The sequence below is a fragment of the Ahaetulla prasina genome, chromosome 2, assembly GCF_028640845.1.
Source record: "Ahaetulla prasina isolate Xishuangbanna chromosome 2, ASM2864084v1, whole genome shotgun sequence".
Taxonomy (NCBI): domain Eukaryota; kingdom Metazoa; phylum Chordata; class Lepidosauria; order Squamata; family Colubridae; genus Ahaetulla; species Ahaetulla prasina.
Window position 1 is genome coordinate 257,106,697 of NC_080540.1, and position 72,089 is coordinate 257,178,785.

General features: G+C 39.2%; 1 long non-coding RNA gene across 1 annotated transcript; it reads left to right on the plus strand.

Annotated features, from left to right (window-relative positions):
* The first annotated feature begins 13,499 nt into the window (after positions 1–13,499).
* On the plus strand, positions 13,500–56,223 carry LOC131191847 (uncharacterized). The gene is made up of 3 exons (XR_009153585.1): positions 13,500–13,531; positions 13,740–13,795; positions 56,149–56,223. It is a non-coding gene; the product is annotated as an uncharacterized LOC131191847 (long non-coding RNA).
* The last annotated feature ends 15,866 nt before the right edge of the window (positions 56,224–72,089 follow it).

Genomic DNA, 72,089 nt, shown 5'->3' on the forward strand with positions numbered 1-72,089 from the left:
GAAATCCCAGTGTCCACATTCAGACTAGCTCTCAGACACTCAGGCAGCTCCAGTGTTGAGCAATAAAGTAAAATCACAGAACACAAAATTAAATAGGCAGCACACAGCAGAATCTGTTGATACTGTTTGAAGAGCAATTACTGACATATTTACTTCATCATTTGGCTTATATCCATTACTACTAATTCCCAAGTCTGCAAGTAAGCAGAGAAGTATATTTGAGGAAACAGATGAGGCAGAGATACATAAAAATTGCATGGAGAGATTGAAAACACACTCACAAATCCTGTGAGTTTATAGCTTGTTAAAGAACCATCTGAGAAATTATTATGCATCGTCGAGCTTTAGAACGTAGATTAACGTGCACATTCCGAAAAGATTAGCAAAGTGCATTTAACCTACATCCTATAAATGTATCAGTTTAATTTCACAATGGCATAATATGTAGCTCACCATCATTCCTAGCAAGCAAAATGGACTCATGATCAAATCGTGATTTAAAATACTATCTTTTAATGTGTTTTTCCTCATTATCTTTTGATAATTGGCTGCTTGATCTCCGTAAGATAGATTTTCTCTCTTTAAATCTAGAGAAACTAAAGCAAATGTGTATGCTATGCGAATGCTCACTCTTTAGAAGAATTATTGAACTATCCTTTTTTAAAAAAAAAATAGCTTGCATGTAAATATGGTTAATGTTTCACCAGTATATAATTTTAATATAAAAAGCTATCTTTGTGAAGAATTCAGCCTGCCACTGGATGTTTAAATTTTCAGTGTCTGTTGCTATGGCAACCAGAACGGAATCTGGTACCTACTGCGTTAAACATAAATTAATTTAAAGACATAGCATCCGAAAGATTTTATTTATTCTCTCACCAAAACTCTAATACTGTATAATTCATGCACAGTTCAAATAGCTTTACTTGATCTATCATTAAAAGTCATTTATCCTAGGATAATTATTTTTACTAGCAGAATTCCATATTTTGAAGTTAGCGACTAATATATGGACAGGTAGTGCTCTTAGGTTTCTTGTGGAATTAAAGCAGAAAATTATGTAAGTAGAATAGCTAAATAAATTTTCAGTTCAGAACTTATTCTTACATAATTGAGGATCCTCACTTTAAGTTTCCTATTACTATATGACATTTACCACATGAACTGTTAGTTTGTATCTTGATCTTGCAGTATTATAATGATTTTATTAAAAAGCAGAAGAATGATTAAATTTACTCTTTAAATGCTATGTTTATTCCACTAGGCATTATGAAAAGGAGAAACAAATTAATTTTAAATTTAAGAATTTAATCAAAGATACTTAATTTTTTAAATAGGTATAGCTTTATTAGTTTCCAGACTTGTAAAGATAATTTCAAGTATAGATAATATACTTGTAATAACTGTAGGTGAGGTGGAGAAAGGCATAACATAACTTGGAATCCTGAACAATAGTCATAAATGACATGTATAGTTAATTTCCTAAACTAATTGTTTTGCATAAAGCTTACACCAATCTGCACTTAAAACAACCAGAGCTTACAAGAGACTATTAGCCTCTAAATGGATTGATACTAGAAAGAGGTTAATGATGCCACTGTTTTGCATAATACGACACATCTTTTAAATGTTGCTATTTAGCCACTCCAGCTGTTGCAAAATCTGACACTTTTTAGAAACACTTTTATTGCCATACTGCATATTACTGTTAAAGTCTGCTTTTGGTTATATCCTTTTAAAAATTGTATACTTTCTGTTTCTCTTTCTAAAAGCCCTAGAAATTATAGAAAAAGAAAATTACAGGATTTGATCAAAGCATGCAAAATGGGATTTCTTTCCTTCAGTTCCATTTCTTTAGAAACTCTCCTGTTGTGTCTATAAATCTCCAAATATGGTGCTTACTTAAAATGGGAAGAACCACTATGTTGAGGTGAATTCCACAAAATTCCTTGTTCAGTCATAGCAAAGGAGAGCGTTGAAGAATGTTTCGTACAAAGGGTTAAAAAAGCAATTGTCATATTAAATATTTAGACTGCTTGCACACTGCTGTTGTGATCACGGTTTCTGTCAGTGTCATTGTCTCCGTGTGCCTGGTGGTTATAACCTTGCCATATTGACACATGCTGTAATGAGACATCTAAGAATACAGGAATGTGCCGCAGCTCAGCATGTCCCATTTGCACCAATCACACATCCTCATAAACCACACAGCCAATTCATAGTTCTCCTCTGTGGATTTGCTAGGCTGAATTTTCTTTGGCAACACTGAATGGCGGGAATATTTTTTCCCCTTTCCCATAAAGACCCCTGATCGTCCTTTCCCCTTTCCTATTTTAATGAGGATACAGCCATCCTATTATGTTAAATCTCCTTTAATAAGCTTCAGAAATAAGCTCTTCACCAACAGAGATGAAACAACTGAGGAAAACTCTTCTTTGATGAACTGCTGAGATGAATTGAAAAGGAACCAGCCTTCTAAGTAACTACTGACAATAGTGATGGTCATGGTGTGGGAATAGTGGGAACATATTTTCCCCATAGTTCATTCAAAATTTACTAGAATTCAGTTGCGTTGTAGAAAAGTGAATGCTGATGTAAGTGCATTGGAAAGGATTCACATCAATGCACACAGCTACGCTTGGGTTAACTGCATCAATAATCCACTTTATTTGTTTTAAAGCTCTTTTCAAATGGCAGGTAGTTGAGTGAAATAAATGAATTGATTGAAGTCTCCCTATCCATTATTAAGTCTCAATGGGCAGGAGACCATGCTGAAATTTATCAGCTATCCAAAAGATGAATTTTCCTGGGGTTCTGTCCAAGAATCAAAAGAATATAACCCATCTTAGATAGACTTCAGATAGACTATGAAAGGTTTCACTTTAATTGACTGCATACCTCGGTCGTCACATGAAGTCTCAGATGAATGCCATAGTTTGATTAAAATCTTCAAGTGACCTTTTGCCCTACCGTGTCTGGGATTCTTTAACTGAAAAAAGGCAATATGCACATTTTCCTAGTCATTGCACTAACCTTTTCAAATTCTCCCCTAAATGAAAATCAAGTTTGCTAAGCAAATATTTGATATATTTAGGAAACTGGTGAAATTATTTCCTTTTTAAATTAGATTTGGGTCTTCTGCCATTTCTGTTACATCAAATGCTCTGATGTTGTTACACTGCTTTTATTGGATTCTATTTTATTTATATTGATATGTCTTGGGCAATATCATCAGGAAGGCACAAGATAAATTCTAAAAGTATATATTGATAAATATACATTAGCAGCATATGTGAGATCTAACAAATCACAGTATTTTCAAGGAAAGAGATTCTCAGCTGATTAGGAACATATTTCCAATAAGCAATTTATTTTAGCCATCTATGCTACTTCTTTCACATTACAGACCAAAGTGAATAATAGAAATAAGAAAAAAAACTCAAAACCAAAAGGTATTCATAGCCCCCACCACCTCCTTTTAGTACAAGAGTGGCATTCTCTTTTTAAAACATTCTTACCCAAGCATTCCTTCTGTAAATAAAATTGGAGAAAATGTTTCTAAAATTACCAGACCTTGCTGATTCATTTCCTACCACACACAAAACTCCCTGTGTTTCATCATTGACAATTTTATCCTTTCACTACTTGAAGATGAACATTGCTTCATTAATGACTTTCAAAGCTTTCCCCAGAATCTATTCCTAAAGTGTTTTTGCTTTTAATACACAATAACATTTGTTACCTTACCGTGATCATAGTATTGAAAAGATTTATAAGATCCAGAGGATAATTCCCAATAGCCTTATCACTATATATTGCTCCTAGAAATAGCTAAGAACAGTGTTAATTAAATTCTGTTGGGAAAACATTGTTGGGCTATATATGAATGTTCAATCAATTACAGTTTTTTTAAAGCTTAGGAACTCTAAGATGTGTGGACTTCAACTCCCAGAATTCCCCAGCCAGCATGTTGATTGGGGAATTCTGGAAATGGAAGCCCACACTTCTTAAAGTCTTGAGCTTGAGAAACATTGTGAGTTCTAATGTTTAAGATATAAAATTTATTATGTCTAATCAGTTTATCTAATTATAGAAGATTTCGAAAAGGGCAACCCTTCATAAATTTTGCTGCTTGAAATTTCGTGTTCATATCTTTTGAAAGTCAGGGTTGATAAAGAAATTAATTTGCAGCTGGATGTAAGGCAAGCAGGTGTTCACATCATTCACATGATTTGCATGATCCTTTTTTCACTTCCCCAAACCTGATGCTCCTGCTACTCTTTCATATTGCTGTTGCTAAAACTCTTCATTTGGTCTTTTCAAATATGTGCACAATGACAGAAACCTTGCATTTTCTGGGAAGATTGTGGATAGGGATAGTAGCTGAAGAAATGGAGAGTAAAAAAAAAAAAGTTGCAGAAGGGAAGAACTGATTTACTAAAAGTGAGCAATTGCTGAAGGATATCTTGCCGAGATGCCCACAAATGCTGGAACCAAGTCTCGTGAGATGTCTAATATTTGGTTTCAAACAGTAGGTGTGCATTTGTATTTGCTAGCAATTACGTATTCAAGTAAGCGCCCTAGCCTGGAATCCTACAAGCATTCCCTCTATTAGTCTTCACATATGTAGATTGCAAAGGGACAAGAACAATCCAGAAATATAAAGAAACAAGAAAGGACTAGCATAAAAGTAAAGTGACAAACACCGTCAGCATAGGCACTGTCTAAATTAACAATCATTTTTAAACTCCGGGAGATTATCTCTAACAGCATGAGTGGCTTTACATGCCTCCTTGCATAATCATGAATTCTCCTACCTGTTATCAGACAATAGACCTTTTAGCAACGAACGAGAGGGGAAAAAACTATATAAACTAAGCGGGAAATTAGTTGTTTTTATAATGGAAAGCTATGTCCCTCTGAAGAACCAGATCCCCACCGGGTTATTCCTTCTCAAAGGCAAAAAGTCATCTTGCAAGTCATGTCCAAATTGAAGAACTTGCCTTGGTGTATGTAGTAATTCCCTTATGTGGAGCGACTAATGATTCCCACTAAACAAATTAGTCTCAATAATTTCCTTGTGTTATTACGAGCAAAGCATGGGAGAACTTAAACTAAACACATTGTTCTTGTGTGTGGTTTTTTTTTTAAGGCAGATTTTCTTCTGTTATAAGAATGTGGGAAATAATATTAGCACTACTTGAATTATTTGTCCATCTATTTCAGGTTTATAACAGAATGACAGAATAACTCAATAACAGAATAATAGAATGACAGAATAACAGAACGACAGAATGACAGAATAACAGAACAATAAAATAACGGGATAACAGAATAGGTTTATCTCTTCTGATTGGTAGTAGCTCTCCAGAGACCCCCATTGTCTCCACTGGAGTATGTCTGGCAGCAGATCAGATACCGACGGCTTGCTTCTTCCATTCCCCACACCTTGCCAAATTTGCTTTAGAAAATAAGAGGGCTCCATGGAACAGGCATCGGTTATGTGGAGAAATTGTAGGAGAGGAAAAGAGGGGGAAGAACTTCTGTTGTGAGAGTGGAAGTCTCTTTGTGCAATCCTGGATGTAGAAAAATCCACCGTCACAATTCACTGGCTTTTTCAGATTTGTTCAGCCAGAAAAGCAGACACTGAACTTGCCCGTGTATCATACCATGTATACTCCTTCTTTAAGCTCTTGCTTCTCCCAAAGGAGCCCTCCCCCAATTCTGAGAACACCGTTAAAAAAAATCAATCATCATAAATCTGAGGTTTTACCGAATGGTTAATTTGTAAGCCTTTGTGCAAGGCTATGCACATAATGCAGTCTCCACTGAGACTTTTGCATCCCATTTTCCTGCCCCTGTAAGAGAGAAAAAAAAAATCAAGCAGCCTTTCCCCCATCTCTATTAAATCTTGACATTATAGCTGTAGGTTACTCTTTTTGAAAATTCTTCATTGCCTTTGCAATCAATGAGAATGTTTTACACTTAATTGCTATTTAATACCACTTGCTGCTGCCATTTGAAATATGATGTTTTCAGTGAGCCAAACAGTCCAAAGCTGGAAGAGAGTCAGCCATTTATTTCCAGGGAAGTGTAGCAACACATCAGCTAACATCTCAAATCTTGTTGTTTCTGAAAACATTAAAAATTGTTGCAAGATCTATGTTGCTTTCCTATTTTAAACAGACTGTGCTGAATAGGAATACACGAGCACACAATAGATACAAACTTAAAGTGAACCGCTCCAAACTCAATTGCAGAAAATATGACTTCAGTAACAGAGTTGTTAATGCCTGTGGTCTCATCCCAACCCCCCGAAAACTTTAACCTAAGACTGTCTACTGTTGACCTCACCCCATTCCTAAGAGATCTGTAAGGGGCGTGCATAAGACCACCAGCGTGCCTACCATCCCTGTCCTAATGTTCCCTTTAATTTTATTCACTTTATGTATTCAATTCATGCTTATACTTATATATATTATCTAATACGTACTTGACAAAATAATAAATAAATAAATGGTTTATGTAGTCTACCTTGAAGTACACACAAGAAAGAAGAACCTCTCTCATATCAGAATTACACAATACTTCTGTTAATTTTGTGCAGAATTCATTGTTTCCAACATAGGAGGAAAAAGAGGCCTCACAGACAGTAACCACTTGGCATCAATATGCATGCTCCATAGTTGCTTGGACATGATCTACACACATTTCTGCACAACTTGCAGCTCATATTTTGTGTTCCTGTTCTTTTCTTTGCATCTAACTGAAGTTAAAAGAAGGCGGATGTGTTGTTTAAGTCGGACACACACACTTTGCCATGCACTCATGTAGCTCTGGACACACTGAATACAGGACCATCTTCAGAAGGGGCCCAAAAAGTCAAGATGGTGACTACAAAATCATATCCCTGTCCTCATTGGATGAGATCCACAAGTTCACATTATCCATATCTAAAATACCTAAGTGCCTTTCCTTTCTTTTTTCCCCTTTCTTTTCCTTTCCTTTCTTTCCCTTCCCTTCCCTTTTTATTCAGTTTGTATAGATCCTCCCTTTATCTCCGTCCAGAAAAGGCAAATAGAGCCAGGCCAACCTAGGGAAAGTTTGTAAAAACAGTCTCTGGAATTCATTTGTAAAGATTCTCCTCATCTCAGAGATATCTATACATGCTAATGCAAGGGTGGGATAGCTGCTCCTGAAGACCATACATTTTTTTTTTTTGGTAAATGTTACAATGGGCAGGGTGGAATCTTCCATTCTGTCTCTAGGTTTGAAGGGTATTAGATATTTTTATTTTCTTTTTAAAACTTTGTTAACCCATTTAAATATGTACTTTCCAGTTTGTAGGAATGGGAAACTATACTAGATTTATTGGCACATTCAGAGGATGATCTGTAGGCTCACAATTACTTCACTGCAAAAATATATGGACTACCAACCTTGATCAAGGAAAAGCAATAGATGCAATCTACATAGACTTCTGCAAAGTTTTTGATTCAGTAGTACATGATAAACTACTCCTCAAACTAAAATCCTACGGCATTTCGGGACCTCTTCACAATTGGATAAATGCCTTTCTGTCAAACAGACAACAAGTGATCAAAATTGGCAACGCTATATCAAATCCTGTTCCTGTCAAAAGTGGCGTTTCCCAAGGTAGTGTTCTTGGACCAACACTCTTCATACTATACATAAATGATCTCTGTGACTTAATCTCAAGTTATTGTGTTCTCTTTGCTGACGATGTCAAACTATTTAATACCACTAATCATACTTCTACCCTTCAAGAAGACCTCGACTTAATTTCTGATTGGTCTAAAACTTGGCAACTCCAAATCTCAACCAGCAAATGCTCAGTCTTACATATTGGAAAAAAGAACCCCAACATCAAATACAAACTTGATGGACATTACCTAACTGACGACCCCCACCTGTCAAATATCTTGGAGTTCTCATATCAAATGACCTTAATGCCAAAGCCCACTGCAACTACATAGCAAAAAAGGCCCTAAGAGTTGTAAACCTAATTTTACGCAGCTTCTTTTCAAAAAACTCTACACTACTAACCAGAGCATACAAAACATTTGCCAGACCTATTCTTGAATACAGTTCATCTGTCTGGAACCCATACCACATCTCTGACATAAACACAATAGAACGAGTCCAGAAATATTTTACTAGAAGAGTTCTCCACTCCTCCGAAAATAACAAAATACCTTATACCGACAGACTTGAAATCCTGGGATTAGAAAACTTACAACTCCGTCGACTTCGACATGACCTGTGTTTAACACACAAAATCATCTATTGCAATATCCTTCCTATAAAAGTCTACTTCAGCTTCAATCGCAATATTACAAGAGCAAAAAATAGATTCAAGCTAAATGTCAACTGCTTCAAACTTGATTGCAGAAAATATGACTTCTGTAACAGAGTTGTTAATGCGTGGAACTCATTACCTGACTCCATAGTCTCTACTCAAAATCGCAAAATCTTCAACCAAAAGCTGTCTACTATTGACCTCACCCCATTCCTGAGAGGACTATAAGGGGCGTGCATAAGAGCACAAATGTGCCTACCGTTCCTGTCCTATTGTTCCCTTCATTATATCCAATTAATATAGTTGATGCCTAATTTTAATTATATATATATATATATATATATTCTTCAAGATATGCTGTTTTATCTATGACATTTGTTTGTGTATACTGTTGTGACAAAAAAAAAATTGTGGTTTGAGCACACAAATGATGCAGGGATCATGAGTTGACTATCCTTGCTTCCAGTGTATAAAAGGACCAGAACAGTCTTATCTTTGTTATCTAAAGCATGGGACCATTAGCCCAAGGAGACCTTCCTTTATGCCCATCAAACTCTCCAAACATTTTAAATAAACAGTTAGAGAACTGGCATGACGCAAGCAAAGCACCAGCTGGTACCATGATTTCCAAGTCTGCCCCTGAGACAGATATAAGTTTAATTGAATTTTAAGGAAAAAAATGGTGGTGGATGCTGTTTGGTCTTTTGTTAGAGAGTCTACTATTAGAAACAAACTGAAGGAAAGAACTGAGGGTGGCCTTGCACAGGGCTACCAAATCAGATCTGCAACACAATGAATAACCACTACATGGTAGTAACAAGTTGTTGTTGTTGTTGTTGTTGTTGTTGTTGTTGTTGTAGTAGTAGTATCTCTTTATTGCTCTATCTAGCAGTCATCTGGATCATCTGGATTATTTTTGCTACCATATGTGGTAACAATAGCACTTAGACTTATATATTGCTTCACAGTGCTTTCAGCCCTCTCTAAGGGGTTTACAGAGTCAGCATATTGCCCCCAACAATCTGGGTCCTCATTTTACCCCTTGCTTTGCTCATGGAACTGAATTGTACCATACTCATTGAGCGTGCTTGCTATAAATTTTGGGAATTTGATATTTGAAAGTGCCAATCTGAGGAATGTTAATCTATCTGTAAGGAAATGCCTAACAAATGTTTGAATTCCAGGACTGTTCATTCGCATGTGAGCACTGTCTCTTTGATCTATGAAGTATGTACAGTATTGTATATAAACCTAAGCATTTTCTTTCTAAATAACATTTCATAGTACTTGTTTTTAGTTAATTATCAATAATTATTTCACAGAATGAAATTCATTTATGGTGGAAATTGATATGAAGTCACATAAACTTGACCAACTGCAAGAGCTTACAAAAATAAACCTTTGAATTTGGCCTGCCAACTCATATTTGTAGATTTTTATTGTAGAAACTTGATTAAATTTAAATCACCAGAGTCATACCGTAGACATCATTTGCCCTGTGAGATTATTCTACCTCATAGATCTTCTTGGAGGCATTTTTTAATAAACCAGACTATGTTTGGCCTTTTCTGATCATTTAGTTTTATGTTCTATATCATAAGCTTTTCATCCTATTCAGCTGTGTTCTTTTCAATTTTTTTAAAGGAAAGATGGAAATGACAATAAATGTTCACTGGTTTTGAATACCATCAACAACAAAGATAAATGGTAGTAATATTTGTTTTCAACTAAGATTGTTTACCTTGACTTTTTAATTTTTTGTGCATGCCTGATATTTTTTTATAATTATAAAATGGAAAATAGGTCCTTAGCTGCCTTGATGCATTGTTTTATGTGAAGGGAAAATACACATAGGAACAGGCAGAAAAAAATACAGAAAAGCTACTGTACGATATCTATAACATTTATGTGTAGTATTTAATATTTAAAATGCATTAATTATATTGTATTTATCTTTTATTAATGTATTTAATTATTAATTAATTATTAATGGTTATTGTCTGTTTTTAGCTTACTATTTTTGGAAGGATCAGTGTAACAGTTTATTCCCCTTAATTCTTACCACTGAAATATTATTGCAAATAGGAATTACATCCTTTTATCTCCTTTAAAGCTATTTGTCCCATCCACGCAGCTCTGGGTGCATGATATTTGAACTTGTATGTCTGCTAATAGTCTACTTTGCAAGGCTGCCAATGGATTGGAGGAGCTTTATTTTAGTCTTCAAGTGCTGTGTGGAGGTTGCTGCATCCATTTATCCATTTAATAAAAATTGCTTTCTGGGTTTGTATTTGTTAAGATCAGACTCTTCAAAATCATTGTTGATAATTCCCTCCTCATGATAATGGGTAGGTTTTTGCTTGGATCCCTTTTTGTTGAAGATATTTCATGATATATTTGTCGTTTGTTGGGTTGCACTAAGCACATGCATTTATGATCCCTCAGTGTCTCATAATAACTATATATTTTAATGTATTAGGACAATGGCATGACAAATATTCTGGTCTTGGTGAGACAGTTACAGTAATCTTGATATGTCTGGATCTCCATGTGGTCCAGTTACCATGTTTCATGAGTAAAATAACTCTTCTTTCTGTGTCAGGATGATTATAACAGCTCTCTGGTATAATAGATTAGGAGGAACAGACTATGGACTATGAAGCAGTCAGGAAAGTAGATATGAAGTATAAGCATGATTCAGAACCAAAGACTAAGATTACATATTATGCTACCCGATAGTTTTCTAAAGGTAAAGGTTCCCCTCATACATATGTGCTAGTCATTCCTGACTCGGGGGGGGGGCAGTGCTCATCTCCGTTTCAAAGCCAAAGAGCCATTGCTATCCAAAGACATATCCGTAGTCATGTGGCCAGCATGACTAAACGCCAAAGGCACATGAAACACTGTTACCTTCCCACCAAAGGTGGTCCCTATTTTTCTACTTGCATTTTTTACATGCTTTCGAACTGCTAGGTTGGCAGAAGCTGGGACAAGTAACGGGAACTCACCCTGTTACATGGCACTAGGGATTCAAACCGCTGAACCTTTCGATCGACAAGCTCAATGTCTCAGCCATTGAGCCACCATGTCCTAATAGTTTGCTTAGTCAGGATTTATTGAATAAATCACAATTTGCTGACGTCTACAACACACTAAGCCACAATTGTGAATTGTAAGATATAAGCATTCATTCCATATGGTGTCAATTTGTAATGTTAGGGTTAAGGTTAATGAATGTTAAATAAATCATTTAATAAATTAATTAAATGAACAATTGCATAAGTTCACAAGAACAATAAGTCATAATAATTATGAATTACAAGCCATAATGGTTGACTTTATATGTGCTAAACCAAAGCCAGATCAGCCACACTATGATTTAGTGTGGTGTGTGAACCAGTTAAGAACATAAACCAGATGCTGAAGTGGTGGGACCAACAGAAACCCACCCTCTGAAACAGTTGAGAGATTTATGGCTTCCATTTGATCAAGGCAGAGAGCCCTCGGTTGCCAATACTACCTCAGTACTTGGAATGATGTGGACCATTGAAAGATTTCAGCTAGCTGTAATCCTAACAAATATCAAATGGAAAGCTCTTGGATTAAATTGATTTTATCTTAGATGAATAGAATAGAATAGAATAGAATAGAATTTTATTGGCCAAGTGTGATTGGACACACAAGGAATTTGTCTTGGTGCATATGCTCTCAGTGTACATAAAAGAAAAGATACGTTCATCAAGGTACAACATTTACAACACAATTGATGATCAATATATCAATATAAATCATAAGGATTGCCAGCAACAAGTTATAGTCATACAGTCATAAGTGGAAAGAGATTGGTGATGGGAACTATGAAACGATTAATAGTAGTGCAGATTCAGTAAATAGTCTGACAGTGTTGATGGAATTATTTGTTTAGCAGAGTGATGGCCTTCGGGAAAAAACTGTTCTTATGTCTAGTTGTTCTGGTGTGCAGTGCTCTATAGCGTCGTTTTGAGGGTAGGAGTTGAAACAGTTTATGTCCAGGATGCGAGGGATCTGCAAATATTTTCACGGCCCTCTTCTTGATTCGTGCAGTATACAGGTCCTCAATGGAAGGCAAGTTGGTAGCCAAGATAACCAAGTGGCATAGATCTGATTTTGTCTTAGGGCAGTTGAAAGGTAATCTGGCAATAGAGTAAATTAGCATCAGCCTATTATCATAGACAGAACACTTTCTGGTTGCCTTTTAACCCAATGGTGTAACCCTTTCTTTGATGGACTGAATTGAGTCCCAGAGAGAAGTTGGGGTGTTTCCTGAGAATATGGTGGGCAATTATAGCTGAGATCCTAGTTGCTGCCTGGAATGGATGGGTGGTCATATTGATCCTATGTTGTCTCTCACTGTGTGTCAACCCTTGGGGTGCACCTTATTTTTCTAAGGAGCTCTGTCCTTAGTGTCAGAAGAGATTCTTAGGACACTATTGGAAGAAGACTTGAAGAAATCTGATGAAACATGAGTCCATGTTATGGATTAACTTGTGGTGAAAAGGGTGGCAAAGTGCCAGTGTTTCCCCATAGTTATTGTGTCTGCTAACTCAGCAGCCTTGTTTAGGGTAATCTCATCTGTATTGATAGGAAGAGCATCTCAGAATATTTGCTGGGTTGTTATTAGGATTATTCAGGCTATCTTTTGATTATATTGCTCAGTTCCAATGTGCCTTGAATTCTGACTGAGTAGGGCAGGCCATGATGCCTGGGGCATAGTTTTGTGGTGTGATCTGTTGCTTGACATAGTGTAAGCCACCCTGAGTCTTCGGAGAAGGGTGGGATATAAATGCAAATAATAATAATAATAATAATAATAATAATAATAATAATAATAATAATAATAATAATAATAATAATAATCTGGGATGAGTTTGAATTAATGATTTCTGAGGATGTGGACGGGGCTCTTAACGCTGTCAATTCAGTCACTGCTTACTGGAAAACAGCCAGGAAGGTGACCTATGATTGGGTCCGTGCTATGGTTGATGGAGGGGATGGGGAAATCACTCCTCTTTTAGGAGAGGTGGTGTCACACCTGCTCAATAGGCCATCTTGAACTGAACAGATTCTGATAACAATTGACTTTCTATTGTTCAGTAGGTGGCTGGTCTGCAACTGATGAGAACCCTGGAAGAAATGGATTATCTATACCTATTTCAGATAAGTTTCAGGCTGGTATTTAATACTGAGACAAGCTTGATCATGTTTGTAGATAACGGGTGGTAGAGTCAAGATGGTGGTGCAGCATCTATCTTTGTGCACTTTGATCTTTGGCAGCTTTTGATACCATTGATCAGAATAGCTGTCTGAGCTACTTCTGTGGCTTGGAAATAGTGTGTGTGTGTGTGTACCATTTTACAATGATTTTCTTTCTTTATTTCAGGGCTGGTCCCAGTTATTGCTGAGGGAAGAGATTGCTCCTTAGGCCTTCTTTGTGAGGTGCTACCAAGTTTATTCTTTGTTCCTACCTTTTCAACATCTACATGAAATCATTGGGCCTGGTCATCAATGTGTTGGGATTTGGTATCATCAGCACATTGATAATACCCAATACAGTATATCTTTCAACTTAATATATCCTAATATATCCTAATATAACCTAAAGATATAAGATAATGTATCTTTCAACTCTGGACTGACAAAGTGAGATTACTGAGTTTTTGTCCCAGTGCCTGGAGACTAAGGATTTGAATGGGGAAAAACCATCTCCAATTCAATCCTACCAAGAACAAATGTTTGGGCCACTTCAACTTGGAGATATCTTACCTGTGACTCAATGAGCAGATAGCAGCTATGGCCAGGAAGATCTTTGCACAGCTTTACCTGGTGCATCAAGCATGTCCTTTCCCAGATCAGGAGGCCCTACAGACAGTCACTGCTGCCCTAGTTACCTCATTGCTTAACAACTGCAATCTGCCGTACATGCGGTTATTCTTGAAGACCACCCAAAAAATTCAAATTATCCAGAATACAGTGGCATAGTCAGTGATGTCATAGTCATACTTCGGTATGCCCATGTAATATCTCTGTTTAGTAAACTGTAGTAGTTGCCAGTTTTTGTCCGGGTACAATTTTAGATTCTGGTAAAATTCAAAATGCCATAGTGTCTGATTACTTGAGGACTCCCTGTTTTCCCTACTATCTGCGTAATTTGTTCAGTCTGGCAGGTTTGGCGAGTTCTGCATTCTTTCTATCAAGCAATACATCTGTGGAAATCTGGTAGTCAACCTTTTTATACCTACCGCCCACTTTTGTATCTCTGTTAGTAGTAAAATTTTCTAACCATCCACCGGTGCGGGGGAAGATGCGTGAGCTATTCTGGGATGAGGCTCTTTTGTTTGCGGTCGCACTATAGCGCCATTTAGTTTCACTTATGTAACGTGAACTAAATTTATGTGCGGGCAATACAAATAGTATATTTTCAGAAATTTAAATTGTCACAGGGAATTTTATGAAAACCTAATGAAAATTTAAATTTTTTAAATAATGCTATGAAATTTTTTTAAAAAGTCAATTAAATTAAAAAAAAGGAAAGTGTTCAGTATTGGACAAAACCCTTACCGCCCACCATGAAAGCTGGAATGCCCACTAGTGGGCAGTAGGGACCAGGTTGACTACCACTGATCTATGGGAACCCTGGAAGCTCACCTTCTCTGTAGCAGCACCTGGAAGAAGGTTGCTCTTGAAATTTGAACAGCTCCCACTCTGCTGGTGTTTTGAAGGGCCTTGAAGTCCTGGCTCTTTGCCCAGGCCTTTGGTGAGGATGACTGAACCTCTGTTGAACCTGGAATGTTTTCCTTTGTTCCCATCTTGTTTTGTCATCTTCCCATCTCTATCCTTCTTTTGTTTCTTGTTCTTTTTTTCCTTCTTGTTCTTTTTTCTTCTATTTTAAACAATTTGGAAACTACCCAGAGGTACTAGGAGTCAGACTGGAAATGATGGATGATGATAATGATGATGATGATGATCTCAACCCCATTAACCCAAGGATTATGAACTGGTAACTGGAGAATTGGGATGCTCTGTGCCAAACTTGTCAGATCAAAGAGTTCAGAACCAGAAGTCAGTTAATCAAGTGTTTTGCATTATAATGTAGAAATCATAAATGCCCTTGTCCTCTATTAACACAAGCCAATATTATCACATCCATTAAATGTGACAAATACTCTGAAGGGGCATTTATATGACATATTCAAACCAATGATGAGTACAATAGATCACTGTAACCCTTTTGGTAAATAACTATTTATATCCCATGACAATGCCTTTTCATCAAATTATGATCACAGGATTCGGATATGAAAATCCTATGTGAAAATGACTGTAGAGGCTATTCTGGGCATTTTATTATGAATAATATTATTTTGAGATGGCAATACAAAAGATACACTCATGCCCATCAATCCATTCTCTAAGCACTTGCTTTCTGACAGCTTCATCTGTCAAACAAGCCAACTGAATAATAATTTTAAAAAATCATGCTAATGCAAAATTTAAAAGAAATGAGAGTACAATTTATTTAAACACACAAGTATAAGGAAGCAGTGAATGTGAATATTATTACAGATAGTCCTCAACTTATGACCACAATGAAGCCCAAAATTTATGTTGCTAAGTGAAACATTTGCTAGGTCAGTTTTACCCCATTGTATAACTTTTCTTGCTACTGGTTTTTTTTTAATCTATAGTTTTTATTAGTTTATAATAAGACATACAAAGAGAATACAAAAGTAAACATTAGGGAAATTAGAGAAAGGAAAAGGGAACCGACCCGTACGCTCTCACAGGGAGGGACTCCTCAGGGTGCCGTCAGCCAGGCAGTGCGCCCAGGGGAAGGGCCTTTTCTGTGGGGGCTCCCACCCTCTGGAACAAACTTCCGAACTTCCCCCAGGACTTCGCCAACTTCCTGACCTTCGAACCTTTCGCCGCGAGCTTAAGACACATCTTTTTATCTGCGCAGGACTGGACTAGAATTTTAAATTTTAAATTTGGTTTTAATGGGGTTTTACTATTTTATTGGAGTTTTAATATTCGGCCGTATTTAATAAGTTTTTTAAATTGGGTTTTAACTTGTATTTATGTGTATATTTTACTTGGCTGTAAACCGCCCTGAGTCCCTCGGGAGATAGGGCGGTATAAAAATATGATTAAATAAATAAATAAACAAACAAATAAATAAATAAATAAATAAATTGGGTAGTGGAAGAAAGCAAGGGGAAAAGAAAAAAAAGGCATTGACTTCCGACTCCTTTGGTGTAGTAAAATAAGGCATTAACATCAGTAGTGGTATTCACTTACCTTTACTAGTGGTTCGCAAATGTGAGTGTGCACGCCACCACTGCACATGTACAGAGTCTTCTGCACATGCGCAGAGCGTCCATGATGACATCCGGACAGATGGATGGAGCCTCTCACTGCCGCCACTATCAGTTTTCCCAAAACCGGGTAGAACCAGCTCAATACCACCACTGATTAACATCCACCCTCAACTTTTTACTTTTACATAATAATATAAATCAGCCATTTCTATAACAACAAATCTATTTAATTGATAAAACCCAAAATCAAAGTTTTATTTCTTTCCACCTCAAGCACCAAGTCCAGCAGTGATTTCCAAGTAGAAATAAAGGTATTTGTGTTTTTTTCTTTAATCAAAACAGTCAATTTAGCCATTTCTGTTAACTCGATCAGTTTTTGCAGCTACTGCTGTTAAGTGAATCATTGCAGTTGTTAAATTAGTAACACAGTTGTTGAGTGAACCCCCATTGACTTTGCTTGTCAGAAGGTTGCAAAAAGCTGGGACCCCAGGACACTGCAACCGTCATAAATACGAACCAGTTGCCAAGCATCTGAATTTTGATCAGGTGACCATGGGACTGCTGCAATGGTCATACGTCTGAAAAAATGGCCGTAAGTCACATTTTTCAGTGCCATTGTAACTTTGAACAATCACTAAATGAATTGTTTTAAATCAAGGATTTTATGCATGCACTTTTATCCACCTTCTGAGTTGTGTGAAACTTTCGGAGTACCATCAGTTCAGTTTATTTGGAAGGAGGTCTTTAGAGATCCGTGGTATTCCTATTGTATATTTATATGCCTGTTGTATATTAACAGTCCACCAGATTCCTCTTTTTCAGCTCTTTCTATAAGGCTGCATAGCATCACAAGCTTTTTTATAGACAACATAGTCAGCTGTTTGCTTTCTTAGCTCAGTTTCAGTGAAGGGTGAATAAGCAACCCCCACCGGAAACCTCATCCTGTCCTTTTGGCCTGATAGGATAAGAAGAAGAAGAATCTTTCATTCTGGTAATTTTACAGGATATGTTTGGGCAAAGGTTAGCTGTGCTTGATTTCTTGTGGTGGCGTCAGAGAAAAGCAAACTAATGACATCCTGACTGAAATCCTTTGCAATCTGAATTCTAGGTTTGAGAAACTTCTTTTAAAGGGTTGCAATGTTTGAGCTGGATTTTTTTTTGGGGATGGCAATAAAAAGCCCTTTCTCTCTCTCTCTTTTTGCTGCCATATAAAAATGATGCAGCAATTTTTGCAAAGGTTTTTGCAACTGAAATATGGTGGACCTTATAAAAATGCATTTTCTAGGGAAAAAACCCCACCAATTTTTAAAATAAATCTTGACAGGGTAGGGAAGACACCTCACTGTAGGATAAAGAAATCTATTAGAGAAAATGCAGTGTTCATTATCTGGGAAAAAGAAACCAGAAGCCCAGATACTGAAGAAGGAAGGCTTCACCTGAAAACAAAATATGGAAAAAGGATCTTGGAATTTAGCTGAATGTGAGGTGGCCACTGAAAAAAGTCTAATCGAAGGATGTAGTTATAGTGCCATGGTCACCTCCTACTTTCAATAATCTGTCCAGTTCTGGATACCATATATTAAAAAAATAATAAACCAGGTTGATATGGAATGAAATCTTCATATTAGGAGAGACTAAGGGAAGTGATTGTTTAGCCTTGAGAAAAGGAAACAGAAGTTATGATAAGACTGATCAAGGTTTTGTGTCACCTGGAAAAACAGCATATTCTATTCTCTTTCATCCAAAAGACAAAATGCAGCATAAAGATCTAAAGTTAGAAGAAAAAAAAAAAAGGGGGGGGGGAGAAGGCAGTTTTTGGTTAACGATAGGAAAAGCTACCTAACAGGGCAATTTGACAGTGATTGCCTGTCACTAGGCTATTCTTTGATATTAGGAAGGTGGTGGCTGAACCCAATCACTCGATGTATTCAGGTAAAAGCTGGACAGCCACCTGACAGACCTGTTTTACATTTGATTTCTGTTTTGAGCATGGAGTGGCCTTGAAGGCTTAAACGCTTCCTCCAGGTACGATTCGGTAAAATTTCAGGACTTCATATTGTACATTCTTGCTTTAACCCTATACATGGAGTAGAGATATAGAGCTATGGTTTAATGGTAGCCTGTAGTTAATATCCTTCTAAGTACAGCTAGGAGTTGATTATGGTAGGGTTATGTTCAATTACACAAGTCTTATTTGGGAGGGTTTTAAAACTTTCTTTTATCATGAATTAAAGTCCACATTATCTAGTCAGCTAATATAGAGAGATTTCAGAGTTCCAATTAGAGTAAATGGCAGGCTACAACAGGATTATGCTCAACCCAATATAAGAAAACCACAATTCATTTAAGGGTATTTAATGGGATAGTTTGCATTTAATTTTAATACTCAATTTGAATAATATATCATAGTATGAGAGAAGAATAACCATCCATCTATTGATCTCCTTTATCAGGAGGGAACAAAAACATTTTCTTCTGGCAGCTCTTTGATTATGAGAATTGCAATTAGGAGTGGGTTTTTATGCATGATCCTGCTGAGATTTCAAATAGTATGAATTATATTGCTTTTATGTTAAGCAAATCAAGTGACACAATATTTATGGTATTGCCAATGAAAAGGAAGGAATTATTTAAAATGTTAGTGACTTTACTGCTCTGTCTGTTATAGCTGAAGAGTTTTGATAAAAATATTATCTGTTATTTCTCATCATAGAGGTAGCTTTTTTTATTGCATTAACACATATTTTAAAGCAATGGATATCACTACATGTAAGTATTTATCAAATCCTATTTATGTCACTGATCTCTGGCTTCTTCGGTGGAGTTAAGATTGGAGGCAGAATTAATTTTCACCTTGAAAGCACTCAGATACCTGAAGGTAGTGAAGAGATCAGGATTCTTCTGCAAGAAATATAACACCATTTTGTAAGCAATCCTTGATTAAATTATGTTTTTTATCTTATAAATGCAAGCACAAGTTGGTCATTTGCCCAGATTAATATACAACAACAACATCTGGGCACAAGTCCAAACAAATAGCAATATATATTCATATAATGCTGATGAATGTGCAAAATGTTCCACTAAATAATAAGAGAAACAAATCTCTGCTTGCAGCCTCCCAGGATACTGATGACAAAGATAGGAAATTAGAAACCAGTCAAAATGAATACCAGAGTAGCAAACATACGCAGAAAAACAAATTAAGATAAAAGGAAGGCTAAAAGGAAAACAAATCCTGATTAAGACTCAACGTTTCTTCTATACCAGTCAGGAGATGTAGCATATGCCTACATGTCCTTCAATATAGAGGATATGGCATGAGTATGTATCTATCCTTAATCAGGCCACAATGTCACCATGGATGTTTTTTTCGTAATGTGGCCATTAAATACAGAAGGACATTTCTAGGAAAGTCTTTGATGACAAATGTAGCTACTTTTATAATCAATGGGTATAATGGTGTTAGTTAATTTTATTAAAATTGGACAGAAGAGAAAATGAGAATAAGGTGAGAGGTAAGGAACATTAAATCAACAATTTAAATTAGAGCCTTTTCCTATTTGTTAGTCTTGATTTGTGTTGGATTACAATTCTATGATGAGCAATTATTCCTATCATCCCAGCCACATAGTCCAATATGATGAATGTTATAGTCAATATATTTGGGGAATATCAACTTGGGGACAATTGATCTAAGGATTTGAAAAGGTCAGAGTGAGCAAAGCAATTGCAAATATAAAAGCTAGTTAGGAATGAGATCATCCTGTATTTTGGAGTGATGGGGTGATACAAAAATAGAGGAGAAATTACATTTACATCCTTTGGAACATTCTGGAGAATATATTTTTGCTTCTATTCTTAACAATTTCTGGACATCTCTAAGGATCCAGTTTGTTGTGATGGTTAAAAGATCAAGTTAGGACCTTGGTTTAAATCTCCGGTTAACTATGAAGCCAATTGGGCCAATGCCTTTCTGTCATCCTAGTCATTTCTACAAAATGGTGGTGCGGATAAAAACAGGAGTTTCCTTGGGCAGCATGGTTAACTTCATAGAATCACTTCATGAAATCCTTTTCTTGGCTTAGCACATTTCAGCAGACAATCATTTCTATCTGGGTGAAAAAAAAGTCAGTGCCTTTATGGACCCCATGACATTTGTTTCTGTAGCATCAGTACAAGTAATCCTCAACTTATGACTGCAATGGAGCCTGCTTATTATGGTCAGTTGTGATGGTTATAAAGTGGGTCATCAGGTGATCAACCCCATTTTAATGACCTTTTTGTGGTGGTTGTTAAGTGAATCTGCAGTCATTAAGTGAACTCATTGTTCACAATGGGGTGCTTTTGCCAAAATCCAGGAATAAATGTCATTTTTTGGCAAAAACATTGTAAATCATGGTCACATGACAGCAGGACACTGAAAATAACTGTAAATGCAGGCCAGTTGCTGAGTGGCTGAAATGTGGCCATGTGACCATGGGAGGTGTGGCCATGAGATCTTCAGAAATGGGTAGTAAGTACCTTTTTTGGGGAGGGGGTAGGGAGGGTTCCGTCATAACTCTGAACAGTCACTAAGCAACTGGTTGTAGGTCAAGGACTATCTGTACTTTATGACCGGAATGGCAGCGTGGCTTTTCATATTTTGAAGATGGGAGTGATTCACAAATATTGTTGGGGGCTCCTAAGAGAATGTAATGTTTTATTATAACTGCCGCTCACACCCATATTCCAAAAAGAATGAAGAGTTACACTCATGCGACATCATTGCACTAACTGTTACAGCCCCTCACCCCTCAAAAACTTTTTAAGTGCAATCTCCAGTGTGACAAAGCTTCAAATCTGTCAGCTTTCATTTAAACATTCAAGGGAGTTGTTTTAAGTGAAGATTGGGAAGTTTTGCTTGGACATACTTTCATGGTATTAGCTGTTGCTATTATAAATGGACTAAGAAGGTGGAAATATGATTTTTGTTCTCCTCTTTATTAGACTCTCCCTGTCTCTAAGCCAAGCTATAATTAGAAATATGGAAGACAGAAGAAGGATTTAAGGAAATAGTTTTCTCTATATCACTTTTCCAGATGTAGGTCGGGGTGAAATGCTTCCGCTTTGGACCGGATCGCGTGATCCGGTAGCGATGGGGGCAGGTAGTTCAGAGAACCGGTAGCAAAAATCCTTCCCCCCCCACCGCCCACGCCTCGCTGTTCCTCTTCTCTGTCCCTAAAGCACTCGGTGGTGATATAGCTGCAAACGGCCTTAAATGACTGCCGCGCCGCACTACAGCTGATCAGCGCTGTAGGCAGCTAGTAGACCAGTGCCTCTATTTTAAAAGAAGGTAAACTGGCGCCTGCCAAAAAAAAGGCACTTGGTAGACCAGTGGCTCTCAGTAAAAGGCAATTGGTAGACCGGGGCCTCTATTTTTAAAGAAGGTAGACCAGTGCCTCCCAAGTTTTGTATACTTTATTATTTTTATAATTTATTATTATTGACCGTGCCCATTCAGTCACCTGACCACCAAGCCACAACCACCAATTAAGCCACGCCCACAGAACCGGTAGGGAAAATTTTTAGATTTCACCCCTGAGCTAAATCTAGAAAAAGTGGACTGGGAAGGGCTGGGATGATCTACTATGCTTATTGAGAATGATGCAGTCTTAACAGGTTAGCACCTAATGATTACTGCTAGCTTGCTTTTAAAGTGCAAGCCACCAAACCTTTACACAAAGGTGTCAATTTAAGATCATCTTGATGCAATTAAAATTGTACCCTGACTCTAAATGGAAAAGTCTTACTAAATTTCATCCTTAATGAGAGTTGGTATCTCTTTTAAAAATTGTGATATTCTGAAAAGCCAAGAGGAGCTAGCTCGGGACTCTGCATGAAGAATTATCTGTTTTAAAGGGAAGAACAAAGGAACTAAAAAGCGAATGCAGCAGCGATGTGTGAGGCAATTTAAATCAGAAGTACAGAAGAGGCTGGGGAAGAATAAAAGTCTCAACATTCCTTAAACATAATGCCATCTTCTTTCCATCAACCTGCTTCTTCCTTAAATTAGCTGCACACTTATATTAAGTCACTTGGCTACAGGGCCTTGATTCTGATTTGCATCTGAATACCGCTGGATTCTTGTGACTGCTTTTTTTTTCACTATAAGCTGACCCTTTTATAGCCGCTGCATTGTGGAGGAAGAAGTGAAGGACTCTGCTTTGTGAATGATTTCAATTTACATAGGAATATCTCATCTTCCCCTGAATGTCATATTTATCCTTTTCTAAACCTTGCCACGGATTTATTACTGAGAATTTCATGTTTAGAAGGAAACAAAACAAGCAGGACAAACAAAGCCTGTGAACTGTATTATAAATGCAATTCTGCACTTGAAAATTGCTACTCTGGCTTGGCTTAGAGACAATAATTTGATTAGATTTCACACAACCTGGAGGCCATTGATAGATTTCTTACAGGATAAAAAGAATAATCTTTTGACTTTGGGTTTTAGATTACGCTGGAGTTGACTGCAGAGATATTATAGCTTTTTTAAATACAAGGTTATTTTCCATTTGATAACTTGCCATCTTTTAGATGAAATTAAGGAAAGAACATTTATTTATTTATTTATTTTGTCACACAGTATATATAAGCATAAGCATGAAATAATTATACAATATATAAGCATATGTATGAGTATGTAATAACTATATTAATTGGATATAACGAAAGAAAACAATAGGACAGGAATGGTAGGAACGCTTGTGCTCTTATGCACGCCCCTTACAGACCTCTTAGAAATGGGGTGAGGTCAATAGTAGACAGTTTTTATTTTATTTTATTTTTTTTATTTTATTTTGTCACAACAATATATGTAACTATCATACAGAAAGGTTATATAGTATATAAAGGTATAAGTATATATATATATATATATATATATATATATATATATATATATGTATGTATGTATGTATATACCGTATATACTCGAATATAAGCCGATCCGAGTATAAGCCGAGGTCCCCAATTTTACCCCAAAAAACTGGGGTAAACTGGGGACTCGAGTATAAGCCGAGGGAGGGAAATGAGGCAGCTACCGGTCAGGGAAAGCCTCCCTCCCTCAGCCGAGAAGGCTGGCGGCTCCCCCGCCCCGCCCTCTCACTGCACCGGCAGGGCTTCCCCGCGCTAATGCAAAAGCCCACCAAGTTTGCACCATCCGGTATAATGTGAAAAAAAGAAGAAAAAAAAAACCTCAAGTATAAGCCGTATATACTCGAGTATAAGCCGAGGGGACGTTTTTCAGCACAAAAAACGTGCTGAAAAACTCGGCTTATACTCGAGTATATACGGTATATGTATATATATATGTATGTATACGAAGAAGAAAAGAAAAACAATAGGACAGGAACGGTAGGCACGTTTGGTTGAAGCTTTGGGATTTTGGGAAGAGACCACAGAGTCAGGTAGTTTATTCCAAGCATTAACAACTCTGTTACTGAAGTCATATTTTCTGCAATCAAGATTGGAGTGGTTAACATTAAGCTTAAATCTATTGTGTGCTCGTGTATTGTTGCAATTGAAGCTGAAGTAGTCTTCGACAGGAAGGACATTGTAATAGATGATTCTATGAGTTAAACTCAGGTCATGTTGAAGGCGGCGTAGTTCTAAATTTTCTAAACCCAGGATTTCAAGTCTGGTGGCATAAGGTATTTTGTTGTATTCAGAGGAGTGGAGAACCCTTCTTGTAAAATATTTTTAGACACGTTCAATTGTATTGATGTCAGAAATGTGGTATGGGTTCTAGACAGTCGAGCTGTATTCAAGAATTGGTCTAGCAAATGTTTTATATGCTCTGGTTAGTAGTGTAGTGTTTTTGGAGAAGAAGCTATGCAAGATTAGGTTTACAAGCCTTTTTTTGCGATGTAGTTGCAGTGGGCTTTGGCACTTAGATCATTTGACATGAAAATTCCAAGGTCTTTAACAGGGTGGGGGTCATCTGTAAGGTAATGTACATCAAGCCTGTACTTAGTGTTTAGGTTCTTTTTTCCAATATGTAAGACTGAGCATTTGCTGGTTGAGATTTGGAGTTGCCAAGTTTTAGACCATTCAGATACAAATCAAGGTCTTTTTGAAGGATAGTTGTATTGTTGGTGGTGTTAAATAGTTTGACATCGTCAGCAAAGAGAACACAATTACTTTTAATATGGTCACAGAGATCATTAATGTATAATATGAAGAGTGTTGGTTCAAGAACGCTGCCTTGGGGAACGCCACTTTTGACAGGAACAGGATTTGATAGAGCATTGCCAATTTTGACCACTTGTTGTCTGTTTGACAGGAAAGCTGTTATCCAATTGTGGAGGGGTCCTGAAATGCCGTAGGATTTTAGTTTTAGGAGAAGTTTATCATGTACTACTAAGTTGAAAGCTTTACAGAAGTCTATGTAGTTGCATCTAATTGCTTTGCCCTAATCAAGATTTGTAGTCCATATGTTTTTGCAGTGAAGAAGTTGTAAGTTACATGATAAATTTTTCTGAAACCAAATTGTTTATTAGAGAGTAGGTTGTTTGTTTCTAGGTTGAGGGTAATGGATTGGTTGATGATAGATTCCATTACTTTGCAGGTGACGCAGCATAGAGAGATTGGTCTGTTTATGACATTTATGAATACTTTTTAGTATTTTAAATATTTTATAAACTGGCATTAGTTTTTTAGACTTAAAAGAGAGGTGGTTGGGTGGTTAGCATCTCTGTATTAAAAGAAAGATGGAGGTTACCTTTGTTATATTTGTTAGATGTATTATTTTTTGGCACTTTTAATAGGTTTTGTCATTCTATTTCCCTTTTATGTTAGTTTGTATTTTAATATCTGCTCTTAAAACTTTATACACACATGTGCACACCAGTGGTGGGTTTCAACATTTTTTATTATCAGTTCTGTGGGTGTGGCTTGGTGGGCATGGCATGGGTAGGATATTGTAAAATCTCCATTCCCACCCTACTCCAGGGGAAGGATACTGTAAAATCTCCATTCCCTCCCCAATCCAGGGAGGGATACTGCAAAATCCCCATTTCCTCCCGATCAGCTGGGACTTGGGAGGCAGAGAATAGATGGGGACGGGGCCAGTCAGAATTTTTACTACCGGTTCTCTGAACTACTCAAAATTTCTGCTACCGGTTCTCCAGAATTGGTCAGAACCTGCTGAAACCCACTTCTGGTGCACACACAAGCACACAGGGAGTGATATATGGCTTTCTTTGTCAAGTTAGGCCAAATCACTGATTCACAAGCAAAATGTTTATAAATGTGATCAAAGACAGATCCAAAAAGGCTTATTGCAGTTAAGAACGCGGCAGAAGGAGGTATCCATGTAGGGGTTGTGGCATAGACAAGCTTTTGTCTAGATAGCAAAGACTGTAAGATCCTTAGTATTCTTTGAGTTTGGTTGCTTGTCTGCAGAGATTTCATTACCGACTACTGAGTGTAGAGTTTGATCACTGTCTATATACTATAGCTTGTCCTACCAATATTAGTGAAGAATATGATTTTCTCCTTGGTGGTTCCTTGATTAGTTACTGTTTTCTGCTGGATCATCTGTTCCTAATTCCTGATTTTCTGGATGTTGGATATTGGCAAGGATGTATTCTGGTCTTTTTGTTTCCTCTCTTCGGTTTTTTGTATTTATTATTATCCGTTTTGAAAACTGTGTAAATGTAGTTTATTTTTATGAGTCTATTGGTGGCTGATTTGTCTGAATGGCAAGCTTCCAGGAATTCCCTAGCAATTTTGGATATTTTTTTTTATTTGCATTTATATCCCACCCTTCTCCAAAGACTCAGGGCGGCTTACACTATGTCAAGCAATAGTCTTCATCCATTTGTATATTATATACAAGGTCAACTTATTGCCCCCAACAATTTGGGTCCTCATTTTACCTACCTTATAAAGGATGGAAGGCTGAGTCAACCTTGGGCCTGGTGGGGCTTGAACCTGCAGTAATTGCAAGCAGCTGCTGTTAATAACAGACTGTTTTACCAGTCTGAGCCACAGAGGCCCGTTACAAACCAAACCGGATTTGGTTTGGTCTAGAATGCTCACAGTTTCCAGTTGAAACTATGGTCGAGTCTTCAATGAATTGTGAAAATATGAGGTTTCCATTGTATCTTCTGACTGCTGGTTGGTGTTCCTGGATATTCTCTGCTAGTTTTCTGCCTGATTCTCCTACACTATTTCAATTGCAGTTACTTTAATACTATATTTTCTTCCTGAGTTATTGGGGTTTTGATTTACTTAAGATATGTTGGAGCCCTTTGGTTGGTTTGTACCCTCTGGTGATGCCATGTAATTATAAACTCTCTTGTTGTTTTCTGCAGTGTTTTCTATGTATGGCAGTTTTATTCTTTTCATAGCTTGTGTTGGTGATGCTACAGTGGTTGAGCACTTTTTGATATGTTTTGGTCAAAGATGATAAACAGGTGGTCTGTTTCTTTTTTCTGGTGTTCCGGGTTGCTGCAGTTTGTTTGTACTTGTCTGAATAATATTCTCACACAGCTCCTTTTGCAGGAAGCTGAGTTGTTACTTTGGTAACGGAACACTTGATTAACATGGATTGATTTTCATAATTCTAATAGAAGAGAATATTTGTAGCTCATTGATGAACTGTGAGGCCCTTAGTGCTCTCTCAACTTGGTTATTTGCTTGCAGATATTATATTACCAAACCAGAGAACATCATTAGTGCTAGAAGGGAGTGGGATTTATTCTTATTATATATACTAGACTAGAGGCTATACTTGTCAGTGTTGATGGGAGTGGTCTTAGTGGTTCCTTGATCAGACTGTTATTTACTATTAGTTTGTTTGTCTGTATTCTTAGCTCTTTGATTGGGGTATTGTTTACCTCCTGATGAGAAGTAGACGTCCAAGCTAAGTTCTTTTGTTATATTGTACGTTGGCATCCCTGATAATACAATTGGATTAGGAGATATGTTGGGCTCATGCATTTTTGGGCATCCATAGAAGTGTGGAAGGGTACCTTCCTTCTTTACATGAACTACCAGCTTCACCCTGCCCAAAGGAATCTGAATCTCAGACAGTGGCCCTGGTATTTAAGTTCTCAAGACTTCTAGTTTTGGAAAAATATGCACTAGTTCAGGGGTCACCAAACTTTTGGACCTCAGGGACCACTAAATCCCACAGATTTAAATCCCACAGACCACTAATATGAACTGCCTAATGACTGGCTGGTAGGCATGGCTAGGTGGTCATGTGACTGGGTGGGCATGGCCAACTCCTTGCCTCCCAGGCTTCTTAGAGCCCTAATAGGAAGCAGTTGTTGTGGCCCGCCAGCGGCCAGTAGAGTTGGCAGCAGATTCGGACAGTGAGGAGGTTGGGAAGAAACATGGGCCAGTCCTGGAGTCTGGGGAAGGCTCAGACGATGGCTCTGAGTTGGAGACAGAGTGGGAGCCAAGGCAGGGGTGAAATCCAAATTTTTTCCATACTGGTTCTGTGGGCATGGCTTGGTGGGCATGGCAGGGGAAGGATATTGCAAAATCTCCATTCCTACCCCACTCCAGGGGAAGGATACTGCAAAATCTCCATTCCCACCCCACTCTGGGGCCAGCCTGAGGTGGTATTTGCCAGTTCTCCAAACTACTCAGAATTTCTGCTACTAGTTCTCCAGAACCTGTTAGAACCTGCTGGATTTCACCCCTGGGCCAAGGCCATCTGGTAGTTCTTTGCTGCTGCCAGAGTCTCCGGAGTCTGACATCAGCGAGGCAGAAGAACAGTTTGAGCCTGTTCCTAGTGTGCACATGCGCAGAGCTGCCATGAGACAGGAACAATTAAGGAAACAGGGTTGACTTGGGAGTAAGGCTTAGAGATGATTGGCCCCTCCCATAAGACATAAAAGAGAAGCGAACGGGACCTGAGCTTTTGCAGGAAGCAGTTAGTTCATCTGGCCAATTCAAGATTTGAAGCTTCTGTTTCTGACTCTATGCCAAGTTAGGGCTTGCCCTGCATCTGGAAATTAGTTCCATGTGAGATAGGTGGGTGTTGATAACCTTCCTATGAAATCCTTGTAGACTGTAAATAAAAGTAATTTAAAGCCGTATGAGTTAAAGAGGTTTGCTGGGACTAGGTTTGTGCTGTTTAATTTCTTTCTTTTTTTTTTTTATTACTTTTTTCTAACATTACAAACAGAAAAGAAAATACATTATTCCACCCTTGTGCTATACATAAAAAAAGGAAGATTTGGGTCTTCGGATATGTCCTCATGATTGCCAAAATCCACGTTCTCGAGGTACAGGTACCGAGGTGTCCAATTTTCCAAGCGCATAGTCATGAATGGTTTCCAAATCTTCCAGAAAATATCTTCTTTATACACACCACTTCTAATTTTAATATCACATGTCATTTTATCATTTAAAGCTAATTTCCACATTTCAGAATTCCACTCTTCTATTCTAAAAATCACATCTAGTTTCCAATATCTAGCTATTATAATTCTACCTATTATAATCATAATTCTAATCAATTCTTTTTCATATTTTGTTAATTCTATTTCCTTAATTACCAACAATAATATAGTTTCCACTCTCAATGTTATTACTTTCCCCATCATTTCAAATATCATTTTCTCCAATTGTTGCCAAAACTTTTTAACCTTATCACATTTATACCACATTATTATGAACATATGTGCTGTTTAATTTCTAAGGAAGCCTAGGTAAGAACAGCAGTTGTTGGAGCTAAGCAGCCACCACGAGAAAGAGTTGGCAAAATGGCTCAATTCAAATTGGATCTGACCGAGCAGAAGTACCTCACTGAGGACTACGAGGATAGGCTTTTCAAGTAGAAGGAAGAGCTGCGGGAGTGCAAGGCCAGGTACCGGCGCCTGGAGGTTCAATGGGCTGAGATGGTCAGCCAGTTCCAGGCCATGATGCAGTCCCACTGGAAAAAGGTCTTTCCCACCAATGGCACTTCCTCCAGCCTTCACCCAAAGCCCTGCACCAGGAGGCCAAAGCAGACCCCAAGTTGGAATTTCTGCCCTTGTCCGACCTGCACAAAAAGACCTCAAAGGGGGAGACTCCCTGCAGCAACACAAACGTTCATTGCACTTATCCATCCCAGGGGTCATAGTTTGAGGACCCCTGATTTAGTGCAATATTAGAAATGCAAATAATTTTTCTGCAGACCACCAAAATTTTCTCGTGGACCACCAGTTGGTGACCATTGCACTTGTTGAAGTAGTTGTCTGCCAACAAGTCTCTGACTTAAGATTGTTATTCATATTGTTGAGGTTGATTGTAACTTGTACACAGGGGTGAAATCCAGCAGGTTCTGACAGGTTCTGGAGAACCGGTAGTGGACATTTTGAATAGTTCGGAGAACCAACAAATACCACCTCTGCCTGGCCCCAGAATGAGGTGGTAATGGAGATTTTGCAATATCCTTCCCCCAAGAGTGGGGAGGGAATGGAGATTTTGCAGTATTCTTCCCCTACCACACCCACCAAGCCACGCCCTCAGAACCGGTAGTAGAAGAATTTGGATTTCACCACTGCTTGTACACCTGTTTTCTTTTTGACAGTGAATAATATAACTAGTATTTCATTGACTTTACTGTTAGCCGATTCTCTGTAACTTAAGCTTTAGGTCTAGTTCCTCATTTTATTGAAAAATCAATTTCTGGTCCAATCCCAGATAGGTCAATATTATTTGGAACCTTGCTACCAAACATGGGGTTCAAACATTCAGATGATTAAATCAGAACACCACAGAGTTAGTGTGTTCTGTATCTTCTTGCTGCCTTGTGATGTTAGCTTGATTTTTGCATCCCAGATCAGATTACACCAACTGAAATACCCTTGATCCAAGGCACTCTTTCCTAACCAGATAACATCCAGATGTGCTTTAAGTACAACTCCCAGAACTCTACGTCATGGTGGAAAGAATTTTAGGAGTTGTGGACCCAACATACGTTAGTGACTTCAGGTTGGCACAGGGTGCCATAAAAAACAGATTTGAAATCATTTTGAAATTAGTTTAATTATTTGAGAATGCAAGCTTTTTCTTTTTTCTTTTCTTTTGCTTTTTAAATGGGGATATATTAAAAATGTTGATTGATTAGTATTATGAAATTTGGGTAGTTACATTACCCAATGTAACTACCCAGGATAAAATTTTCTTGCCCTTCGTATGTAGACTTGATTATTTTTTTTTGTATGTAGATCGTCAATATGTAGCTTCTCCTATCTAATATATCAGTTTGTGATCTCTACTGTTCCTCGTTCTTTTCAGCAACTTATTTTTCAGAAGTTAAGAAAATATTGGAAACTAAAAGTTAAAACATTTGGTCCAGTCTAAAAGTGCAAGGGAGGAATCAATTAATCAAATCTATGGCTTAATAGTATGGCGCCATCCTGTGGCAAGTTATGGAAATTCAAATTACTTTGCAATATTCCACATGCAACTCTGTTTTATTTGTATATAAACAAAGATGCTCTAGATACCAAATGTCAAGGAACTCTTCACTTTCTTCCAATTGCCTAAGAAAGGAATGTTTTCCTTTCTAATTGGATTGATTCCATGCTATGTTACTAGGGGTGGAACACATTATTCTCAATCATTGTACACAGAGAAAGGGTCAATATGAAACTCTAGCATGAAATTACTTTTTGATTTTCTTGTACATCAAAGTGCACATTGGTAATCTCATGAGATTACCAATACAAATATTTGTGATAAAACCGTAGTATGAATCAGCATAATTCTCAATGCACACTCAGACGTGTGTGTGTGTGTGTGTGTGTGTGTGTGTATGTGTAGGTCTTTGGTTATTCGGGTTTTCTCCTGCGTAAAATTGGAAGTGTCTTGGCGACGTTTCGACGAAGTCTCATTCATCATCTTCAGGCTGGTGTTTACAGCTTCGTGCTTCTAGGAGCAATGTGTGATCGCAGCTGTTTCTTCCTTTTAACTGCTAGTGAGGGTTTGAACTGATTGGTTGGGAGCTCGGCTGTGTTCTGATTGGGTGGAGGTGTGTTCCGATTGGTTAGGGGTTTGGCTGTGCTCTGATTGGATGGGGGTGTGTTCTGTTTGGGGGGGGCTTGGTTGTGATCAGGTTAGTCTGATTTGCAGGGGGATTTGAGTTGGTGAGCTGTATTGCTGTTGTTTGGCTTCACATTCATGGTCATGCTACATCTTCATGGTGGGTGTCAATCTGCTGCATGTATGGATTGGAGGGGTTTGAAATGGCTAATGATGCAGCTGCAGTCTGGCTTCTGGTCCGTGGTCGTGCTTCATCATTGGTGTGGGTTTGAGTCTGCTTTCTGTGTGGATGTGTGGTGGTGGCATGCCATGCCAATCGCTACCAGATTGGACGAGCCGGTCCGAACCGGGAGCATTTAATCCCTGATATGTATGTATGTATGTATGTATGTATGTATGTATGTTTGTTTGTTTTTGTAGGTTTTCACGGGTATGATGAATGAGACCTCATCGAAATGTCGCCAAGATACTCTCAACCTTACACAGGAAAAGACCCAAATATGCCAAGACCTACATATATATATATATATATATATATATATGTTTTCTGAGGTTTTCACGGGTGTTTGTATATAGGTCTTTGGTTGTTCGGGTTTTCTCCCGTGTAAAATTGGAAGTGTCTTGGCGACGTTTCGACGAAGTCTCATTCGTCATCTTCAGGCTTCAGCTTCGTGCTTCTGGGAGCAATGTGTGATTGCAGCTGTTTCTTCCTTTTTAACTGCTAGTGGGGGTTTGAACTGATTGGGTGGGAGCTTGGCTGTGCTCTGATTGGATGTGGGTTTTTTTGTGCTCTGATTGGCTGGGGGTGTGTCCTGTTTGGGTGGGGGCTTGGTTGTGCTCAAATTAGTCTGAGTTGCAGGGGGATCTGAGCTAGTGAGCTGCACTGCTGCTGTTTGGCTTCGTGTTTGTGGTCATGCTACATCTTCGTAGTGGGTGTCAGTCTGCTGCATGTATGGATTGGAGGGGTTTGAAATGGCTAATGTTGCAGCTGCGGTCTGGCTTCTGGTCCTTGGTCGTGCTTCCTGATCAGTATGGGTTTGGGTGTGCTTTCTGGGTGGATGTGTGGTGGTGACATCCTGTGTGGACCTCGTGAGTGTGGGTCTGGTGTCATTCCTCGTGTTAGGGACACGTTTGTCAATAAGGGCAGGTTTCCAAATGGCTGGTAGGCGGGAGGTATCATCTCGTTTGTTCATGCTGTGTGGGCGTTTTTCTATCTCGATGGCTTCTCTGATTATTCTGTTGTTAAAGTGTTCAGTTTTGGCGATAGTTCTGGTCTTTTTAAAGTCAATATCGTGTCCTGTGACTTTAAAGTGTTGGACCAGGGAAGAAGTTGGTTCCTCTTTTTTGAATGAGTTCTTGTGTTCTTCAATGCGTGCACTTATTCTTCTGTTGGTTTGTCCAATGTATGTGGTGGGGCAGGCGGTGCATGGGATTTCATATACTCCTTGATTTTCTAACTCAATTTTGTCTTTGGGGTTTCTTAGGATGGTGGATATTTTTGGTTTGTGCAGAATGCTGTCTTGATGTTATGTTTGTGGAGGATCTTGCTGATTCTGTCTGTGGTGCCTTTTATATATGGGAGGAGGGCTGTGCCATTTTCTTGCTCTCTGTCTTGGGTTTTAGTGGGGGTTCTTTTGGATTAGTTTGGTAATCTTATTTCTCTGGAATCCATTGGATGTTAGTACGTTTGTGAGAGTGTGTAGTTCGGTTTTAGGTGTTGTTCGTCAGCTAAGCATTTTGTTCTAGAGATGAGTGTCTTGGCTCTGAGTTGATCTGTGCTGGGTGGTGGTGTGAGAGTGCATGCAGATAGCGGTTTGTGTGTGTTTTCTTCTGGTAGATGGTGTGTCCTAGGGAGCCATTGGGTTTCTTGTAGACTAAGACATCTAGGAAGGAAGTTGGTTGTTAACTTCTGTTTCCATGGTGAACTGTATTTTGGGGTGTAGGCTATTGAGGTGTGTGAGGAAGTTTTCAAGTTTTTCTTTCCCGTGTGGCCAGATTATGAAGGTGTCGTCTACGTATCTGAGCCAGAGTTTGGGTTTGTGATCAGATTTTTCTAGTGCTTGGGTTTCAAAGTGTTCCATGTAGAGGTTGGCAATGACAGGTGGGAGGGGTGATCCCATGGGTGCGCCTTCTATTTGTTTGTATTTTGTCCGTTATAGATGAAGTATGTGTTGGATAGGCAGTGGTTGGTCAGATCTAGTATGTGCTTGGGGGTTATATTTGTTTTGGATAGCTGTCAAGGCTTCTTTGATTGGCACTTGGGTGAAGAGGGATATGACATCAAAGCTCACGAGTAGGTCGCTGGGCTGTAAGTTTTGTTTCTTTATGATCTCTATGAACTGGAATGAGTTTTTTACGTGTGAGGCGATGGATTCTGCATAGGGCTGTAGTTGTTTGGCGAGAAATTTGGCTAGGTTTTGTAGAGGTGAGCCTATGGAGCTGACTATGGGTCTGAGTGGGGTTCCTTCTTTGTGTATCTTGGGGAGGCCGTAGAGCTTAGGGCATCTGGATGATTTCTCTCTGGGAATGATTCTTTGTTGGATTTCTTCGCTGATGGGGGAGGCTTTTATTTTGGATCTAGTGGTTTTTTCTAGGTAGGTGGTGGGGTCTGTTTTAGGGGCTTGTATGCAGGGTCTTGGAGTAGGTTGGTTAATTTGGTTTGGTAGTCAGATGTGTTCATAACCACCGTGGCGTTGCCCTTGTCTGCTGGTAGGATTATTATGCTGGTATCTTTTTTCAGGTTAAGTAGTGCTGTCTGTTCCTCTTTGGGTAAGTTGCTTTTGGGTGGCTTGCTGCTGCAGAGGATGTTGGTGATTTCGAGTCTGATTTTGTTAGCGCCATCGGGGTTGATTTTGGTCAGGCTGGTTTCAACTCCGCATATAATGGTCTCATTGGGGATTTATTTGTGAGTGACTGCAAAGTTGAATACTTTGGAAAGGACATCGGTTTCAGCTTTGGTGAGGATCCTATCTGAGATGTTATGCACTGTTTGTTTCATGTGTTGCTGTGAGGGTGGAGGGGTTTGTTTCTGGCGTTCTTGTAGTCTTCGGAGTTTGTTGGTGTGCGTGTCTGTCTTGAGGGTGGTCTGTGTTTCGGCGCTCCAGACGGCAAGTTGTTTGGATTTGTCCCAAAGTGCCGGGTGCATCTTGTTGCTGAGTTTGAGGTGAAGTGTGAGGAGATCTTTGTTGATTTGATCTAGGAGGAATCTTTTTGTGTGAAGTTCATTTCTGATTAAGGCCAATTCTGTTCTTTTTAGGATGCGTTTGGTGGCTGCAGAGTTGGAGTGGAATTTCAATTGGAAGCATTTGGGGATTAAATTTTCATCGCGGCAGTTTCGTAGGAATGCAAGGTCACATAAAATGGAAGCTCTTTGGACTTCTAGTTTTTCATAGGTCCTGGTCAGATGGTGGATTTCCTCCCCGTAGAGGTGCAATATTTGTTTTCTGAGGTTTTCACGGGTGTTTGTATATAGGTCTTTGGTTGTTCGGGTTTTCTCCGTGTAAAATTGGAAGTGTCTTGGCGACGTTCGATAAGTCTCATTCGTCATCTTCAGGCTTCAGCTTCGTGCTTCTGGGAGCAATGTGTGATTGCAGCTGTTTCTTCCTTTTTAACTGCTAGTGGGGGTTTGAACTGATTGGGTGGGAGCTTGGCTGTGCTCTGATTGGATGTGGGTTTTTTTGTGCTCTGATTGGCTGGGGGTGTCCTGTGTTGGTGGGGGCTTGGTTGTGCTCAGTCTAATCTGTGCTGCAGGGGATCTGAGCTAGTGAGCTGCACTGCTGCTGTTTGGCTTCGTGTTTGTGGTCATGCTACATCTTCGTAGTGGGTGTCAGTCTGCTGCATGTATGGATTGGAGGGGTTTGAAATGGCTAATGTTGCAGCTGCGGTCTGGCTTCTGGTCCTTGGTCGTGCTTCCTGATCAGTATGGGTTTGGGTGTGCTTTCTGGGTGGATGTGTGGTGGTGACATCCTGTGTGGACCTCGTGAGTGTGGGTCTGGTGTCATTCCTCGTGTTAGGGACACGTTTGTCAATAAGGGCAGGTTTCCAAATGGCTGGTAGGCGGGAGGTATCATCTCGTTTGTTCATGCTGTGTGGGCGTTTTTCTATCTCGATGGCTTCTCTGATTATTCTGTTGTTAAAGTGTTCAGTTTTGGCGATAGTTCTGGTCTTTTTAAAGTCAATATCGTGTCCTGTGACTTTAAAGTGTTGGACCAGGGAAGAAGTTGGTTCCTCTTTTTGAATGAGTTCTTGTGTTCTTCAATCGTGCACTTATTCTTCTGTTGGTTTGTCCAATGTATGTGGTGGGGCAGGCGGTGCATGGGATTTCATATACTCCTTGATTTTCTAACTCAATTTTGTCTTTGGGGTTTCTTAGGATGGTGGATATTTTTGGTTTGTGCAGAATGCTGTCTTGATGTTATGTTTGTGGAGGATCTTGCTGATTCTGTCTGTGGTGCCTTTTATATATGGGAGGAGGGCTGTGCCATTTTCTTGCTCTCTGTCTTGGGTTTTAGTGGGGGTTCTTTTGGATTAGTTTGGTAATCTTATTTCTCTGGAATCCATTGGATGTTAGTACGTTTGTGAGAGTGTGTAGTTCGGTTTTAGGTGTTGTTCGTCAGCTAAGCATTTTGTTCTAGAGATGAGTGTCTTGGCTACGGAGTTGATCTGTGCTGGGTGGTGGTGTGAGTGCATGCAGATAGCGGTTTGTGTGTGTTTTCTTCTGGTAGATGGTGTGTCCTAGGGAGCCATTGGGTTTCTTGTAGACTAAGACATCTAGGAAGGAAGTTGGTTGTTAACTTCTGTTTCCATGGTGAACTGTATTTTGGGGTGTAGGCTATTGAGGTGTGTGAGGAAGTTTTCAAGTTTTTCTTTCCCGTGTGGCCAGATTATGAAGGTGTCGTCTCGTATCTGAGCCAGAGTTTGGGTTTGTGATCAGATTTTTCTAGTGCTTGGGTTTCAAAGTGTTCCATGTAGAGGTTGGCAATGACAGGTGAGAGGGTGATCCCATGGGTGCGCCTTCTATTTGTTTGTATTTTTGTCCGTTATAGATGAAGTATGTGTTGGATAGGCAGTGGTTGGTCAGATCTAGTATGTGCTTGGGGGTTATATTTGTTTTGGATAGCTGTCAAGGCTTCTTTGATTGGCACTTGGGTGAAGAGGATATGACATCAAAGCTCACGAGTAGGTCGCTGGGCTGTAAGTTTTGTTTCTTTATGATCTCTATGAACTGGAATGAGTTTTTACGTGTGAGGCGATGGATTCTGCATAGGGCTGTAGTTGTTTGGCGAAATTTGGCTAGGTTTTGTAGAGGTGAGCCTATGGAGCTGACTATGGGTCTGAGTGGGGTTCCTTCTTTGTGTATCTTGGCGATAGTTCTGGTCTTTTTAAAGTCAATATCGTGTCCTGTGACTTTAAAGTGTTGGACCAGGGAAGAAGTTAGTTCCTCTTTTTGAATGAGTTCTTGTGTTCTTCAATCGTGCACTTATTCTTCTGTTGGTTTGTCAATGTATGTGGTGGGGCAGGCGGTGCATGGGATTTCATATACTCCTTGATTTTCTAACTCAATTTTGTCTTTGGGGTTTCTTAGGATGGTGGATATTTTTGGTTTGTGCAGAATGCTGTCTTGATGTTATGTTTGTGGAGGATCTTGCTGATTCTGTCTGTGGTGCCTTTTATATATGGGAGGAGGCTGTGCCATTTTCTTGCTCTCTGTCTTGGGTTTTAGTGGGGGTTCTTTTGGATTAGTTTGGTAATCTTATTTCTCTGGAATCCATTGGATGTTAGTACGTTTGTGAGAGTGTAGTTCGGTTTTAGGTGTTGTTCTCAGCTAAGCATTTTGTTCTAGAGATGAGTGTCTTGGCTCTGAGTTGATCTGTGCTGGGTGGTGGTGTGAGTGCATGCAGATAGCGGTTTGTGTGTGTTTTCTTCTGGTAGATGGTGTGTCCTAGGGAGCCATTGGGTTTCTTGTAGACTAAGACATCTAGGAAGGAAGTTGGTTGTTAACTTCTGTTTCCATGGTGAACTGTATTTTGGGGTGTAGGCTATTGAGGTGTGTGAGGAAGTTTTCAAGTTTTTCTTTCCCGTGTGGCCAGATTATGAAGGTGTCGTCTACGTATCTGAGCCAGAGTTTGGGTTTGTGATCAGATTTTTCTAGTGCTTGGGTTTCAAAGTGTTCCATGTAGAGGTTGGCAATGACAGGTGAGAGGGTGATCCCATGGGTGCGCCTTCTATTTGTTTGTATTTTTGTCCGTTATAGATGAAGTATGTGTTGGATAGGCAGTGGTTGGTCAGATCTAGTATGTGCTTGCGGGGGTTATATTTGTTTTGGATAGCTGTCAAGGCTTCTTTGATTGGCACTTGGGTGAAGAGGATATGACATCAAAGCTCACGAGTAGGTCGCTGGGCTGTAAGTTTTGTTTCTTTATGATCTCTATGAACTGGAATGAGTTTTTACGTGTGAGGCGATGGATTCTGCATAGGGCTGTAGTTGTTTGGCGAGAAATTTGGCTAGGTTTTGTAGAGGTGAGCCTATGGAGCTGACTATGGGTCTGAGTGGGGTTCCTTCTTTGTGTATCTTGGGAGGCCGTGAGCTTAGGGCATCTGGATGATTTCTCTCTGGGAATGATTCTTTGTTGGATTTCTTCGCTGATGGGGAGGCTTTTATTTTGGATCTAGTGGTTTTCTAGGTAGGTGGTGGGGTCTGTTTTAGGGGCTTGTATGCAGGGTCTTGGAGTAGGTTGGTTAATTTGGTTTGGTAGTCAGATGTGTTCATAACCACCGTGGCGTTGCCCTTGTCTGCTGGTAGGATTATTATGCTGGTATCTTTTTCAGGTTAAGTAGTGCTGTCTGTTCCTCTTTGGGTAAGTTGCTTTTGGGTGGCTTGCTGCTGCAGAGGATGTTGGTGATTTCGAGTCTGATTTTGTTAGCGTCATGGGGTTGATTTTGGTCAGGCTGGTTTCAACTCCATATAATGGTCTCAGTGGGGATGTGTTTGGGAGTGACTGCAAAGTTGAATCCTTTGGAAAGGACATCGGTTTCAGCTTTGGTGAGGATCCTATCTGAGATGTTATGCACTGTTTGTTTCATGTGTTGCTGTGACGGTGGAGGGGTGTGTTTCTGGCGTTCTTGTAGTCTTGAGTTTGTTGGTGTGCGTGTCTGTCTTGAGGGTGGTCTGTGTTTGGCTCTCCAGGCGGCAAGTTGTTTAGTTGTCCCAAAGTGCAGGGTGCATCTTGTTGCTGAGTTTGAGGTGAAGTGTGAGGAGATCTTTGTTGATTTGATCTAGGAGGAATCTTTTGTGTGAAGTTCATTTCTGATTAAGGCCAATTCTGTTCTTTTTAGGATCGTTTGGTGGCTGCAGAGTTGGAGTGGAATTTCAATTGGAAGCATTTGGGGATTAAATTTTCATCGCGGCAGTTTCGTAGGAATGCAAGGTCACATAAAATGGAAGCTCTTTGGACTTCTAGTTTTTCATAGGTCCTGGTCAGATGGTGGATATTTTTGGTTTGTGCAGAATGCTGTCTTGATGTTATGTTTGTGGAGGATCTTGCTGATTCTGTCTGTGGTGCCTTTTATATATGGGAGGAGGGCTGTGCCATTTTCTTGCTCTCTGTCTTGGGTTTTAGTGGGGTTTGAACTGATTGGGTGGGAGCTTGGCTGTGCTCTGATTGGATGGGGTTTTCTGTGCTCTGATTGGATGGGGTTTTCTGTGCTCTGATTGGATGGGGTTTTCTGTGCTCTGATTGGCTGGGGGTGTGTCCTGTGTTGGTGGGGGCTTGGTTGTGCTCAGTCTAATCTGTGCTGCAGGGGGATTTGAGCTGGTGAGCTGCACTGCTGCTGTTTGGCTTCGTGTTCGTGGTCGTGCTACATCTTCGTAGTGGGTGTCAGTCTGCTGCATGTATGGATTGGAGGGGTTTGAAGTGGCTAATGTTGCAGCTGCGGTCTGGCTTCTGGTCCTTGGTCGTGCTTCCTGATCAGTGTGGGTTTGGGTGTGCTTTCTGGGTGGATGTGTGGTGGTGACATCCTGTGTGGACCTCGTGAGTGTGGGTCTGGTGTCATTCCTCGTGTTAGGGACACGTTTGTCAATAAGGGCAGGTTTCCAAATGGCTGGTAGGCGGGAGGTATCATCTCGTTTGTTCATGCTGTGTGGCCGTTTTTCTATCTCGATGGCTTCTCTGATTATTCTGTTGTTAAAGTGTTCAGTTTTGGCGATAGTTCTGGTCTTTTTAAAGTCAATATCGTGTCCTGTAACTTTAAAGTGTTGGACCAGGGAAGAAGTTAGTTCCTCTTTTTGAATGAGTTCTTGTGTTCTTCAATCGTGCACTTATTCTTCTGTTGGTTTGTCAATGTATGTGGTGGGGCAGGCGGTGCATGGGATTTCATATACTCCTTGATTTTCTAACTCAATTTTGTCTTTGGGGTTTCTTAGGATGGTGGATATTTTTGGTTTGTGCAGAATGCTGTCTTGATGTTATGTTTGTGGAGGATCTTGCTGATTCTGTCTGTGGTGCCTTTTATATATGGGAGGAGGGCTGTGCCATTTTCTTGCTCTCTGTCTTGGGTTTTAGTGGGGGTTCTTTTGGATTAGTTTGGTAATCTTATTTCTCTGGAATCCATTGGATGTTAGTACGTTTGTGAGAGTGTGTAGTTCGGTTTTAGGTGTTGTTCGTCAGCTAAGCATTTTGTTCTAGAGATGAGTGTCTTGGCTCGGAGTTGATCTGTGCTGGGTGGTGGTGTGAGAGTGCATGCAGATAGCGGTTTGTGTGTGTTTTCTTCTGGTAGATGGTGTGTCCTAGGGGCCATTGGGTTTCTTGTAGACTAAGACATCTAGGAAGGAAGTTGGTTGTTAACTTCTGTTTCCATGGTGAACTGTATTTTGGGGTGTAGGCTATTGAGGTGTGTGAGGAAGTTTTCAAGTTTTCTTTCCCGTGTGGCCAGATTATGAAGGTGTCGTCTACGTATCTGAGCCAGAGTTTGGGTTTGTGATCAGATTTTTCTAGTGCTTGGGTTTCAAAGTGTTCCATGTAGAGGTTGGCAATGACAGGTGAGAGGGTGATCCCATGGGTGCGCCTTCTATTTGTTTGTATTTTGTCCGTTATAGATGAAGTATGTGTTGGATAGGCAGTGGTTGGTCAGATCTAGTATGTGCTTGGGGGTTATATTTGTTTTGGATAGCTGTCAAGGCTTCTTTGATTGGCACTTGGGTGAAGAGGATATGACATCAAAGCTCACGAGTAGGTCGCTGGGCTGTAAGTTTTGTTTCTTTATGATCTCTATGAACTGGAATGAGTTTTTACGTGTGAGGCGATGGATTCTGCATAGGGCTGTAGTTGTTTGGCGAAATTTGGCTAGGTTTTGTAGAGGTGAGCCTATGGAGCTGACTATGGGTCTGAGTGGGGGTTCCTTCTTTGTGTATCTTGGGAGGCCGTGAGCTTAGGGCATCTGGATGATTTCTCTCTGGGAATGATTCTTTGTTGGATTTCTTCGCTGATGGGGAGGCTTTTATTTTGGATCTAGTGGTTTTCTAGGTAGGTGGTGGGGTCTGTTTTAGGGGCTTGTATGCAGGGTCTTGGAGTAGGTTGGTTAATTTGGTTTGGTAGTCAGATGTGTTCATAACCACCGTGGCGTTGCCCTTGTCTGCTGGTAGGATTATTATGCTGGTATCTTTTTTCAGGTTAAGTAGTGCTGTCTGTTCCTCTTTGGGTAAGTTGCTTTTGGGTGGCTTGCTGCTGCAGAGGATGTTGGTGATTTCGAGTCTGATTTTGTTAGCGTCATCGGGGTTGATTTTGGTCAGGCTGGTTTCAACTCCGCATATAATGGTCTCAGTGGGGATGTATTTGGGAGTGACTGCAAAGTTGAATCCTTTGGAAAGGACATCGGTTTCAGCTTTGGTGAGGATCCTATCTGAGATGTTATGCACTGTTTGTTTCATGTGTTGCTGTGAGGGTGGAGGGTTTGTTTCTGGCGTTCTTGTAGTCTTGAGTTTGTTGGTGTGCGTGTCTGTCTTGAGGGTGGTCTGTGTTTGGCTCTCAGGCGGCAAGTTGTTTGGATTGTCCCAAAGTGCAGGGTGCATCTTGTTGCTGAGTTTGAGGTGAAGTGTGAGGAGATCTTTGTTGATTTGATCTAGGAGGAATCTTTTGTGTGAAGTTCATTTCTGATTAAGGCCAATTCTGTTCTTTTTAGGATCGTTTGGTGGCTGCAGAGTTGGAGTGGAATTTCAATTGGAAGCATTTGGGGATTAAATTTTCATCGCGGCAGTTTAAGGAATCCAGGTCACATAAAATGGAAGCTCTTTGGACTTCTAGTTTTCTAGTCTCAGTCTGCCCAATGGCTTTGGATCACACCATCTACCAGAAGAAAACACACACAAATATCTGCATGCACTCACACCACCACCCAGCACAGATCAACTCTGTAGCCAAGACACTCATCTCTAGAACAAATGCTTACGAACAACACCTACCGAACTACACACTCTCAGCGTTTTAACATCCAATGGATTCAGAAATAAGATTACCAAACTAATCCAAAAGAACCCCCACTAAAACCCAAGACAGAGAGCAAGAAAATGGCACAGCCCTCCTCCCATATATAAAAGGCACCACAGACAGAATCAGCAAGATCCTCCACAAACATAACATCAAGACAGCATTCTGCACAAACCAAAAATATCCACCATCCTAAGAAACCCCAAAGACAAAATTGAGTTAGAAAATCAAGGAGTATATGAAATCATCAGTGCCTTTGGCTCTCCCAAGATACGAAGGTCTCAGACCCATAGGCTCTGGGCTCACCTCTACAAACAGCTTTCTCGTAACTAAGCTATGGGTAGCTCAGTAAAAACTCATTAGTTCATAGAGATCATAAAGATTCTTGTGACCTGTTTGGTGAGCTTTGATGTCATCCTCTCACCCAAGTGCATATCTGAGCCTTGAAGCTGTATCCAAAACAAATATAACCCCCAAGCTGTCTAGATCTGCAACCACATCTTCCCACATACTTCATCTATAAAAAATACAAACAGTGAAGCATGGGATCACCTGGTCCTGTCATTGCCAACCTCTACATGGTTGCCTTGATGTGGTGGTGACATCCTGTGTGGACCTCGTGAGTGTGGGTCTGGTGTCATTCCTCGTGTTAGGGACACGTTTGTCAATAAGGGCAGGTTTCCAAATGGCTGGTAGGCGGGAGGTATCATCTCGTTTGTTCATGCTGTGTGGGCGTTTTTCTATCTCGATGGCTTCTCTGATTATTCTGTTGTTAAAGTGTTCAGTTTTGGCGATAGTTCTGGTCTTTTTAAAGTCAATATCGTGTCCTGTGACTTTAAAGTGTTGGACCAGGAAGAAGTTGGTTCCTCTTTTTGAATGAGTTCTTGTGTTCTTCAATGCGTGCACTTATTCTTCTGTTGGTTTGTCCAATGTATGTGGTGGGGCAGGCGGTGCATGGGATTTCATATACTCCTTGATTTTCTAACTCAATTTTGTCTTTGGGGTTTCTTAGGATGGTGGATATTTTTTGGTTTGTGCAGAATGCTGTCTTGATGTTATGTTTGTGGAGGATCTTGCTGATTCTGTCTGTGGTGCCTTTTATATATGGGAGGAGGGCTGTGCCATTTTCTTGCTCTCTGTCTTGGGTTTTAGTGGGGGGTTCTTTTTGGATTAGTTTGGTAATCTTATTTCTCTGGAATCCATTGGATGTTAGTACGTTTGTGAGAGTGTGTAGTTCGGTTTTTAGGTGTTGTTCGTCAGCTAAGCATTTTGTTCTAGAGATGAGTGTCTTGGCACGTTTGTCAATAAGGGCAGGTTTCCAAATGGCTGGTAGGCGGGAGGTATCATCTCGTTTGTTCATGCTGTGTGGGCGTTTTTCTATCTCGATGGCTTCTCTGATTATTCTGTTGTTAAAGTGTTCAGTTTTGGCGATAGTTCTGGTCTTTTTAAAGTCAATATCGTGTCCTGTGACTTTAAAGTGTTGGACCAGAGAAGAAGTTGGTTCCTCTTTTTGAATGAGTTCTTGTGTTCTTCAATGCGTGCACTTATTCTTCTGTTGGTTTGTCCAATGTATGTGGTGGGGCAGGCGGTGCATGGGATTTCATATACTCCTTGATTTTCTAACTCAATTTTGTCTTTGGGGTTTCTTAGGATGGTGGATATTTTTTGGTTTGTGCAGAATGCTGTCTTGATGTTATGTTTGTGGAGGATCTTGCTGATTCTGTCTGTGGTGCCTTTTATATATGGGAGGAGGGCTGTGCCATTTTCTTGCTCTCTGTCTTGGGTTTTAGTGGGGGGTTCTTTTTGGATTAGTTTGGTAATCTTATTTCTCTGGAATCCATTGGATGTTAGTACGTTTGTGAGAGTGTGTAGTTCGGTTTTTAGGTGTTGTTCGTCAGCTAAGCATTTTGTTCTAGAGATGAGTGTCTTGGCTATGGAGTTGATCTGTGCTGGGTGGTGGTGTGAGAGTGCATGCAGATAGCGGTTTGTGTGTGTTTTCTTCTGGTAGATGGTGTGTCCTAGGGAGCCATTGGGTTTCTTGTAGACTAAGACATCTAGGAAGGGAAGTTGGTTGTTAACTTCTGTTTCCATGGTGAACTGTATTTTGGGGTGTAGGCTATTGAGGTGTGTGAGGAAGTTTTCAAGTTTTCTTTCCCGTGTGGCCAGATTATGAAGTGCACGCATTGAAGAACACAAGAACTCATTCAAAAAGAGGAACTAACTTCTTCCTGGTCCAACACTTTAAAGTCACAGGACACGATATTGACTTTAAAAAGACCAGAACTATCGCCAAAACTGAACACTTTAACAACAGAATAATCAGAGAAGCCATCGAGATAGAAAACGCCCACACAGCATGAACAAACGAGATGATACCTCCGCCTACCAGCCATTTGAAACCTGCCCTTATTGACAAACGTGTCCCTAACACGAGGAATGACACCAGACCCACACTCACGAGGTCCACACAGGATGTCACCACACACATCCACCCAGAAAGCACACCCAAACCCACACTGATCAGGAAGCACGACCAAGGACCAGAAGCCAGACCGAGCTGCAACATTAGCCATTTCAAACCCTCCAATCCATACATGCAGCAGACTGACACCCACTACGAAGATGTAGCACGACCACGAACACGGCCAAACAGCAGCAGTGCAGCTCACCAGCTCAAATCCCCTGCAACACAGATTAGACTGAGCACAACCAAGCCCCCACCAAACAGGACACACCCCAGCCAATCAGAGCACAAAAACCCCATCCAATCAGAGCACAGCCAAGCTCCCACCCAATCAGTTCAAACCCCACTAGCAGTTAAAAGGAAGAAACAGCTGCAATCACACATTGCTCCCAGCACGAAGCTTGAAGCCTGAAGATGACGAATGAGACTTCGTCAAACGCCGCCAAGACACTTCCAATTTTACACGGGAGAAAACCCAACAACCAAAGACCTATATACAAACACTGAAACCTCAGAAAACAAATATTGCACCTCTACGGGAGGAAATCCACCATCTGACCAGGACCTATGAAAACTAGAAGTCCAAAGAGCTTCCATTTTATGTGACCTTGCATTCTACGAACTGCCGAGATCAAAATTTAATCCCCAAATGCTTCCAATTGAAATTCCACTCCAACTCTGCAGCCACCAAACGCATCCTAAAAAGAACAGAATTGGCCTTAATCAGAAATGAACTTCACACAAAAGATTCCTCCTAGATCAAATCAACAAAGATCTCCTCACACTTCACCTCAAACTCAGCAACAAGATGCACCCGCACTTTGGGACAACTAAACAACTTGCCGCCTGGAGAGCCGAAACACAGACCACCCTCAAGACAGACACACACACCAACAAACTCAAGACTACAAGAACGCCAGAAACAAACCTCCACCCTCACAGCAACACATGAAACAAACAGTGCATAACATCTCAGATAGGATCCTCACCAAAGCTGAAACCGATGTCCTTTCCAAAGTTCAACTTTGCAGTCACTCCCAAATACATCCCCACTGAGACCATTATATGCGGAGTTGAAACCAGCCTGACCAAAATCAACCCCGATGACGCTAACAAAATCAGACTCGAAATCACCAACATCCTCTGCAGCAGCAAGCCACCCAAAAGCAACTTACCCAAAGAGGAACAGACAGCACTACTTAACCTGAAAAAAGATACCAGCATAATAATCCTACCAGCAGACAAGGGCAACGCCACGGTGGTTATGAACACATCTGACTACCAAACCAAATTAACCAACCTACTCCAAGACCCTGCATACAAGCCCCTAAAAACAGACCCCACCACCTACCTAGAAAAAACCACTAGATCCAAAATAAAAGCCTCCCCATCAGTGAAGAAATCCAACCAAGAATCACTCCCAGAAAGAAATCATCCAGATGCCCTAAGCTCACGGCCTCCCAAGATACACAAAGAAGGAACCCCCACTCAGACCCATAGTCAGCTCCATAGGCTCACCTCTACAAAACCTAGCCAAATTTCTCGCCAAACAACTACAGCCCTATGCAGAATCCATCGCCTCACACGTAAAAAACTCATTCCAGTTCATAGAGATCATAAAGAAACAAAACTTACAGCCCAGCGACCTACTCGTGAGCTTTGATGTCATATCCCTCTTCACCCAAGTGCCAATCAAAGAAGCCTTGACAGCTATCCAAAACAAATATAACCCCCCCAAGCACATACTAGATCTGACCAACCACTGCCTATCCAACACATACTTCATCTATAACGGACAAAAATACAAACAAATAGAAGGCGCACCCATGGGATCACCCTCTCACCTGTCATTGCCAACCTCTACATGGAACACTTTGAAACCCAAGCCCTAGAAAAACCTGACCCCAACCCCAACCCCTGCCTCAGATACTAAGACGACACCTTCATAATCTGGCCACACGGGAAAGAAAAACTTGAAAACTTCCTCACACACCTCAATAGCCTACACCCCAAAATACAGTTCACCATGGAAACAGAAGTTAACAACCAACTTCCCTTCCTAGATGTCTTAGTCTACAAGAAACCCAATGGCTCCCTAGGACACACCATCTACCAGAAGAAAACACACACAAACCGCTATCTGCATGCACTCTCACACCACCACCCAGCACAGATCAACTCAGTAGCCAAGACACTCATCTCTAGAACAAAATGCTTAGCTGACGAACAACACCTAAAACCGAACTACACACTCACAAACGCATTAACATCCAATGGATTCCAGAGAAATAAGATTACCAAACTAATCCAAAAGAACCCCCACTAAAACCCAAGACAGAGAGCAAGAAAATGGCACAGCCCTCCTCCCATATATAAAGGCACCACAGACAGAATCAGCAAGATCCTCCACAAACATAACATCAAGACAGCATTCTGCACAAACCAAAAATATCCACCATCCTAAGAAACCCCAAAGACAAAATTGAGTTAGAAAATCAAGGAGTATATGAAATCCCATGCACCTGCCCCACCACATACATTGGACAAACCAACAGAAGAATAAGTGCGCATTGAAGAACACAAGAACTCATTCAAAAGAGGAACCAACTTCTTCCTGGTCCAACACTTTAAAGTCACAGGACACGATATTGACTTTAAAAGACCAGAACTATCGCCAAAACTGAACACTTTAACAACAGAATAATCAGAGAAGCCATCGAGATAGAAAACGCCCACACAGCATGAACAAGCGAGATGATACCTCCGCCTACCAGCCATTTGAAACCTGCCCTTATTGACAAGCGTGTCCCTAACACGAGGAATGACACCAGACCCACACTCACGAGGTCCACACAGGATGTCACCACCACACATCCACCCAGAAAGCACACCCAAACCCACACTGATCAGGAAGCACGACCAGGACCAGAAGCCAGACCGCAGCTGCAACATTAGCCACTTCAAACCCTCCAATCCATACATGCAGCAGACTGACACCCACTACGAAGATGTAGCACCACCACAACACGGCCAAACAGCAGCAGTGCAGCTCACCAGCTCAAATCCCCTGCAGCACAGATTAGACTGAGCACAACCAAGCCCCACCAACACAGGACACACCCCAGCCAATCAGAGCACAGAAAAACCCCATCCAATCAGAGCACAGCCAAGCTCCCACCCAATCAGTTCAAACCCCACTAGCAGTTAAAGGAAGAAACAGCTGCGATCACACATTGCTCCCAGAAGCACTGAAGCCTGAAGATGACGAATGAGACTTCACGAAACGCCGCCAAGACACTTCCAATTTTACACGGAGAAACCCAACAACCAAAGACCTATATACAAACACCGTGAAAACCTCAGAAAACAAATATTGCACCTCTACGGGAGAAATCCACCATCTGACCAGGACCTATGAAAAACTAGAAGTCCAAAGAGCTTCCATTTTATGTGACCTCGCATTCCTACGAAACTGCCGCGATGAAAATTTAATCCCCAAATGCTTCAATTGAAATTCCACTCCAACTCTGCAGCCACCAAACGCATCCTAAAAGAACAGAATTGGCCTTAATCAGAAATGAACTTCACACAAAAGATTCCTCCTAGATCAAATCAACAAAGATCTCCTCACTTCACCTCAAACTCAGCAACAAGATGCACCCTGCACTTTGGGACAAATCAAACAACTTGCCGTCTGGAGGCGAAACACAGACCACCCTCAAGACAGACACGCACACCAACAAACTCAAGACTACAAGAACGCCAGAAACAAACAAACAAACAAACAAACAAACAAACAAACAAACAAACAAACAAACAAACAAACAAACAAACAAACAAACAAACAAACAAACAAACAAACAAACAAACAAACAAACAAACAAACAAACAAACAAACAAACAAACAAACAAACAAACAAACAAACAAACAAACAAACAAACAAACAAACAAACAAACAAACAAACAAACAAACAAACAAACAAACAAACAAACAAACAAACAAACAAACAAACAAACAAACAAACAAACAAACAAACAAACAAACAAACAAACAAACAAACAAACAAACAAACAAACAAACAAACAAACAAACAAACAAACAAACAAACAAACAAACAAACAAACAAACAAACAAACAAACAAACAAACAAACAAACAAACAAACAAACAAACAAACAAACAAACAAACAAACAAACAAACAAACAAACAAACAAACAAACAAACAAACAAACAAACAAACAAACAAACAAACAAACAAACAAACAAACAAACAAACAAACAAACAAACAAACAAACAAACAAACAAACAAACAAACAAACAAACAAACAAACAAACAAACAAACAAACAAACAAACAAACAAACAAACAAACAAACAAACAAACAAACAAACAAACAAACAAACAAACAAACAAACAAACAAACAAACAAACAAACAAACAAACAAACAAACAAACAAACAAACAAACAAACAAACAAACAAACAAACAAACAAACAAACAAACAAACAAACAAACAAACAAACAAACAAACAAACAAACAAACAAACAAACAAACAAACAAACAAACAAACAAACAAACAAACAAACAAACAAACAAACAAACAAACAAACAAACAAACAAACAAACAAACAAACAAACAAACAAACAAACAAACAAATAGAAGGCGCACCCATGGGATCACCCTCTCACCTGTCATTGCCAACCTCTACATGGAACACTTTGAAACCCAAGCACTAGAAAAATCTGATCACAAACCCAAACTCTGGCTCAGATCGTGACGACACCTTCATAATCTGGCCACACGGAAAGAAAAACTTGAAAACTTCCTCACACACCTCAATAGCCTACACCCCAAAATACAGTTCACCATGGAAACAGAAGTTAACAACCAACTTCCTTCCTAGATGTCTTAGTCTACAAGAAACCCAATGGCTCCCTAGGACACACCATCTACCAGAAGAAAACACACACAAACCGCTATCTGCATGCACTCTCACACCACCACCCAGCACAGATCAACTCCGTAGCCAAGACACTCATCTCTAGAACAAAATGCTTAGCTGACGAACAACACCTAAAAACCGAACTACACACTCTCACAAACGTACTAACATCCAATGGATTCCAGAGAAATAAGATTACCAAACTAATCCAAAAGAACCCCCACTCAAACCCAAGACAGAGAGCAAGAAAATGGCACAGCCCTCCTCCCATATATAGAAGGCACCACAGACAGAATCAGCAAGATCCTCCACAAACATAACATCAAGACAGCATTCTGCACAAACCAAAAATATCCACCATCCTAAGAAACCCCAAAGACAAAATTGAGTTAGAAAATCAAGGAGTATATGAAATCCCATGCACCGCCTGCCCCACCACATACATTGGACAAACCAACAGAAGAATAAGTGCGCATTGAAGAACACAAGAACTCATTCAAAAGAGGAACCAACTTCTTCCCTGGTCCAACACTTTAAAGTCACAGGACACGATATTGACTTTAAAAGACCAGAACTATCGCCAAAACTGAACACTTTAACAACAGAATAATCAGAGAAGCCATCGAGATAGAAAACGCCCACACAGCATGAACAAACGAGATGATACCTCCGCCTACCAGCCATTTGGAAACCTGCCCTTATTGACAAACGTGTCCCTAATACGAGGAATGACACCAGACCCACACTCACGAGGTCCACACAGGATGTCACCACCACACATCCACCCAGAAAGCACACCCAAACCCACACTGATCAGGAAGCACGACCAAGGACCAGAAGCCAGACCGCAGCTGCAACATTAGCCATTTCAAACCCCTCCAATCCATACATGCAGCAGACTGACACCCACTACGAAGATGTAGCACGACCACGAACACGAAGCCAAACAGCAGCAGTGCAGCTCACCAGCTCAGATCCCCCTGCAACTCAGATTAATTTGAGCACAACCAAGCCCCCACCCAAACAAGACAAACCCCCATCCAAACAGAGCACAAAAACCCCATCCAATCAGAGCACAAAAAAACCCACATCCAATCAGAGCACAGTTCAAACCCCCACTAGCAGTTAAAAAGGAAGAAACAGCTGCAATCACACATTGCTCCCAGAAGCACGAAGCTGAAGCCTGAAGATGACGAATGAGACTTCGTCGAAACGTCGCCAAGACACTTCCAATTTTACACGGGAGAAAACCCGAACAACCAAAGATCTATCTATCTATCTATCTATCTATCTATCTATCTATCTATCTATCTATCTATCTATCTATCTATCTATCTATGAGAGAGAGAGAGAGAGAACATGCTAAAATCCTTGAGTTGCTGAAACTGATCACTATCTCAAAAGATGTCCACATTTCATTTGATTTGCGCATTTGGAAATGCAGGTAACCACACATTTTGGGATTGTGAAAAATGATTGGGATTATGGCAGATTTTTCTTCTAAAATAAAGAACAGCTTCAAAGGAGTGATTTTGTCACATAAATAGTATGAGAACAAATAATTAAATTCCCTTTCCTCACTTGCCACTATCCTATTAATGGACATCCCTCCAGATAGACTATCTGCATTTTTAAATGTGAAGATGAAATGCAAAAGAAATACCTGATTCAGTTTGATTTGATTTTCTGAATTGTCAGATAAATAGGAGGCATTCAATTCGATTTGAAGAATAGATCAATGTGGTCAGTTTGGAAAATCAATTCAGTCTGGGAATTCAATCAAACTGCTTTTGAATTGAATCCAAATATAATCTGTGCACAGCCTTATTGATCCATAAAGCTCGCTATATAGGGAGAACACTGGATGAGAAGCTGAACTAGATTTGTGGTGTTTTACCAGTGACAAGGAATTCAAAAACATGCAAAGTTGCGAATCTATCCAGTGATTTAGGTTACCATCAGACTATGATAATTGATAGATGTCAACTTTCGTCTCTCTAATCCTGTAGCACTATAGTCATTTTAGGCCATTGTGTTTACTGTGTATGTTCTTGATTTTTTTTCAGATATAGGTGTTGGGTTGAGATACTAGGCTGGCAAGTCTCAGTTATATTGATGGCACAGTTGTGTGCATTCACATTGCTGGACAAATCTTATGCAAGAGTGTGCCTGCCATTAAAATAGCCCTATTGAAGAGTGTTCTCTTTAGATAATTTAGCAGGTTATTGTCTCAAAAACAATGACAATGGCTTGAAACCAAATTAAATAGATGATGTTCAAATAGAAACAAGACCAAGGTGGAATTGGATATAACTGAAGCAATGATCATAACATGCAGGCTAGTAAGAAGTTAAACGCTGTTAAGAGTCCATGATATTATATTTAATACTAGGAACCTCCAGTTAAAGACTCCAGTTTGAAGTGATGTCAGTAAAAATATTTTTAAAAAAATTTCCATTCTGGTGGAAATTAAAGTAATTGTATTCCCACATATTTTTCAGTGCACAATTAGAGAAGATTTATATAAAGAATATTGAAGCGATAGAACCAACATTATGTATTACCAAGATTGCTATGCTAATCAGTTGTATCTAAGAATCATGTGAGCATTAAATTGAAATCTAATCTCAAAACAAATTAAAACTTTTTCTAGACCAGGGGTTCCCAACCTTTTCTATACCCTGTACCCCTAGAATGCTTCTGATATATTCTCGCACCCCTTATAAAAGTAAATAATTATATGCATATAATTATCCATACACACTATAATTTTGAAACTTCTAAATCCAAGTTTTCAAACTCCCTCTAATATTGTCTCTCACCCCCAGGGGGTGCGAGCATACAACACCCCCACCCTCCCACCCTCCCTGTTAGGAACCCCTGTCCTAAACCTTTATTCAGAGTCACTAAATGTCCCTTTAGTGGAGGGTAAATAAGAACTATCTACATACCTATCTACCTACCTATTGAAGATATGGGAATAATTATAGGTTGGGCATGCATATAGTTATGGATAGAGACACTCTGAAGCAAATATAAAGATATTAATTTTATGATGTATCTTTGTAATTTAGGCTTGGTTTTAAGAATCTTTTCTACAAAGCAAGTCCCATTGAATTCAGAGGTATTAATTTCTAACGAAATACTCTGGGATGGCATTCTTAACTTCAGCAGCATATGATGCCTGCACATTTTAGTTGATATGATAATATTCAAAGCAAGTCGTTAGACAAAGTTTAGCCAAAGCAGCAAACAAACAATAGTCTGCTGATGTCAATGGAAATCCCAATGGGTTATATCTAATCAACATTTGGAAGAAAGCTATTGGTGTTTAAAAGAGAAAGAACAAAAGCACAAATCTTCTCACAGAAATTGTCAAATGGCTTTTGCTATCAGTTAGGTCTGTGTCTTGTCATAAAGTGTGAAATTAATAAGTCGTGACATTATTTTTCTCAATTTATAATACAGACTACAAGACCAAAGATTAAGTTTCCGGTGCCATTGCATCAGTGAGCCAGCAATTTAATTAGATCACTGAGCTTTGATTTCTGTCAGCCTGTATCTTGAAAAACCTCATTAAATTTATCTGTTAAAGATAGATTATGCACTTGAAAACCCAACTAGCACAGTGCTACCCTAAAAAGAGCAGGTGTCGCTATCAAGATACAGCAGGAAGGTGAGAGAAAATCACGGAAAAATGGTACTTCAATAGCAATCTCTCTGTGTGTACCTGATGGTGCTTCAAAAGTCTCACAAATTGTTCAGCATCTGCCGAACAAGATAAAACAACGTGAAAGAATGGAAATTATGTCAGGATCTGTGTCGGCTATAACATGGAGCTTTCTTTATTTTCAAAAAGAATTGATAGCAATTCTTTTATAAGTTACCCTCCAGCTGGAAGTGGAGGACTGAAGCTTGAATGAATCCAAAGGATTAAAAACAAATAATCAAGAACACATATTTTTTAGCTGGTGGTTAAGGAAAGGCACTTTGTTGCTTTTTACTTCTGCCAGCACAGTATAGAAAAACAACAACAACAACAACAAAAACCCTGGTTATAGTTTGTTCAGCCTAGATGTTTTCTACTCAAGCCACAGGCTCTCGAAACCCTCATTTGAGTCCCTATGGACCATGATTGCTGCAAACATTACTGTGTATCCTGCAATGTGCAAGAATAATTTTCTACAATTTTGATGTAGGAAACATGGGAAAACTGTAACGTATGTGCTAAAATTGCCATTATCAGTTAAGAGTGAAGAAACGTTAAATATTTCTCCAAACCTAGCTCCACACATAAGCATGTTATGATCACCTTCTGTTTGTACTCCTCAGATCTCTATACTAAGGTATAAAGATTATACTTTAGCATCCATTTCATTCCAACTTCTTACAGGGAAGAAACCTTCCTAAATAGGACAGGTTCTGCTACAAAATGCATACTGCAATATTTCATCAGGGGGAAAATTAGGATGTCTACAAGTGTGTATAATAGAATGATACAGCTCAGCACTGTTTGCCATGTGATCTCCATGGAACATAAAATGTACATTAAGATGAAAAGCTTGGATTAAGAAAATTACATCTGTGGTACATTTGTTACGTCTGTGATTGAAATAGATAAATACATTCACACATGCAGAATTCTCAGGAAAGGAGAACTAGAGATGGAAAAGAAAAAGATGGATGGCTAGTAAACCAAGATGGATTTACACGATTTGTACTGATGAAGATCTGCTGGTTCTAGAATAATAGAGAGACCAAGCTTCTTCTTTCAACAACCCCATAATCCCTTGCGAGTGGAGCCTGGGCAACTGAATGGAGTGGAGGGTTTACTGGCCGGATGCCTGACCTGTCACCAATGCAGAGTTTTGTTCAGCAGATATTGCCTCATTGTGCTGAGAGAGAGAGAAATATCTACCTCTACCTAGGATCAAACTCACAGCCTCCTGATTGTGAGGCAAGAGCTCCACCTCTAGGCCACCGCACCATTCAATAATATAGAGATCAATGAAGGCCAATAAAGATCCTGAATAGAATAGAATAGAATAGAATAGAATAGAATAGAATTTATTGGCCAAGGGTGGTTGTACACACAAGGAATTTGTCTTGGTGCATATGCTCTCAGTGAGATGAGATGGTATAGGACCAGATTTTGATGGATCATGTCTAACTGACCAGAGAGGAAGGAAAGGATTAAAAGAAAACTCAAAAAGATCAATGTTCTGCTAGTCATGACAGATTGCCAACTGTCCATTTATATAGGCTGCCAATAATAAAGCCCTTGATAAGTATTTAAGTATCTGCCACTACTACGCACTTGCATATTTTCTGTGTATGCATACATAGGTTTCACGAACCATAATACTGGTGCTATGATATATTAAAAATAAAACCAATGACTACAGTAGTTGAAACATTGCATATTGCATTATTATATCTTTTTGTTAATTCTAACAATTTTGATCCCTTTTTATTGTGTTGTAATTTCCCAAAAGTTTTTTTTTAAAAAACCTCTTTATATTATTCTTCATTTGACCCGTAATGCAGAGCTTACAATATTTCCCAACACAACTGCACAAATCTGTGTTAAAACATTTTGTGTAGACTTGTGCCTAAAAAGTCCTATACCTAATAAAAATGAATACACCTCTTGAGCCTAAGAGCCAAACAAAATAGGCCGTCCACCAGGTTGATTCCATACAGATATAGATATTCAGGTTTGAACACAGAAGAAATTGGACAAATGGCAATTCAAAGTTCTAGTAATTAGAAATTCTGATTCTCTCTTTTCAATCTCCCATTATAAGCCAATAACAATCTTTAGCACAGAAACTTTTCTCAAATTAAATGGCATCTCCTTTGTCTAACTGTAGATTATTTTGACATGACATTTGCTGATCTAATTAAGCAAAGTGTTTTTCAACCACAGTCTTCTTCTCCTTGATCTACCTATTATTTGTTTTAACATCCATGCTATCATCGCCAGATGGTTGTTTTCCTGAATAGAAACTAAAGTATGTCTCATTGTTGTGATGAATCTGGCTTTTCTTTACATTCAAGCTGATTGCATTTACTTTGGATAGAAACGGAGTGTTTCTCTAATTCTTTTTGGGCATGATTTTATTACCAAGGAGCTCTTTCCAATCTTGTCATTAAAAGCAAACTAGCTGATAATTTTCATTGTAGCTGGGGAGATTTAAAAAGAGCTTGTGTTTGTTTAGCTTCTGTTCCAAAACATCCTGAGTGAATTGCAGTCTGCTACTGCTTATAGACATTTTAAGCTCTGTTATTCACTCCTCATTTCAGCTGCCTACACTTACGCCTCCTCACACATTAATTCTGTGATTCATCTGTCTGGGCCATAGTTTGCATTTGCTTCTTCACTGTTATGGAAGTAGAGATGCTGATGTTATGACCTTAAAAAGCGGAAAAGAAAAGTGAATTTGTAATCCTCGATTGTATTGAATTATTGCATTTTGGTAATAATCAAAAAGCATCAGTACTTGGTAAACAAAACTTCATAACTTCTTTCTTGATATATAATAGTGTTGGAAGAAATACCCAGTTCCAGTTCCAAGCTGGGAGAAAGGCACTGGAAATAAAATGCAGGCTGGAGGCTGATTGGAAAGAAAGGTTCCCTTTATTGATGAAGCAGAACCACCAACCACATGTGATTCTGGGACAGGTGACAAAATGGAGTCTAGAGTGGGTGGGTTTTATACCATTTGGATTCCTATGGGGTCATGTAAGGGTCATGGCTGGCTCTATAGATGAAAATGGAAATGCAAATCCTAGATGTTTGCCTGAGCTAATTTTGTCAACCTTTGGCTTGATTGTGTTGCTTATATGAAGTTTCTTCCTGACCCAATCTTTCTGAAATGGATCGCCAAATCTGCATTTGTATAAATTGGCCTCTTTACAGTTTCTGTTTGGGGCAGGGAAATTGGAGCTGGTTTCTGCCTCCCTTTTTTCCATTTCTCCTTTAGGGGAAATATTCTATCCTATCTTTTTAATATCCCCCCAAATATTTCATTTTTCTGAGAGGGGGGATTCTCACAAGAGAGACTCGGATTGATAAGTACCCTTATAACTTAGCCTCATTCTCCAGTGCAAAGTTAAGGAGCTGCTGAGCTGGAAATACCATCTAAATTTGTATGATTGGGGCTTATATGTAAAAGAGAGAGAGAGAGAGAGAGAGAGAGAGAGAGAGAGAGAGAGAGAGAGAGAGAGAGAGAGACTTTTCTTGCTTTTGTACACTGCTCCGCTCCCTCTGCTGTGACAAATAGAAGTAATCTATTTTACTAGACCAAAGTTTAGGGCCTTTCAAGGAGGTTATATTATGACGCTGCATCACTAGGATTACTGCAGAAAAAAATGGCTGCCTTCACCCTACTCCCACCCCCTCTTCGGTGTATGGTGTCCACATACCATACTGGAAAATCCACCATTGAATTTACTTGGAGTGTCCATTTACCAAGTGAAACTGGTTCAGTGCATTCATGGAAACGATAAGAGATAAAACATCTTTAATTCTTTTTTCTTTTCTCCTTTTTCTCCTGAATCCAGAGGCAATCCAGAAGTGCATCTAACTGCTGCTGCTTTTCTATTGCCTGGCTATAGAAATTGTCACTTTAGAGGCCTCTGGGACACAAAGGTCCACAGTGACTGCCTGGAAGAAGTTTCAATTTGCACATTGTGACAAAAGGACTATAGTGGAAATTGAGTCACTAGCATGTCTTAAAGCCAGGTAAGAAAAACTGCAGCAGGTGAACTTGATTCTGCCAAAGCTGTCTTTTCTTTCCATGTGATATTTTACTTCTAATTAAGCTTCTGCACAGATTTCTAACTTTCAAGGCCAAATTTGTTCCAATTATATAAAAGCTCTTTCAGCAGAAGAATGTGTTTAGAAGAGGAGAAAAGAGAACAGTGATAATGAGACAGCCAATGTAGCACATTATAGATCAGAGAAGGAAAGAATGGAATGGACTGGGACGGGACGGGATGGGACGGGACAGGATGGGGCAGGACGGGACGGAACAGAACAGAACAGAACAGAACATCCAAGAAAAATAGCATGATAGATTGAATGTTGGCCAGCTGGAACACTGAATGAAAATTCTGTTACTAAGAAGGAAGAATTGGTGAATCAATTTAGACAGAAGCACACATCAGAAGAATATGTTTTAGTAGACCACAAGTTGAATGACAACCATTAGTGTGATTCAGTTGCTAAAAAGGGAAATGCTACTTTGAGATGTATTAACAGGAACATAATGTCCACATCACAGGAACTAGCTTTCTAACCTATTCTGCTATGGGCTGAACCATATTTCCTGCTTGCTCCAACATAGTAACTTGCCACTCACCATTTTGGGAAGGTAGGAAAGGAGTATATTGTCTTCAATCCATCTCTCGGCTTTTGGGAAGGCAAGAATTTTCCTGTTTTATATAATGCTTTTTCCCCCTCCATGGTTGAAATCAGAACAATCTGGTCTGCCTGCTCAAATGCAATTGGCTGGTATGTTTCCTGTTGGGCAACCCCACCAATCCCTGCTCTCTGCCTTTGTGACCATTTTATATTGGGTTGCTGGGATCCGTAACATAAAAGGCTAGATTTTTGCTTGCTTGGTAAATGCAATCTTGATTATCCACCTGCAAATATACATTCGGACACAAAGGAATGCCTGAACTATCTGGCCGTTATTATTTATAGAATGCTTCATATTATTAAATCTCCCTTGGGACCAATAGATGGCAGAGCTCTGTAAATCAAAATAAGGATTGAAAAATCGTTAAGAACTTGAGAATCGAAGCAAGAGAAGACTAAGCACTAATACTAGCAACCTCAAAGATGCTCTGTGAAGTGAAATGAATGTGCATGCAGATTCAAGTTGTGTCTGAATTGATTTTCATTATTTAGAACAGAAGAATCTAATAGTATAATGCAGGGATTCTTTAGGATGCTCCTCTTGTTTACATGGCTTTATTTTTCTCCTTGAGCAATGCATTGAAGGAATTAAATCTGGAGAGTGACGAGACATTAATATTCCTGTAAAAATACAAAAGTACATCTGCCACCTGCTTATTATTGGAGATTGGTGAGACAAAAAAGCAGGCAGAACTAAAGTTCACATTTGCATTATTTTTTGATCTAATGTCATCAATGGCTACAGCTCTCTAAGATTCTTTAAGAAAACATAATCTTTTTATATTGAGGTAAGGATATATTTCTCTCTGTATATGACACAGACCAAATCTTCCCAAACTACTAATTTATAGAAAGGATAACTACAAGAATACCCAGTTATCACAGTCAATGGCTCTTGCAAATTTCACAAGTGTAATTCCAACTCTTCTGAAGGCATCAGGTTGGAGGAGGTTGATATAGATAATTTGAGGTTACAATAGATAAGGAGACACATTTTAAAGTAAACGGGTACAGTGTTAGGATGCAAGTGCTGATGTATATAAAGCTTTCAATGAAGCAATGGAACAGCTTTCCTTTGGAAATTGTGGGAACCTCATCACTTGAGGCTTTCAAGAACAGACTGGACTGCCATCTGTCAGAAATGGTGTAGAATAGAATAGAATAGAATAGAATAGAATAGAATTTTTATTGGCCAAGTGTGATTGGACACACAAGGAATTTGTCTTGGTGCATATGCTCTCAGTGTACATAAAAGAAAAGATACGTTCATCAAGGTACAACATTTACAACACAATTGATGGTCAATATATCAATATAAATCATAAGGATTGCCAGCAACAAGTTATAGTCATACAGTCAAAAGTGGAAAGAGATTGGTGATGGGAACTATGAAACGATTAATAGTAGTGCAGATTCAGTAAATAGTCTGACAGTGTTGAGGGAATTATTTGTTTAGCAGAGTGATGGCCTTCGGGAAAAAACTGTTCTTGTGTCCAGTTGTTCTGGTGTGCAGTGCTCTATAGCGTCGTTTTGAGGGTAGGAGTTGAAACAGTTTATGTCCTGGATGCGAGGAGTCTGTAAATATTTTCACGGCCCTCTTCTTGATTCGTGCAGTATACAGGTCCTCAATGGAAGGCAGGTTGGTAGCAATTATTTTTTCTGCAGTTCTAATTATCCTCTGAAGTCTGTGTTTTTCTTGTTGGGTTGCAGAACCGAACCAGACAGTTATAGAGGTGCAAATGACAGACTCAATAATTCCTCTGTAGAATTGGATCAGCAGCTCCTTGGGCAGTTTAGCTTACTGAGTTGGCGCAGAAAGAACATTCTTTGTTGTCCTTTTTTAATGATGTTTTTGATGTTAGCTGTCCATTTGAGATCTTGTGATATGATAGAACCCAGAAATTTGAAGGTTTCTACTGTTGATACTGTGTTGTCAAGTATTGTGAGAGGTGGAAGTATGGAAGGGTTTCTCCTAAAGTCTACCACCATTTCTACGGTTTTGAGTGTGTTCAGTTCCAGATTGTTTTGGTTGCACCACAAGGCTAGTCGTTCGACCTCTCGTCTGTATGCGGATTCGTCATTGTCTCGAATGAGACCAATCACTGTTGTGTCATCTGCGAACTTCAGTAGCTTAACAGATGGATCATTGGAGATGCAGTCATTGGTATACAGAGAGAAGAGAAGTGGGGAGAGCACACAGCCTTGGGGGGCCCCTGTGCTAATTGTACAGGTATTTGATGTGATCTTGCTTAGCTTCACCTGCTGCTTCCTGTTTGTTAGGAAGCTTGTGATCCACTTACAAGTCTGTTCCGGTACCTGTAGCTGGTTTAGCTTAGTTAGAAGAATGTCTGGAATGATGGTATTGAATGCTGAACTAAAGTCTACCAAAAGGACCCTTGCATAGGTCTTTGGAGATTCATGATGTTGCAGGATGTAGTGCAGAGCCATATTAACAGCATCATCTGTTGATCTATTTGCTCGGTATGCAAATTGCAGTGTAGGGTCTGCTTGGGTGGGGGGTTGGACTAGATGACCTACAAGGCCCCTTCCAACTCTGTTAATCTGTTAAAATAAAATCTGCTATTTTAGAAATTATTATGTATCCTTGTTATATTCTTTTATGGTATGTTTCAGGGTATTGCTGAATATTTTTATAATTATATTTCATTTACATTTAAATACTTTAGAATTTTACTTCTTTTGTTGCTGAATGATTTTAGAAGAATCAAAGCAATGACAAGAATCCAGTTTGAAATTAGTCATTGTTGTTATCAAAAAATATTCTAAGTCTTAATTGAGAATGATTATCCCAGACGGCTGGAGGAGTCCTAGTTTCCTCAATTCAATCATTTCTTCTTTTTGTTTCCTAGCAGCCAAAATCCTGGAGGAACTCATTCAGGCTAAGAGTTTGCGTCATTCACAATTCTGATGTCTGCTGATGTCTTTGCTTTGATATCTAATGTTTATCACCAACAGAGCCCTGAGCAGCTGTGATGTTTTAGTACCATCGGCAATGCAATTTGCTGATCATTGACAATGTCTAAAATTAAATACAGCAATGCTTTATTCACTTTAAAGAACTAACCATACTAATTAGCAAACAATTACTTTTAAATTTATATACAAACACAATATACTATACTACACTATTATTATGGAATATTAAATTATTCAAGAACATTATGAGCCTCAAAAATGCTTATAATCCACAACAACTCATCCTAATTTAGATGACAGAAAAAAATTGGCCATCTTGTAAGAGACAATTTTGGCATAGAGGATGCAAAACACAATACCTAGAATGGCCAGTTCTTTCCCCAGGAATCATGGTCAACATTGGAGTAAAAAGGTCTCTGTATTGTATGTCCAACAATTCCCCTGATACATTAATGGTCACTTAGAAACTTGGGAAGACCTAATAGCCTTTGACTTGGCGTTTCTTCTGAGATATAGGCTTTTGTGTTTGTTTATCTCGTCAATGGCAGCTATTTTGTGAGACTACTGATAATATGCTCTCAAAATTCTACTATTGAGACCGTTGTCTTATAGGCTTATAAGCGACTAAATTTTTCAACACGTGAATTAAAATCCACAATCCAAAACCAAATAGAATTTGAGCAACAATCCTGACCATAAAATACACTCCACAAGAGGAATCCCTCTGAAAAAAAGGAAGTTTCAGATAGATTTCCTAAAATTAAATACCAAATCATATAAAAATTACATATGTGCAAAATTCACATATACTTATCACTTGCCCTACTAGTTATTTTTTTTATTTGATTTGATTTATAAAGTTGTTCATTATGTAAAAACATAAAACTATTTGTGTTCTTTCTTAGTTTTAGGTATAAAAACATGTTGAAACTGTTCTGACCTAGGCTTCCTGAGACAGTAAAAAGCACATGGTTAGTCCCAAAAACCCTCTTTTTATTTCAATGGCTGTGAATTATGTTTATTCACAGCCTGTAATGAGTCACAAAGAGTCCAATAAAAGTCTACCACAGTCCTTCGGGATAAGCACCCACCTTTATCTTCCTTGACACACTGCCAAACACCTAATTGCAAGGCCACATAGACCACATAGGCAAAACGAATCTTCAGAATTTAAACGAACAAAGTTGCTTCCTGCAAAGGCTCACATGCCTTTGCTCCTCCTTTATGTCTTATGGGAGGGGCCAATCATCTCCAAGCCCTACTCCCTAGTCGTCCCTTTTGTCTCAACTGTTCTTACCTTCTGGCATCTCTGCACATGCGCACACCAGGAACAAGCTCCCCCTCTTCCTCTTCCCCCCTGTTCCTCTGCCTCACCAACTCTGGAGACTCCGGAGGCAGCACATAACTCCCAGATGGCCCTGGCCCCCTTTCTGCTTCTGACACAGAGCTCTCGTCTGAACCTTCCCCAGATTCCAGGACTAGCCCATGTTCCTCCCCAATTTCCTCATCATCCGACACTGTTGCCAGCTCTGCAGGCTGCTGGCAGACCACAACAGAAACAAGGGATTTATTATAATTGATAGAAAGATCTCAACTTTACCGCAGGGTTGTCAAACTCACATCACAGCATCACATGACGTATTGGGACTTTCCCCCCCCCCTTTGCTAAACTGGGCGTGGGTGTGTCCAGCGCGTGATGCATCCAGCCTGTGGACCAGAAGCTTGACAGCCCTGCCCTAAATGGACATTTTAGAGCCACTGAGTAAGTAATCTCTGGTGCAGAATTTAAACTCTGTAATTGATTTTAGCAGTGGTTACAAAGCTTGTTAAACAATGGATGTAAATATAAATGAAAAAGTTGGAAGAAAATATATATGTTTTGAAGAAGAATTTTCTATTTTGATAAAATGTTTTCTTCTCCAATCTCTCAAACTTAATATTCTGGAATATTGCAACCACAAGTATTTGTAATGTAATTTGACAAACTTAAGCATATTTGTTGAAGAAAAAGTTCAGTTAAAGGCATATTTGAACAAGACCATTTTCAATAAATGTAAGAAATGTGTTTTCTATTTCAAATAGTAATTTGAATAAACAGCAGCACATTTCCTTTGTATTTGCACTGGACATTTTAAGGAATCAATTGTCACAACAGACCTGTTACATATTCGTTTGTGTTTGAAATTATCAGACCCTGGGTATGATGCATTTTTATGGGAAGGCTTCATTGCTGATTTCATAAGTATTACATGAAATTCTAAATTCTGGTCTTGCTAATATCAATGACATGCCAATTATTTTGAATGACTCCCATTGTTTCATTTCCCATATTGTCTGGGAAAATAGCTGCTTGTATATTTCTTTTTTTAAATGCATTAGGAAATATAATATATTGCATAATTTTTTATAGTTACCGTATATACTCGAGTATAAGCCGAGTTTTTCAGCACGTTTTTTGTGCTGAAAAACGTCCCCTCGGCTTATACTCGGGTCTATACGGCTTATACTCGAGTTTTTTTTTTTTTTAAGCCCCTCGGCTTATACTCGAGTATATACGGCTTATACTCGAGTTGTTTTTTTTTCTTTTTTTCACATTTTACCGGACGGCGCGGGGAAGCCCTGCCGGTGCAGTGAGAGGGCGGGGCGGGGGAGCCGCCAGCCTTCTCAGCTGAGGGAGGGAGGGTTTCCCCAACCAGTAGGTGCCTCATTTCCCACCCTCGGTTTATACTCGAGTCCCCAGTTTACCCCAGTTTTTGGGGTAAAATTGGGAACCTCGGCTTATACTCGGATCGGCTTATATTCGAGTATATACGGTAGTTTATTTTCTGATGTCATTTGCCCTTGCACTGTTTTAGTATCGGTGGGAAAATCCATTTTTATTTACTTTAACTATTTCATAATTGCATTTATTACTTATGAAGTTAATTTTGCTCTCAGTGGTTTAGTCACTATACAGCAGAGCTGGCCTTTGGGCCAATTCTAATTTAAGAAAAATCAAAGGAAGGAAGGGGAATTCCAATTGCAAGTATGGCCAACTTATGGTAAAACCATTATTCTCGAAAAAGCAAACAGCCAGCCCCAAAGTCATCAAATTCAAACAGAACCCCAAAGTTATCTGAATCATTTGCTTAGTCCAGCAAAGTTCAACTGGCACACCTGATTGTATAATCTCAGCAGTTTATAGAAGATGAGAAGAAGGATGATTTTGTCATTATCATCACTCTACAATTGATGAAGTTTTCTGAGCTGTACTTGGATTTCAACCAAATAAAATACAGCCTTGGATTTCAACCAAATAAAATACAGGTCTGACAACAGCATAGTAGGATTAAGTGAGATCTCAGAGACATGAGCATAGTATGGGTGCCAATGCATTGCTTTTCAACAGTTTTGCAATCACGAACCCCATATGGAAAAATGTGGGATTGCTCAATGAAATAAAACAGTTCCCTAGGTTTTTGTCTTAAAGAGCATAGACTCTTTAAGACAAAAGGTTGTCTTAAGACAGAGGTTGCGGGCAGGCTGGCAATTGGTGGGCCATAGGCATTTATGGTCTGGTCAGTGGGAGCCATGGATGGGTTAGAGGGGGCCATAGGCAGATTGACAGAGGTTGTGAAAAGAGGTTGTGGGTGGGTGGACAGGCTGTCATGGGTGATGCATGTTCTGGAGTCCGGACCAGAGGGTGGGGTATGTATGCTTCAAAGTACGAGTTCCCTACGATCTTGTCCTCCAAAGTGGGAAACCTCTGGAGAAAAAGCTGTAGGAATGACTTGCAACCTTCTCTGCTGGCTTCCCTATTGACTTTGTTTATGGGAAACTTAGTAGGGAAGGTGATCACCTAACTTCAGGAGGCTGAAACTGTTGTGAGCCAGTTGCCAAGTGCCTGAATTGTGATCACATGATCATGAGGTGCTACAACGGATACAACTTTGAGGAGTGGTTATAAGTACTCTGGGTTCAATGCTGTTGTCACTATGAACAGTCACTGAAAGAGAGGTTATAACCTGAGGACTACCTGTAAGATTGTAATTATAATAACATTTGCACCTTCCTTCCATTTTCAAAGGCCCTTTGCATTAAAATTTTAATCCAAAATTAAACATTTACCACTTGATTTATGTTGCTTTATTGCTAATACTGTGTCATCAAGTTAGTGTCAACTCTTAATGATCTTATAGATAGGTCTCTATGAAATTTATAGATCGGTCTCTATAAAAATCTAGTTTAATGAAAAGAAGGACTGGGGGAGACATAATAGCAGTGTTCCAATATCTCAGGGGTTGCCACAAAGAAGAGGGAGTCAAGCTGTTCTCCAAAGCACCTGAGGGTAGAACAAGAAGCAATGGGTGGAAACTAATCAAGGAGAGAAGCAACATAGAACTAAGGAGAAATTTTCTGACAGAACAATTAATCAGTAGAACAACTTGCCCCCAGAAGTTGTAAATGTTCCAACACTGGAAGTTTTTAAGAAGAGATTAGATAACCATTTGTCTGAAGTGGTGTAGGGTTTCCTGCCTAAGCAGGGGGTCAGACTAGAAGACCTCCAAAGTCCCTTCCAACTCTGTAATTCTATTCTACTCTAAATCAGAATGTGTGTGTGTGTGTGTGTGTGTGTGTGTGTGTGCACATACAGACAGAAGCCTAAGATAAGTTGCTTTTAGATCCTTTTGAATTAATGAGCGCTGAAATTTCAAATATTCAAAATTTATACTTTTTTGAATCAAAGTACATTTTGATTCTTAATCATACCTCCAGATGGCAGCAGAATTTAAGGAACATAATTCTATATCTACTTACATTACACAGGTGGTCTTTGAACGCAGAGATAATAAAACTTAAATGCCTTCTTTTCCCAATAACACAAAGGTTAATATTAGAACAGGACAGGCAAAGTCTTCTTCCATTCAATATTGAAAAACTAATGGGAAGAGAAAGAATCTTTATTCTCTTCTGCTGCATCTTAGGTATCTTGTTTGAATAGCAAAGATGAGCTTCGTAATTCACCTACAATATATCACCGACCCCTAATATTACCCTAACATCTAAGGCCTGAGATAACAAGTCCACTCTGTCTCATGATAGGATTGATTTTGCACATCAATTTTAAAATAGTTTCCCCCCCAATATCCACTCAAGTATTTAGCATACAAATGTTCTATAGAAAAAAAAAATCTGGAGTTACTTCAGGAAAAATTGCATTCCTGAGATCTATTCATAGTTATCATTTTACACTTCTTCTTTCCTTTGGATGGGATCAATGCAAGGTTGAAGGCGTGTGGACATAAAAGATTAAGAGCTTTATTTAAAATGAATTAACTTACAGTTGCTGGATAATGGTAGACTTGTTCTGTGGAGCAATCAGATAAGAAAAAACTGTAGTTATTATTGCCTTGCTAGTACACTTACCTTAATGTGAGTTAATGTGAGTTCTTTGGAGCTGAACGAAAAGAAGATTGAGACAACAATAAAGTGAATGTCTTCTGGAGAATAGGTTACTGAGATTGAAATACCATTTCTGGCTGGCCCAAACTCTGGCTGGGAATGGAGATTTTGCAGTATCCTTCCCCTGCCATGCCCACCAAGCAGTAGTGAAATGTAAAATTTGTTACTATCGGTTCTGTGGGCATTGCTTGGTGGAGGGGGGTGGTTAATGTGACTGGGTGGGCATGGCCAACTTTTTTTTTTTTTTACTTTTAACAGCATTTTTGGCCAAAGAAGTTGTAGAAAAAATGCTTTTAAAAGTAAAAAAAAACAAACCCTCTGATGATCATGTGGCTCAGCTGGGTTTAGTGGAGGGCAGGGATTTTTGCTACCGGTTCTCTGAACCACCGCCACCATCGTTACCGGATCTAGTGATCCAGTCCGAACCGGGAGCATTTCACCCCGCCACCAAGCCACACCACACCCACCAAGCCATGCCCACAGAACTGGTCGTAAAAAATTTGGATTTCACCAATGATATATGAATAGTAATGCAGCATTAGTAGCAATAATGAAGGACAGCCCCCCACCTTAGAAAAACACCCTTGCATAACAGAGCAGACCAAGACAATAACATCAATTATAGTGTTCAGACAAATAACCTGGCACCAGAAAAAGTGCTGTGTAGGAGCCAACATGTTTGATTTTTTTAAATAAAAAAAAAACAATCTCCCTTTTTTGATTGCTATTCAAGTGGGCTATTGTGAAGTACTCTAGTACTAGTTATGTCACTTCATATGCTGTAAGAAAGAGAAGCAATATTTAAAAATAGTTTGTAATAGCCTTCACAGCAAATTGAACATTTGAACTGACATCAAATTGGGTTCCAGGATTTATTATAAAACAATAAAAAAAACAATCTCCCTTTTTGATTGCTATTCAAGTGGGCTATTGTGAAGTACTCTAGTACTAGTTATGTCACTTCATATGCTGTAAGAAAGAGAAGCAATATTTAAAAATAGTTTGTAATAGCCTTCACAGCAAATTGAACATTTGAACTGACATCAAATTGGGTTCCAGGATTTATTATAAAACAATAAAAAAAAAGAACACCATGTCCTATAAGGTAAATTGTATTTCAGTAACAAAGTCTTACATTGCAGAGGATCTCTGACTTAAGTCAGCAGATTATGAAAGATAAGAATAGGTTAAGAAAATATTATCTTTTATACTATAATGCACTAGTTGCCACCATCTACTTACATATCAGATGAAGAAATTCAGTATCTAAAAACATGAGTTGTGTGTGTAAGCTCTTTAAACTCCAAATGTATTCAACTAAAGTAGGAGATGCATTTAATCAGATAAAATGTATTTGATTTCAAAAGTATTTCAATACGATTAGAGAAGTATCTATACCTTGATATTTTCAGTTTAGAAATAGTTGTTGCAATAACTATAATACTAGAGAAAAAGAAAATTGCTATGAGCTGATTCTCATATTGTATCTTCCAAAGATTGCATTGGGACTAAATGCTTTGATGCAAAATCATATTATCCAGGATAAGCTATGAAGCTTAGATTCCACCTAAGTCATTGTGAATGATTCCTGAAAAAGATGGAGGGGATTGATTCATCTATAGCAGTAGATCTTATATTTGAAATTTATGATACATTTGTTGTCTTTTTGTTATTTACTAGTTTGAAAGAGAAAAAGAGCCAGTTTGGACTAGTGTTTAAGGAACCAGGATAGAAAGCAGGAGACTGTGAGTTCTATCTAGTCCCAATTAGCCATGAAACTTAGCCAGCTGGGTCACCTTAGGCCAGTTACTGTCTCTTGGCCCAACTCCCCTTACAGGGCCATTGTTGTGGGGAAAATAGGAGGAGGAAAGTATGTTGTATATATTCACCACCTTGAATTATTTTTTAAAATAATAAAGGCGGGATATACAAATAGCGAACCCTGGTGGTGCAGTGGTTAGAATGCAGCATTTTGTCCACAGCCTGGAGTTCGATCCTGACAGACTCAAGGTTGTCTCAGCCTTCCATACTTCCAAGGTCACTAAAATGAGGAGCCCGATTGTTGGAGGCAGTAGGCTGACTCTGTAAACCTCCCAAAGAGTGCTGTAAAGCACTATGGGACAGTATATAACTTGAAGTGTTATTGCTATACAAATAAATAAATCCAAGTTTATTACTGAATGGTAGATGTTACAATTTGAGTTAGGTCAGCGGTGATATCTACTTACCTTCGCTACTGGTTTGGGAATGGGAGTGCGTGTGCCCCACTTCTGCGCAAGCACAGAGCATTCTGCGCATGTGCAGAGGGTCGAAATGGGACGTAATGATGTCCCGGTGGGTGGACAGAGTCTCCCACCACCGGCACTACCGGTTCGTGTGAGCCGGATAGATCTGGCCAGATTTCACCGCTGAGTTAGGTACTTATAAATTATCATCTTCACCACAAGCCTTCTCTAGTCACTGCTTTACAAAGCCAAAACTTATTTTATTGTTCAAAGCCAAAATCTTTTTTTCTTATATCTTTCTATACTGCTTTTAGGCACTCACAACTCAAAGCATTTTACTGAAAAAATAAAAATAGTTGAAATACAAATACTAATACATGTAAATGAAAACAATGTAAAACATATTCCACAAATAGCAAAAAAGATAAGAAGAAAAATGAAGCAAAACTATTCATCCATATATTATTATATGTTGAAGCAATTGGGTTTCTCAAAATCTCAATCAATTTCTAAAAAGATATGCACAGGATTCCACACCAAGTGCAACTGATTTACTCTTAAAACTCTGCACTTCAGTTTGATTGGATGATGGACTGATTAAGTTCCTGAAGAATACGCAGTGATATGTAGTCCTAAATTGCAGCAGGTAGCAACTAAATATAGACTTGTGACTTGAACAGCATTTCTCCTCTTCTTATCATTTGATATGATTTAATGCTTCTAAGAGCTGAAAAATGAGAAAAGGTTTTTGATTGTATTAGCTCAAAAAAAGATATTGCCCAAGAGTGAAGAAGGACATTTTAGTTCTGACCAGCATTCTGGCTCTTATTTTTTTGTTTGTTTGTGTGTGTGTTTATCAGTTTATTTAGTTTGTATTGGAAGCAGTTTTGTTAACTACTAAACTTTGTTTTACAGCTCAAATGCTACAGAAAAGTGCAAGGAATTGGCAAAACTGTAGATATTTTCTTCATGTTGGAAGTAACTATAGCAGCTATTTTCTTCTATTCAGTTTCTAAAAATATAAGCAAGCAAAATAAATATATTTCTACCCAGACAATTTGAGTTTTTAAGTTAGTGTAGGAGTTTACAGAATTGAAATATTTGAAATCTAGCAGAAACATTTCTTTTTTCAAATGAGAGCTTACACTGCACTCATTACATTCATTCATTATTTTTATTTATGCCCTCTCACCATTTTAATCAAGTTTCTGATTTGGGTTGGGTGTCAGATTTGATTGTTTCAGTGTAATATGAATCTGCCATAATAGCCTAGAGCAGATATTTAACACGGTAATAAAAATAACAAAAAACTTGTTATGTCCTTCGTCCACACCATTTATTTCCATCCTAGAAAATTCTGCTCTATTTTCTTGAAGAAAAATAAAGGTGAGTGGTTACTACCTGTTTACAACATTACTACATTACTTAAGCCAAGAAAAAAAAGAAATTTCCATGTTCCCATTTTTATAATTTAATCTTCCTTGTTTTTGTTTCAGTTTTGTTTGGCAAGATGTACTCATGCACGCTTTCTTAGGAATGATATTGTGAGATAAACTCAATGTCATGCAATGCCAAGACAGTTCAAGAGCATTCTTTCATTAAAAAAACCTGATTAGATATTGTATTTATTTTCTTCAGTATTAGAATGAACATATCTTGGTTTTATTAAAATAAAGGGACCAGCGTCTTTAAACATTTATAAGCAAAGCTCATTTCCCATTTCCTCTGTCCCAGTTATTCAGACAGCAAACCAAATCAAGTTAGAGGCAGGCACTATTAAGATTAATCTAAACCACAGTTTCACTTTATGTCTTTTAAAATTATTTAGTAAACTGTTTTATATTAGTAAAAGACACTATTCAAGGCATTTAGTATTCCAGGCTTAATCCAAGAATTTCACTGTTTAACATTTTATATTTTTGTGGGCTAAATAAAGACAATAGGGAGACATGTCCTAGTTATAGGGATCGGTGGATTGGCATAATGATGCTGAAAGAATGAACTGTGTCTTGTCATGTCAACACAAGCTCAGCCCTTTCCTACTTCCATGTCAGATTTGCATGCAAGGATATAAGAATAGAGTTTTGCATTATATTGTGTGATTTAGCATCCGTCCCTCTTCTGTGGATAGGATAAAATAATCATTATTAAGGTAAATCTGATTTAAAGCGGGGATAAGCAATTGGTTTGGAGTCGGACTATTTTCTTTTCAATCTTAGAGGACTGCAGAAAGCTTATTGGTAGCATAGGGAAGTTATTGAGAAGTTGTGACAGAGTCTTTTGACATTTAAAATATGGGCTTTGGGAAAGTTGTGGACGAGATTGAAAGGAAATGGGTTGCTTAACTCTGTGGGTGTCAGTATCTACAGCTAACATAAAGGTAAAGGTTCCCCTCGCACATACGTGCTAGTCGTTGATGACTCTAGGGGGCGGTGCTCATCTCTGTTTCAAAGCCGAAGAGCCAGCGCTGTCCGAAGACGTCTCTGTGGTCATGTGGCCGGCATGACTCAACGCCAAAGGCGCACGGAACACTGTTATCTTCTTTATTTTATTTTATTTTATTTTGTCACAACAGTATATACAATCATCAAAATAAAAATAACTCATCATGAGAGAAAAAGTATATATAAGTAAAAGTATGCATATAATATTATAATGAAGAGAACAATAGGACAGGAACGGTAGGCACTTATTTTTTCTACTTGCATTTTTATGTACTTTCGAAACTGCTAGGTTGGCAGAAGCTGGGACAAGTAACGGGAGCTCACCCCGTTACACGGCAGCACTAGGGATTCGAACCGCTGAGCTGTCAACCTTTCGATCGACAAGCTCAACGTCCTAGACCCTGAGCCATCGTGTCACCCAACTAACATAACATAACATAACACAACACATAACATAACACAACATATAACATAACATAACACAACACAACACATAACATAACACAACAGCTAACATAAGGGTACCAAATTCTTAAAGTGAGCATTGTGACATTGCTCTGCGTTTCTGTATTTGTGCTGTGATGTTGCATGCAGGTTAGAAGCAGAGTTTGGCATCACAATGATATGATGTACATTTCATCATTTACTTCTTTCCCTACTCACAAGTGGATTTTCATGCTGGGGATGCTTAAACATGTTTTTAAAATATATATACTCTTTTTTAAAAAAGATGACTCAGAGTCACTCAACTGCACTTTTGTCCTTTCCACTGAAATAAAATGGCAGCTTTAGGCATTGAAAAGGACAGAGTAGATTATGAGTCATTCTTCTGCACAATTAAAACATCTTTGTATGGATCTCACATGTTTGTTATTTTCAATTGTTTTGACCTTCCTAAGTAGACTGTCTTGGTAAATTCTATGGTACTATAGGTCTGGCTTTGCATAATAAAGATTTATGATTCAGTCCTGACCTTTCTAAGTTAGGGTTCAGGAAGATTCATTTTGAACT